General features: G+C 38.8%; 2 protein-coding genes and 4 non-coding genes across 14 annotated transcripts in view; 5 read left to right on the top strand and 1 right to left on the bottom strand.

Annotated features, from left to right (window-relative positions):
• Window positions 1-10,838, bottom strand: part of TRMT61B (tRNA methyltransferase 61B) — a 22,789-nt gene extending 11,951 nt beyond the window's left edge. For 3 of the 9 annotated variants that reach the window (XM_027113488.1, XM_027113496.1, XM_027113487.1), the window contains exons 1-3: window positions 10,099-10,835; window positions 5,433-5,535; window positions 2,231-2,421 (exon numbers count right to left, since the gene is read on the bottom strand). In XM_027113488.1, the coding sequence (XP_026969289.1) occupies window positions 2,231-2,421; window positions 5,433-5,535; window positions 10,099-10,812 (1,008 nt within the window). In that variant the 5' untranslated portion in view covers window positions 10,813-10,835. Of the gene's footprint in view, window positions 1-2,230; window positions 2,422-5,432; window positions 5,536-10,098 lie in introns of all 9 variants that reach the window. The other 6 variants (XM_027113494.1, XM_027113493.1, XM_027113489.1 and 3 more) reach the window with 5 other exon arrangements.
• Window positions 7,733-7,805, top strand: TRNAG-UCC (transfer RNA glycine (anticodon UCC)). The gene has a single exon. It is a non-coding gene; the product is annotated as a tRNA-Gly (tRNA).
• A 13,276-nt stretch (window positions 10,839-24,114) lies between the features above and the next one.
• On the top strand, window positions 24,115-71,460 carry WDR43 (WD repeat domain 43). Its single transcript, XM_027113486.1, has 18 exons — window positions 24,115-24,387; window positions 31,162-31,299; window positions 35,276-35,397; window positions 44,444-44,564; window positions 45,332-45,471; window positions 49,679-49,781; window positions 50,298-50,362; window positions 52,274-52,445; window positions 53,954-54,040; window positions 55,254-55,385; window positions 56,697-56,828; window positions 63,020-63,106; window positions 63,704-63,735; window positions 64,725-64,788; window positions 66,825-66,938; window positions 67,444-67,513; window positions 69,710-69,759; window positions 69,861-71,460. Exons 1-18 carry the CDS (start codon window positions 24,163-24,165, stop codon window positions 70,041-70,043), a joined length of 2,037 nt encoding a protein of 678 aa, XP_026969287.1. The 5' UTR covers window positions 24,115-24,162; the 3' UTR covers window positions 70,044-71,460.
• On the top strand, window positions 44,961-45,045 carry LOC113624228 (small nucleolar RNA SNORD53/SNORD92). Its single transcript, XR_003434273.1, has one exon. It is a non-coding gene; the product is annotated as a small nucleolar RNA SNORD53/SNORD92 (small nucleolar RNA).
• On the top strand, window positions 54,553-54,630 carry LOC113624226 (small nucleolar RNA SNORD53/SNORD92). The gene has a single exon (XR_003434271.1). It is a non-coding gene; the product is annotated as a small nucleolar RNA SNORD53/SNORD92 (small nucleolar RNA).
• Window positions 55,582-55,657, top strand: LOC113624227 (small nucleolar RNA SNORD53/SNORD92). Its single transcript, XR_003434272.1, has one exon. It is a non-coding gene; the product is annotated as a small nucleolar RNA SNORD53/SNORD92 (small nucleolar RNA).
• Window positions 71,461-71,664: the final 204 nt, after the last annotated feature.

The following is a 71,664-nucleotide window of genomic DNA, read 5'->3' as shown; positions in this document are numbered from 1 at the left end:
ATTATCATACTAAGTGAAGTAAGTCAGAAAGAGAAAGATAAATACCGTATGATATCACTTATATGTGGAATCTAAAATACAGCACAAATGAACTTATTTATGAAACAGAAACAGACTCATAGACATAGAAAACAAACTTCTGGTTACCAAAGGGGGTGGGGGAGGGATGAAGTAAGAATTTGGGATTAACAGATACAAACTACTATATATAAAATATCAATAGATGAATAAGGTCCTACTGTATGAACTATATTCAATATCCTGTAATAAACCACAATGGAAAGGAATATGAAAAAGAATATGTATATATATGTACAACTGAATCACTTTGCTGTACACCAGAAAATAACACAACATTGTAAATCAACTATACTTCAATAAAATAAATAAATAAACATCCTCTCCCCAAAGATATTTATGTTTACTATACGCCTCTTGAGTTTTGGTCAAGTGCTACCTTCAAGTAGGACTTTCACCAACTGACAATTTTTAGAGACTTTCTTAAAGAAAGGAAAATTCTTCATGATCTAGCTTTAACTTAATAATTCTATATTATGAGTAATTTATTTATGAACACCAACTGTAATTCTTTGCCCCAATAGTATATGACTCTTCCCCAGAAGCTGACAGTTCTCCTCCTTCTATATGCTCTGAGTATTCATCTGTCACTATTATTCAAGAGAGATTCAATTGAAAAAATCTAGTAAGGAGTATTCTTTCCTTTGGAACAGGGATGGATGTTTCAGCAGGTTTCCACAAGGCTGTAACAATACTGTTAAAATCCTTTGTTGTGTTTCATGCTCATCAAGCAGAATTCTGATGACCAATTAAACTCCCACGTATCTGTGACGTTCCTATGGATGGCCTACATAGAACAAGTCCTCTTTCTGTCCTTATTGAGCTATATAATGTGCAAGCCAAACAAGGATGAGGAAAAAAAAAACACAAACTGTGGTCCTTGTGTCCAGGAAGCTGTGCCACTGTAGCTATTGGCTTTAGTTATATCAGAGATAGGAACCAGTCCTGATAAAAATCACCTCTTTGAACTTTACTTCATTTCTCACCTAGTTTCCCTTATAAAGTTCCTAAAATAAGCTTCCAATAGCCAATTAAGAAAAGTGAAGAAGGGACTTCCCTGGTGGCACAGTGGTTAAGAATCCACCTGCCAATGTAGGGGACATGGGTTCGAGCGCTAGTCCAGAAGATCCCACATGCTGCGGAGCAACTAAGCCCATACGCCACAACTACTGAGCCTGCGCTCTAGAGCCCATGAGCCACAACTAATGAGCTCGTGTGCTACAACTACTGAAGCCCACGCACCCAGAGCCCATGCTCTGCAACAAGAGAAGCCACCACAATGAGAAGCACGTGCAACGCAATGAAGAGTAGCTCCTGCTAAAAATAAATAAACACGGCCCCACACGGCCAAAAATAAATAAATAAAATAAAATAAATAAATTTATTAAAAAAAAAAAAAAAGAAAAGCAAAGAAGACTTCTTACCCAGACCTCAGTCCATAGTGTCAAGCCATGAACTGATAATGGCATCATCAAGGGTAAGGCAACTTAAACTAGAATTGTGAAACTCTGAGGTCATCTAATAGCACTATGGCCCATATCTCCTCCATCACTGTTCACAGCTTAAAATGGCATTCTCTCGTCGTCTATCCTTTTATCTTCATACTACTCTGCTTCTCCCCCCCTAACTCAACCTCCCACTCCTCCCTCTCCTCACAAATCCCTCCACTCCACTTTCTGGAGCTTTGTTCTCAATAAATATGCCTCTATCCTCAACATCTTTAATTGACACTCCTCTACATCCTGACTTTAACTGTCTAAAGATGCCTCTTGCCTCTTCCCTCAAAACTGAAGGCTATTTATTCCCCCAAATCTCACAATATGAGGTCAGGTGCGGGGCTCAGTATGCTCCCAATGCTGCTTCCAAATTATTATTCCTTTATCCTAGAAATGTTGAAGTTCATGATGCTCAACTACTCCTCCTAGTATTTCATCATTACCCCACATTTATTAACAACTTTGGCACCTAATTCAGTATATCTCTCTGCTCTGAATCCCACCATGATATTAAAGGAAAATATTCCTCCCACTCTTAGAGATAGAAATGGGGCAAATAATGAAGGAAGATCCTTTTCCATATAAAAGAAGCATGGTCCTTGTTTTCTTTGTACTCAGTATTAGGTAATATCATAGGACTACTTTAGAAAACTTACCGCATCAAATGTTAAAGATTTTATGTCTTCAGTTGCTCCTAAAATATCCTTATGAATAAAATCCACGTTGTCTGGCCACTCTTCTACATGACTCATTTTCCATGAATCACGCCAGTGTTTGTAATTCTTCTTAGCCAGTTCATGGTGGTCTTTTCTAATTTCAAAACTTATGACTCGTCCTTGTGATCCAACTTAATTTAAAAAAAAATCACGACATTACACAGTATTAATCAGTACATAAAGAATGTCAAATTTTTATTTTGCAAAGATATTACATGGATGTGAAAAAATAATTCAAATAGTTCAAGGTTACAAAAGTCTCTACCCTATCCCAAATACCCAATCAATCTCCCTCATCAGAGACAATCATTCCACCATAGTTATTTACCCTTCCCGAGAAAGTCGCTGCCTATAGTACAAGTGTACAAGTATCTTTCTCTGTTTTTAACACACGTTGTTACCTATCATATATACTGTCCTGTACCTTCCTTCTTATTTACCAATGCCATTTCAGTGATTAATGATCTACTGCATTTTTTAAAACAGCTATTATGTTCCATTGTATGACTATGCCACAGTTTATTTAACCAGTCACCTACTGATGAACATTTAGCTTGTTTCTAGTCTTATGCTATAACAAACAATATTGCAATAAAAATTATTTTGCCTAAGTCTTTGTACACATGAGCCAGTATATCTATAGGATAAAGTCCTAAAAATGGAATTGCTGACTCAAGGGATATGTGAATATTTTTATTTTGAAAATTATTACCAAATTTCCTCCAAAAAAACAATGATACCAATTTACACTCGACCAACAATGTATTAGAGTGCCTATTTCTCCATATTCTCTCCAACAAAGAGTTATCAAACTTTTTACCTGTGTCAATCTAAAAATTGCATATAGTTTATCATTGTAGTTTTAATTTGCATGTCTTTTGGATGTCATATGGATGAAGTTAGGCCTTTCAGATACTTAAAAGATACTTGTTTGTTTTTTTTTAAAATTTATTTATTTTTGGCTGTGTTGGGTCTTGTTGCGGTGCTCGGGCTTCTCTTGTTTCAGAGCATGGGCTCTAGGTGCATGGGCTTCAGTAGTTGTGGCATGTGGGCTCAGTAGTTGTGGCTCGCAGGCTCTAGAGCACAGGCTCAGTAGTTGTGGCGCACAGACTTAGTTGCTCCGTGGCATGTGGGATCTTCCCAGACCAGGATTCGAACCCATGTCCCCTGCATTGGCAGGCGGATTCTCAGCCACTGCGCCATCAGGGAAGCCCCAATACTTGTATTTTTGTGTGTGTCTGAAAAACTTTCAAACTATTTATCATAGTAATACTGCAGTTTCACAGAAAACTACTACATTTTAACTTACGGCAATTAATTTTCTACCCACCTCTATATGAGGTGATTTGATACCATTTGGAGGCTGTCCCAGATCAATCAGTCTATAGTTAAAATGAAGAGTTTAAATTGCACCATGTCTCTTTAAAATGTAAGTCCAGCTGTAAGTCATCATGTTCTCAAGGGATAAAAATTAATGTTAATAGTAGCATAAGCTAAACACTTAGAAAATTATGGTGAAAATAAATCCATCCTGAAAGTAAACAGCAATAATTTCTTGATCACTCATAGTTTGGGATTATTTATGCCATGACACTCCTCCAACACTATAGATATTAGAAATACAAACATTCCTCTTGTTTCACAAGTTTTTTATAAATTCACTTTGTCAAATGCATTTAGGAATCTGTCACAGATTGTGAAGAAATGGCTGCTTTTAACTATGCACAGAAAAGAGTCCAACAAAAGATGTGAGGAGCCCAAAATGAATTTCCTGACCCAGTATAAGTTGGATTATGTTTGTATGTGATGACATTAGGTCAAAAAACAAAAGGTTTAAGTTTAATTCAGTATATGTCTATCTGTAATCTTTATAAAATCTACCCACATACACCTACAACTGCTCTAACAATGTTTATTAGCTAAAAAAGAATGCATTTATAAAACCAACATGAATGATTAAAAAAAAAAATCAACCAAAAGAGAATGCTGTCTATTACTAGGTGAGAAAGGGAACACTGCAGAGGCAGCCAAACAAGCCAAAGCCATCCTGACAATCAGGAATTAAGTGGTCAAAGGGAGCAATAATCAACTACAATAACAGTAACCAGAAATCAAGTGGTGGGAACATGAACAGATATTTATGTTTACTATATACCTCTTGAGTTTTGATTAGGTGCTACCTTCAAGCAGTACTTTTACCGACTGACAATATTTAGAGACTTTCTTAAAGAAAGGAAAATTCTTCGTGATCTAGCTTTAGCTTAATAGTTCTATATTACGTATTAATTTATTCATGAACAGCAAAAATAATTCTTTGCCCCTGATAGTATATGACTCTTCTCCAGCAGCTGACAGCCCTCCTCCTTCTATATTCTCTCATACTGAGTATTCATTGGCACTATTATCAACAAACACATGTACATGTGTGCACAAAAGACAAGTACAAGAATGTTCAGAGAAGCACTATTCACAACGTTCAACTCAAATGCCCATCAACAGCAGAATGGATAAACTGTGCTTTACTTACAAAAATGGCAACTAACATGAAATAACCATCGCTACATGCAGTGGCTGAATCTCACGAACAGAACGCTGAATGAAAGCAACCAGATTCAAAAGAGTACAATACTACAGGATTCCTTTTACGTAAGATTCAAAACAGGCAAAACTAATCAATGGTGATAAAAGTCAGAGTGGTGGCTACCTTTTACCTTTGGGTAGGATAAGGACTGAGAAGGGATTTGAGGAGGTTTCAGTGGTACAATAACATTCCCTGTCTTGATCTGGGTAATAACTACGTGAGTGTGGTCACGATATAAAAATTCATTGAGGCATACACTTACGATCTGTGTACTTTTCTGTAGCTATGTTATGTTCTAAAAAAAAATTTAGTTAAAAAAAAGCATGGAGGGAGCAACAGAAAGCAAACAGAGAGAGGGTTAGACAGAGAATGACTTGAATAAATGCACAAAATGGAAAGAAAAACAGTTGCTTACATTTGATTTCAAGGAGAATGCTCTCTATCACAAAGTTATGTGAATATTTTCTGAAACATCTGTATCTATTTAACTTCCCGTTATTATGGACAGACTGAATGTTTTCTTTGTCATCTAAATTCAACTCATTTATCCCAATCTCTTACCTGCTTTGGATAAAAACAAGCTCGTTCCACCAGAGCCCGAGCCAGCTTCCAAAACAGTATCACCTGGGTGGATATTCATCATCAACAGTATCATATTCATATCCTATGATTGAAACACAGCATGGGTGACTCTGTGACCAATAAATATGTACTAAGCACCTAGGCTTGCAAACACTATGTTGGACTTGGAGAAAAGAAGTGAAAAAAAAAAAAGGATTAAACTCTGGCCCTGCCTACCAAAAGTTTATATTTTACTTGATGAAATGAGAGATTCAAGAATCAGGTAGCAAATACAGAAGCACTTCAGTATAATATTGAAATTACAGAAAATAAGTAAGAATAGGAGCTCAGAGAAAGGAGAAATCAGCAGACTGCCCTACCTTAAAGACATAGAGAATTTAAGGAAACAGTCACAAAGTAGAAACAGTTTTAAACAAAAAAGAGGTAGAGTAATAAACACAGTTTGCCCATCTCAGGAGGAGCGGTAAGGAGAGACCTGAATCCATGCTAACGCATCTGAACTTAACCTGGTAAGTAACTGGGGCATGTCACTGAGGTAATATTAATGGCATTTTATAAAGATTAATCTGTGAGACGAATACAGGATGTACAAGAATAGAAAAAAATTAGAGGTATAAAGACCAGTTAGGAAGTTATTACATAATCTCTGCATGAAATGATGAATGCTCATTAGAATTAGGATACCAGGAATAGACAGGAGGACTCATTTGCCAAACTTTATAACTAAAGAATTGTTTTGTTAACAGGAGTATCATGGATGATAGTAGTAATAGCTGTTTATTGAAACTTCACCAGGTGCCAGGCTTCTGTTAACTATGCAAACTGCTTTCAAACATTATCTTGTTTAATCAGAATACTAATATGAGAAAAGTATCACCATCCCCATTATAAGGATGAGAAATCGAAAAAGTAATTTGCCCAAAGTCACACAGCCAGGAATCAAGTGGGCAAGTCAGGGGTAGACCTGATGTTGAACTCCCAAACATCTCCTAACCACGCTGTTGATCATTTCACTATATATTACAAATGCTATAGAGAGAGAAAATTTTAAATGTTAGCATTTATTTCAACAGCCCCCCAATAACAAACCTTTCGAAGTTGCTAATAAGCAGCACATCTGGTAAGGTTTCACTATCTTTTCCTTCTCTGGCAAAAGCTGCTGTGAAAATTCTAAAAGAAACAGGAGGTTTTCTAGGATCCTCTGTTGAGTCACAACAAAGTTGTGTATTAAATATAGGTTTGGATGCATAAGAAACTATTTAACAGGTACAGTTATCTAATTAAAAGCCAAAATGTATTTTCTTTTTTTTTTTCTTTTGCGGTACGCGGGCCTCTCACTGTTGTGGCCTCTCCCATTGCGGAGCACAGGCTCCGGACACGCAGGCCCAGCGTCCATGGCTCACGGTCCCAGCCGCTCCGCAGCATGTGGGATCCTCCTGGACCGGGGCACGAACCCGTGTCCCCTGCATCGGCAGGCGGACTCCCAACCACCACGCCACCAGGGAAGGGAAGCCCTCAAAATGTATTTTCTGAAATGATGGACTAAGGCTTGAACCAAATGATACTTAGACACATAATCCTTAAGGGGTATTAGTCAAAAAGTTTCATTAACAAATTCAAAGTCTTTCAGACATACATATCCTCTCCCATCTGCCAGGCACGTGGGAGTAGAGGTGGGAGGGGGCACAGATAACTTCACACAGGAGTGGGAGGCAGCTCCAGTAGCCATTTCAGTGAAATGCCCTGGAGAAGGCAGTTCTATTTCCTTGGCTCTTTCATATAAGACTAGAATTATAAAATTAAAAAAAAAACGTTAGCACACTTTAACTTTTGCTTCCTGCCATTCAGGTTACCTGGTCTCCATGGAATGAGGTTGGAGCCCATTTTACACATCCTAGCGATTTCAGTCCAAAACTGGGGTGGGAATAGCATTTATTCATTTCCTTGCCTCTTTCCAAAAGGGATTTGAAGCTACTGGGAGACTCCTCTGAAGTTATGAAATATCACTCTACTGTTGAGTTTTCTATACATTTTAAAACTTTAGGCTTTCAAACAATCTTTTCAGACTTTTTCCTTTTTTTCCTTGGCAGGAATTTTAATCTCTTTCCTAACTAATTCAACAATTTAAACCTAATCCTCAGCAGAAGGTTTTAATGACTGGGCTGCACTTTAGCCTTAAGTGGCAACAATTCCTACTCTCCAATGGTTCTTATGTAAGTATTCCAAACATGCAAATCAGCAGAAAAGATTAATTTAAAAATTTAGGGAGTGTTGGGAATTCCCTGGCGGTCCAGTGGTTAGGACTTGGCACTTCCATTGCTATGGTCCCAGGTTCAAACCCTGGTTGGGGAACTAAAATCCCGCAAGCCACAGGGTGTGGCCTAAATAAATAAATAAATAAAAATAAAATAAAAATTTAGGGAGTGTTGCCATTTATACTTCTACTCCAAACCTAAAAGTGCTTGATATTGACCCCTGTGAAATGTTCACACTTTACACGTAACTATTAGGAAGTTTATTCAAAATTGCTCCCTCAGACCAACTTTTAATATTAAGATAAAACTACATAATTCTACGGAGGAGACCAGCTTTCAAAAGTCAGTGGAGGGACTTCCCTGGTGGCACAGTGGTTAAGAATCCTCCTGCCAATGCAGGGGACGTGGGTTTGAGCCCTAGTCCCGGAAGATCCCACATGCTGCAGAGCAACTAAGCCCGTGCGCCACAACTACTGAGCCTGCGCTCTGGAGTCCGCGAGCCACAACTACGGAAGCCCGCGCACCTAGAGCCTGTGCTCCACAACAAGAGAAGCCGCCGCAATGAGAAGCCCTTGCAGTGCAAAGAAGAGTAGCCCCCACTCGTTGTAACCAGAGAAAGCCCGTGTGCAGGAGTGAAGATGCAAAGCAGCCAAAAATAAATAAAATAAATAAATTTATTAAAAAATATACATATATATAGACTGGATTCCTACTTAGAACCTTCCAACAGTCACCCAATGCACATGGAATAAAATACTCATATCTCCAACCACAGCACATTTCATACCATTCTCTCCCTCACCTAACCCACTCAGCCCGCAGCAGGAACTCTGCAATACTCTTCCCTTTGCAAGCACTCTGCTCCTAGATCTTTGCAAAGGCTGGCTCTTCCTTAATTAGTTTATCAAATGTACCTCCTCAGAGACCTTCTCTAACCACCTGACATAAAGTATTCTCCTCCCCCAGGTTACCCAACACAATGTTATTGTTAATCTACTTGTCTTCATGGCACTTAGCACTACCTGAAATTATCGAATTCTTTCATTTACTTGTTTGTTCCTTGTCACCTCCTCTAGGACATAAGGTCTATGTTGAGAGCAAGGGCTGTGGTTCACCGCTTCACCTCCCTAAAATAGTGCCCTGAATATATAAGGTAGGCGAGTATTTACTAAAGAAATAATGAATGATTCCTCATCTAGGACTAGGAGGAGGAGTTGTTACAAAGGAACATTCTGCTCAAGGACAGTGACTGTGACTAATGATTAAAATAAACCACTAGCAAGGATGATTAGCATAAGATTGTAACAAGAAACTAGGTAGATAATTTACTTATAAATAATATTCCTTTTATGTTTAGTGTCTAATTTTAGCTGTTTTCATATAAATTTTTTTTTCTAATGGGAAAAGCATAGTGAGGGCTTCCCTAGCGGCGCAGTGGTTAAGAATCCGCCTGCCAATGCAAGGGACACGGGTTCGAGCCTTGGTCCGGGAAGATCCCACATGCCACGGAGCAACTAAGCCCATGCGCCACAACTACTAAGCCCGCGTGACACAACTACTAGACCCCGTGTTCCGCAACAAGAGAAGCCACCGCAAGGAGAAGCCCGTGCACCACGACGAAGAGTAGCCCCCACTCTCCGCAACTAGAGAAAGCCCGTGCGCAGCAAAGACCAAATGCAGCCAAAAATAAAATAAAATTTAAAATATATTTAGGGCTTCCCTGGTGGCGCAGTGGTTGAGAGTCCGCCTCCCGATGCAGGGGACACGGGTTCGTGCCCCAGTCCGGGAAGATCCCACATGCCGCGGAGCGGCTAGGCCCGTGAGCCATGGCCGCTGAGCCTGCGTGTCCGGAGCCTGTGCTCCGCAACGGGAGAGGCCAAAACAGTGAGAGGGTCCGCGTACCGAAAAACAACAACAAAATATATATATATATTTTAAAAAAGTATAGTTTGATATCTATTGTTGACAAAATATACCTCTAACAACATGCCTGATTAAATATGATGCTTAAAATATCGCCACAGTGGTACTAAAAAATTGTCCCCAAGAGTTCAACGTTCTCTTGAATGCTGAACTCGCAACCTTAAGAATTATGGGGAATAAATACACATTCTTATTGCCTAGTGAGTCCACATCACTCTATATAGTAAATCACTTTACAGATCTGAGAATCGAGGCTCCCAAGTTAAAATTAAAATCTGGCTATTTCTTCCTAAAATTAGTAATCATAAAATATGTAAAAGTCATAGCCATTGGTTAAAAAAAAAAAGTGAGAACAATAAAAACTTGAAACGTGCTGAGATGTGCTTTAAGTACATTAATCAGGTCTGTAGTACTGCATCCGTTTTGCTCTTGGTGGAACCAAATGAACCTAACTCCCATCGCATTACCTTAGGATATGTTATGGCAGGCCCTCTTTGCATCAGTAATACATAGTCTTCCAATGCTGGCCTCCTCAGCATGAAGTGCTTACCAGAGGAACTCCTCAGTATCTGGCCGGGGAACTTCCCCACGATCTCGCTGAACGGGACTGCCCCCCAGGTACTATTTAAGTGTCCGGCATTGCTCAACCTAAATAATTTTTTAAATTGTGTTTCTCTCTTCCCAGTCTCAGCTAAAATCAGCTCCCCAGCCCGAAAAGGCACCTCTTGGGTAGTTGACCAGGAAGAGGAGACGTGAAGTTCGTCATCCTTGGTGGCAGACTGGGCCACGCAGGGCAGCGAGGGACCGCCGGATCCCTGGTGTGCGGGACCCGACTGGCCCTGGTCTTCACTCGAGCCCTCGCGCTTTCGAGGGGGTGACTCCTTTCGCGGCGTCGGTAGTCTGAGGCTTTCCAGTGACGAAAGACATCTGGTCCCAAGTCCCCGGACGAGCGGAGGGAGAGATGGAGACGACTCTACGTCTGGGGCTTTCCTCTGTGCCGCCTCGCGCTCTCCTTCTTCATCTCGCGCGTCTCTAGACGAGAATTTGCAACACAATAACCGGGCTCTCTCGAAGGGCTCTTGCCCAAGGCAGAGCAGGAATGGACAGGTCCCGAACCCTGGCCACCTCCGGAGACGCCTCAGCGGTAGCAAGACCAGACCCAGGCGCCTGGTTGACAGCATGACGACCCGCGCAGGCGGCTGTCGCAGGCGACTGTCGCAGGGCCGAGGCTCCGCCTCTCGCTGCGCGTAGCATTGACGCAGCTGCCTGGGGGATGGACAGCTATTTCGCCGGAAGAACTCCGCTACAGCGCCTGCGTCCCGAGGAGGGGCGCAGCGGCCGAGTTGGCAGCCCGGGGTTCCGTGAGGTAGTCGCTGAGTAACTGTCCCGGGAGCGGGCCTCTTTCCCGCGCAGGGGCCCATTTTCCTCTTTGGAATGTGTGCAGAGTAAACAGTTTACTGCTGACAAATCTCCACCAGCCTCGTCCGGGGACGAGAGGATTAAGAGAGACACAGCCTGTCAAAGCGTTGTCTAAGCTGAAGTCCTGTACCAGGGTTAGTTAGCTCGATGGTAATCAGGAGCAGGGACGTCAGTCGGTCACCATAAGTAAAACTGGCCCCGAGATGCGTTTTTATAGACTGCAGCTGGACGTGCCACCCGCTGACTGGAGCTTCTTTCCCAGCTGACCGCCTCCTTCCCCCAGTCCGAGCGAGTCCCTTTTGACTGGGCTCTGACCAACTGCATGCCCTCCCCAGGCCCAGAGAGTCGGCGACCCTAGATTAAAGTGACTGTATTCACTGTGTGCTCGTTTTACAGAATTGTTTTTAATCATTAAAATATAATAGTTATCTGTTTTACCCTCCCCAAAACTAAGTAAAATTATCTTAAAATGGGAAAAGGCCAATGTTAAAACAGGGGTGGCGGGGTAGAGGGGTGTTATAGGCTCCATTTCATCCCTCCCAAGTTCATGTATCGAAGTCCTAACCTTCAGTACCCCAGAATGGGACTGTATTTGGAGATAGGGTCTTTAAAGAGGTAATTAAATTAAAATGTCACCAGAATGGGCCCTAATCCAATATGACTGCTGTCCTTGTAAGAAGAGATTAGGACACAGAGGGAAGACCATGGCCATCTACAAGCCAAGGAGAGAAGCCTCAGAAGAAACCAAACCTGCTAACACCTTGATGTTGGACTTCTAGCTGCCAGAACTGTGAGAAAATTAATTCTGTTGTTTAAGCCAAAAAAAAGAGCATTGACTGTATTTTCTAATTCTCTCTCTTTAAAAATTTTTATTCCCAGGTTTTGGCACCCCCCCAATTTTTTAAATAAAAATGAATTTATTTAATCCTAAAAATAAAACAAAAGAAAATTAAAAACTGGGAAAAAGTTATCTATGGAGTCCAAAATCTCATTTAACATTGAATATCACTGACCTGTTTGCTTAATATTAATTCAATTGGCAGAAGTTTATTAAGGGTCTGGCAATATCTAATGTGCCTGGTCTAATGAGGCACATTAGCTATTTATTTCATTTAAGTTTACAACAATCCTGAGTCAGAAATAAGTATTCCAGTTTTACGTGTAAGAAAACTGACCCAAGGAGATTAAATGATTTGGGCAACAGCCCATAGCTGACAAGTGACATGACAGGGTTTCCTATCTAGGTCAGTTTGGTTCAGCAGTCCATGCTCTTTGTACTGTAACACCCGTTCTCAAAGGCCAGTCAACAGTACATTTGAATTCAGAGTTAACACCGGAATACATTCACAGAGCTACAAATTCAGTTTAAATTTGAGAAAAGAAGTCTTGTTATTACTTTCAAAGACATAAATTCTTTCTAATCTGTGCTTTCTAAAACATCAACCATCGTAAACTCCATCATCAGGACTTCTCTCTTTTAATCCTAAAAATGAAAAAACAAAACAAAACAGCCCGGCTCTCCCCCTATCCCAACTGCATGTCTCACTTTTGGTTTTGATTTATTTTAAGAAAAGTTCTTTTGACTAACATTTATGTTATCATTGCCAAATATGGGTCTGCGTTGGAACCTTCTGAATCCTAAGCTCTACAGTTGTTTTTAAATTTATCATTCCTAATTTATTGTCTCGTTATTAAATGATATTTGGCTGTTATTTCAGAAGGAGTAAGAATTAGAAAGATGGTATATTGACAAAATATAGGAAGTAAATGTACATACCTTTGATTTCTGAGATAAATTGTGAACAGTTAATGGCATTCCTTTCTTTCTATTATTTGAATAACAGACAGTGATATAGTTTGTCCTACACACATCTAATGAAATGCATTAACATACGCTGAAAAATATAATTATTCCTTATTTATTCATGACCTTTCAGAGCATTTAAGCTCTCAAAAAGAAGTCACTCTGTGTGCTTTTCTATTTCTGGCTATACTTTTCCTTTCCTATCTTTCCTATGAAACTGCCAACTTGGACTCTGAAACTATTCTCTGAAAATATGAGGCATCATCAACTCATCATTTTTACTTTAGGGTATAAGACCAGAAAGATACTATTGTCTAGTGGCATTTAGTCAAGCAACCACTTTAGAATCCAAATAGATGTCAAGAAATGCTATTACTGATGGCTGACATTTTAAAATCTCCAGTCAAACTATATCTGTATGTCTAGTTCCACAAACGTTCTCCTCTAGCTCTCTGCATATGCGTCTTCCCTCTGTATAACTCCAAAAGACTGGGAGAAGTGCCTCTCCTCTGTACTCTTGGTATGTCCTATCTTTAGACCTATCATGGTGTGTGTCATACTGTGTGGAAGTTGTTTACTTACCATTTCCCTGGTTAAGAGATAAAATTGTTCAGAGAGCTGTGTCTTGTTCATCATTATAATTCTGTCATAGTTATATCACTATAATCCTGTTATATCATTGTATCATATTATATGGTATATATGATATATTGTATATATAATATCATCATATTTCATAGCTGTATCATTATAATCCTGTCATAGTACCTGGCACACAATATGCCCTCAATAAATATTTGTTCAATGAATGAAGAAAGTAGGAAATGAGAAAAAATAGCAGCCCTGGTACCTAAGTCCCTATACTAAATGATTCAACATGTAAATATGATCCAATTACATTTAATAGTTACATATTTTGTTCTGTATCTACACATGTACTTAGCTTTTTTAGAACTGTTGAAGTTTTTCTTACTGACTTTTAGTGAAATAGAAAGTGTCTAAGTCTAAGAATATAACTTCCTTTCTCTTGCCTTTTCATTTTTTTCCTGAGTTGCTGCTAACTTGAATCTGGACCCTGTAGAACTCCTCTATGATTTACTGTTGTATTACTAGAAATTGCAAATTTAAATCTAGAGAATTTTAAAATTTTCTTAAATATGTGTACAGTTTTAAAGAAAAATTGCATGATATTTAGACTTGGAGAAGCTTCTTACTTATCATCACCCACCACCACTCACTAAACACCTTTTTTGGTTCCTAAAGTAAAGGACAGTATACAGCATGATTCAGAACCAGTTTGTTAGCACCTTGTGAGCCATCGTTTTAGAATGTTGAGAACTGATCAGTCCTCCTTGGGATTGAACTCCTGGAGAGGATCCTAGATCCTCCTTCCTTCTCCTCAGGGTCCTTCTTTTGGAGAATGGCCTGACTGTCACCTCCATCCCACCAGCCCTACTGCTGGTCAGGGTCCAGTGCTAGTCTGGGCCTCAGAGTACCTCTACACTGCACCCCTCCCTTCTACCCTCCATCTCTTTCTCAGTTGTCGTCAACTCACACTGCAGAACTCAATAACCAATCTTCTGATTTCTAAACTGTGAAGCATTTAAGCTTTGTGTTTATGTTCACTCTCTTTGTTTATGAATGCTCATAAACTCTTCAAAATTTAAAACCTTTTTAAAACTTAAAACCTTGGGCATATCCATCCATCTATTCATTCGCAATTCCTTCATTTATTTACTTTGCATAATTGACTTGTAATCATGCTTAGCTCACTCGAGGGGACTCCCCTGAACACCCAAGACAAATACTGTTATAATCTTTCTTCTTCTTCTTTTTTTTTTTTTTTATAAATTTATTTATTAATTTTTGGCTGCGTTGGGTCTTTGTTGCTGTGCACGGGCTTTCTCTAGTTGTGGTGAGCCGGGGCTACTCTTCATGGCAGTGTGCGAGCTTCTCATTGCGGTGGCTTCTCTTGTTGCAAAGAACAGGTTCTAGGTGTGTGGACTTCAGTTGTTGTGGCACGCAGGCTCAGTAGTTGTGGTGCACAGGCTTACCTGTTCTGTGGCATGTGGGATCTTCCCGGACTAGGGCTCGAACCTGTGTCCCCTGCACTGGCAGGTGGATTGTTAACCACTGTGCCACCAGGGAAGTCCCTAATCTTTCTTCTATGTATTGCTTTTTATTTAGATTTTGTAAAATTGTAGTCATACTTCAATCTTTTTCTCACATTAGCTCTTTGTATCAAAGATTATGAATGAGCATAAGCAATAGTAAAACCTTAGCAAGACCATGTACAAGTGTCACTGTTGTGAGCTTTCATACTATAGGAAATCCTGCCTAATTGACTCTTGTTTGTGCTCTGTAAATTCACACTATTTTGTAAGGCTGTATACTAGGATACTGTTTGGCTATAAGTGAAGGTAGGAAATTCAGAGCTAAGATGGTCCTCTGAAGTGTCAGGTACTCCTGGGTGTGGTCTCCATTCCAAAGCTTACCTTAAGGCTGCTCAAGCTCCAGCCATTACATCCCAATTTCAGTCAGTAAGAAGAGAGAAGAGAGAAGAAGGTCATGCCCTCTTTCCTTAAACACACTTCCCTAAAAACACACATATCACTTTTGCTTACATTTCATTCACCAGGACTTAATCACATGGCCAGATCTAGTAGCAAGGGAAGCTGAGAAATTTAGTCTTTATTACAGCTGAATATCAGCCTAACCAAAAGTCTGAAATTCTATTAATATTGAAGAAGGGGGAAATGGATTAGAAGGCAACTAGCATTTTCTTTCCCAGGTGCATGCTAGCTAGTTGAGGCCATCCCCATTTTAAAAAAATGTGTTGTGTTCCTAAAATTTGTCAATAGGATGTTTGCAATCTCGTATAAGTAACAGTTATGTTCCCAGCTCTGCTCAAAAGCCTATTTAGGGATAAAGTAGCTGAAGCAGTGTTCACTATTGAAAAAGACAATGGAAAACTATTAACAAGCCACTTGCATCATTTAAACAAAAAATTAAATATAAAATCTGTGTTTTCAGCTGTCTACTAGACACCATCTCTGGTTGACCTGCTGGTACCTCAACAGCATGGCCCAAACTGAACTAAGTCGTTTTCCACCTTTTGTCCCATCCCCTGGAACACTGGACCTCCTATATTCCCTATATGAGTTTAAAAATCACATGATTTTCTGTTACTTCCAGGCTAGAAAATTCCAGGTCATCTGTGATTCTTCTCTCTGCAGCACTGTCTTCCAACACTCACAGACATACATTCACAACCTCTGATCAGTGGTCAGGTCCCGTGGATTTCCTGTCCATTTCCTTTAGCCACCACCAAATCTGACTACCTGCATCTGAAGCCTCCCTACTCCTATCCTACACTGTTTCATTCAGTTATTCGATAAACATGTGTTGGGTATCCACTGTGTGCCGTGCGTTGTGCTAGGCTGAGGGTACAGAGATTGAAGAGGGGGATGGGAGTAGTTCTAGCCCTCAGAGAATTCACAGTCCATTAGGGGAAACACAGTGGCTTTCCAAGGTCAGAGTGGTGGGAGCTCTCTGCCCAGCATCCAGGCACTAAAGAGGTGTACTGTCTGTGAGGAATTCAAAAACAATACCAAAACCAACTGAAAGCAGTCGGCTTCCTCTTATCGCCAGGTGTCACCTGTTCTGAACAATGTCAGGAGTAAGATACTTCTCTCCCCCCAAATATTTGATTGTCTCAAGTTCTAAACAAGGGTTGTGGCTACCACTGAGTTTTAATTACATATGTATGTATGTGTGTATGTATGTATGTACGTATGCTTCAAATTAGCACATTTTTATTACTTGTGCTCTGATAAACATTATAGTGTACAAGAAAGATAATTCCAAGAACTCCTAATTATATAGTTGGCCCTGACACATGTGGACTCACTTATAAGAGTTCTTTTTAAGTTCCTAAAGTTTCAGAATCATTCAAGAATAATTCACATCTCCAGCCCCTGTGGTACCACATATTCCTGTGTTAAAACAGGATATTTAAAATAAACAATGACTGCACAACAGTTATAAAGATGAAGAAGCAGAACTTCAATTGGAAATTCAAGAAGCAGAACTTCAATTGGTCATTCCAAGACTACTTGGAATTTTTGTTTGTGTGTAAAATGTTTCAGCTGTAGAGACATCCGAAAACTACTTAGCTACTCAAAGAAACAAAGGCATGAACAGTATTACGATATTTGAAATCCCTTATGAAACATGATTTTTATGAAAAAACTCAACCTTACGTCAAACTCAACCTTATGTTTCAGCCTTTTCTTAACTATTTGTGTGTATGCTGTTTCATGTAAAATAAACCGTTTAAAATTTAAATTACTACAAAATGTTGTCTAGCGATTGAGAGCAAATATAGATTGACAAATCTAGCAGCACTAACTATTGAACATAAATATGCAGAGATCAATTTTGCTAAAGTTACTAACAGATCTGCAGAAGTTAAAGGCTTGAAAACAAAACTAGCATTACTTAGCATGCTTTTGAGGCTCATCCTTGTTGTAGCATATAACAAATGTACTTCATTTGTATTGCTAAATAATACTCCATTGTTTGGATATACCACATTTTGTTTCTCCATTCACTACTTGATAGACATTTGGATTGTTCACAGTTTGGGACCATATGAATAATAATACTGCTATGAAATGTATGCATGGACATATGTTTTCATTTCTATGGGTACATATCTAGGAGTGCAATTGCTAGGTTGCAAAGGAAGTTCATATTTAATTCTTTTAAGAAACTGCCAAATTCTTTTGCAAAGAAGCTGTACCTTTTACACTTTCACAAGAAATAGATAAGGGATCTGGTTTCTCCACATCCTCACCAGCACTTGTTATTGTCTGTCTTTTTTATTATAACCATCCTAGTAGACATGAAGTGGTATCTCATTGTTGTTTTGATTTGCATTTCCTTAACAGGTAATGATGTTGAGCATCTTTTCATGTGCTTTTTAGCCATTCATGTATCTTCTTTGGTGAAATGTCTATTCAAGTCTTTTGCAGATTTTTTAATTGGTAGTTTGTCATCTTATTTATTTATGTATATTTTTGCATGTGGATATCCAATTGTCCCAGTACTATTTATGAAAAAAACTATTCTTTGTTCATTAAATATCTTGGCACCTTGTATATATCAGTTGACTTCAGAAGTAAAAATTTATGTCTGTACTCTTGATTTTGTTCCATTGCTCCATGTGTCCATACTTGCGTTATCACTCTGTCTTGATTACTGTCACTATAGTTAGTTTTGAAATCATGTACTGTGGCTGCATCACTTCGTTCTTCTTTTAAAAAATTGTTTTCACTATTTTAGGTCCTTTGCATTTCCACATATATTTTAGGATCAGCTTATCAATTTCTACAAAAAACTCCTGATAATATTTTGATAGGGATTGCATGAATGTATAGGGTGAATTGAAGAGAATTGCCATCTTGACAATACTGAGTTTACCAATTCATGAACATGGAATGTCTTTCCATTTACTTAGGTTTCCCTTAATTTCTACCAACAATGTTTTTACTTTTCAGAGTACCAGTCTTGAACTTCTTTTGCTAAATTTATTCCCAAGTATTTTATTCTTTCTGGTGCTATTTCAAATGGAATCGTTTTCTTAATTTAATTTTCAGATTGTCCATTGATCGTATGTAGAAATACGATTGATTTTTTTGTATATTGATTTAGTATCTTATAACCTTGCTACATTCAGTTATTGGTTTTAGAATTTTTTGTGAATCCCTTGAGATTTTCTCTATGTCATCTGTGAATAGATATTTTTACTCCTTCCTTTCTAATTTGCATGCCATTATTATTATTATTATTAACATCTTTATTGCACTAGCTAGAACCTCCAGTAAAATATTGAGTAGAATTGATGAGAATGGACAGTATTGATTTGTTCTCAATCTCAGAAGAAAAGCATTCAGTCTTTCATTATTAAGTAGGAAGTGAGTTGTGGGGTTTTTTTGTAGTTTTCCAGTATGAAGTTGAGGATGTTCCTTTCTACGCCTAGTTTGTTAAATTTTTTTTTTAAATCATGAGTGTGTGTTGGATTTTGTTAAATTCTTTTTCTGTATCTTTTGAAATTATCGTGTGTTTTTAATGCTTCATTCTATTAATATGGCATATTAGATTTTTGAATGTTAAACCTAGTATTCCTGGGATAAATCCCGTGTGATCATGGTATATAATCTTTTTTATATATTACTGGAGTTGATTTGCTAATCTTTTGTTAAGGAAAGGTGGGATCTTTAATAATTCCTATTATCTTTAGGACTAATAGGAATTAGTTAAGTTAAATTGTTAGTTAGTAGGTTGGATGAAGGGTTGGCACTGGGGCCTGAGAGAGGATTGGAAGAGCGTAAATTATGGGCATGAGTAAGAGAGCAGAAGCCAGAACAAAGGTGGTAGGGCAGGAAACCAGGATCAGATCAGAGCCTGGGGTGTGATGTTTGAGGCAGTCTACAGTGAGTGAGTGATGATGCTGGGGAGATTGATAGAGACCAGGTTATAGATTGTTCTGTAGTCCATATATATTGAGCAGCATAGAATTTCTTCCATAACTGTCAGCAAGCTTGTGAAGATTTTTGTTTTTGTTTTGTAAAGTAATCAAGTTTTTTTTAATATTTATTTTTATTTATTTGGTTGCACCAGGTCTTAGTTGTGGCAGGCGGGCTCCTTAGTTGCAGCTTGCCAGCTCCTTAGTTGTGGCATGCATGTGGGATCTAGTTCCCTGACCAGGGATCGAACCTGGGCCCCCTGCAGTGGGAGCGCAGAGTCTTAACCACTGTGCCACCAGGGAAGTCCCTGAAGGGTTTTAAGTAGAGAGGTAGAATGGTCACATTTATGATTTGCAAAGATCATAAAAATGTAGCAGCCTGGAGAAAGGGAGTCCAAATAAAGCAGTGGTGGCAGTTCGGGTGAGAGATATAAGGCTCAAACAAGAACAGAGGTGGTAGAATTTTATGGAAATGAGGAAATTGAATGTGGAATTACTTCAGAGATAAAAAAGACTGCTGATTGATCACATGTGGGTATGGTTTGGGTGGAAGTAAGATGTGGGGCTGGGTAATAATCAGGGTTGATTCCTTGCTTTTTACAGTGGCTAACTGGGTGGCTGGTGGTATCAGCAACTGAGGCAAAGGAAAGAAAAGAATCAGCACAATTAGATTCAGCTGCATGTGCCATAACCCAAAATGTAGTAGTTTAAACAAGAGGGAAGTTTGTTTTCTGTTGTATAAAAGAAGTCCTGAGGATTTGGTCCAGGACATATATAATGCTTCAGGGTCCCTAGGTTCTGCTATCTTTCTGCTCTACCATTCTTAGCATGTTATTTTCTCCTCAAAGTCCAACACGGATGCTTCAGCTTTGGCCATTACATTTCAGTTCCAGGGTTTAAGAAGAAAAAAGCCATGGAGAATAGCATACCCTCTCACTTTAAGGATATTTTGTTCTGGCCCATAGTCATATGGCCTACCATTGTTGCAAAGAAGGCTGGAGAATGCAGTCTTTATTCTGGAAAGACATATGCACAGATAAAGAAGTAGTGCTGTAAGGAACCCTGATGTTAGAGAGTGGGACGTGAGGAAGATCCATGAGAAATGAATAAGAAGAGCAGCCAGAGAAGTAAGAGAAAGCCAGGAGGGTGTGACGTCATGGAAAACAAGCATGCAAGTAAGATGTAGACTTAGAATGGACACATATGGTAGCAATGTGGTGCTTGCTGGTGGCCTTGAGAAGAGTTTCGGTGTAGTGGTGGGTGGGGCTGAAAGTCCCATTGCAGGAGAGAAATTGAGAAAATTAGACTATTCTTTTTTCTTTTAGTTCTGTTTTAAAGGAAAGAAAAGATTGGGACAGTAATGGAGGGGGAAGAGGGGTCAAGGGAATTCTGTTTTTAAAGAAGAGAAAAATAACAGTATGTTTATATGTTGATGAGAAGGATTAAGTTGAGAAGTAAAAATTGACAGACTTTCTGGAATAATATCCTTGAGAAGGATTAAGTTGAGAAGTAAAAATTGACACTGATAGAGGAAAGACTTTTTGGAATAATATCCTTGAATGGGCAAGAGAAGCTGGGATCTAGAACTTCTGTGGAAGGGTGGCCTTTGCTAAGATCACGGAAAGTTCATCCATAGGACCAGGAGAGATGGAGCACAAGTGGGTAGATTCCGTGGTATTGGGAGCTTGTGAAAGTGCTCTTGTGATTGCTTCTGTTTTCTCATGAAATCGTAAGCAAAATCATCCACTGAGAGTGAGGATGGAGGAGGAGGAGGTTTGCGGTAATAGGACAGTCTGTCCTAATGTCTAGGACAGTGGAAGAGTGAATGGATTAGGGAACAACTGTTCGATAATCTGTTAGCATCGACTTGCCATGTGAAGTTTGTGATCACGAATTCGAAGTAGATGAGAGTCCTAATAAAGTGGCTGTGGCTTTCTCTAATCATGTTCAGCTGCTTGTAGGTGGAGAGTTAGATTTTACCAGGCTTGTATTTCGTTTTTTTTTTTTTGGCAGCGCCGCGTGGCTTGCAGGATCTTAGTTCCCTGACCAGGGATCAAACCTGGGCCCCTAGCAGTGGAAGCTCAGAGCCCTAACCACTGGACCACCAGGGAATTCCCCAAGCTTGTGGTTTTACCAAGACTATTTTGTGGGAAAGAGGCAAGGGAGTTGAGGGTTGTAATGACAGAGATTAGGATAAATTAAGGGGGAAGTGCAGCCATCGGGGAGTAGGGATAAGGGCTGGTGAAAAGACTGTAGGATCAAATGAATTGATGGTCCGGTAGGGTAGAAGGACTGGCTGGATGCTGAGAGCTAGAGGGAGTGAGCTGGAAAGATAGGAGTTGGTGGTTACAGAGTAGTGTGTAGAAATTGAGATTATGGAAGAGGTGCAGTTATTTGGATGGCAAGGTCTGCTACATGACCATGGGAGTGAGTGGCTGGTGTAGCATAGAGATTACTGAAAGGGATGAGGTCAAGGAATTGATATGCTTGGGTATCGGAGGGTCATCTATATAAACACTACATACTCTCATTGGATCAGGTTGCCGTGCTCAGAGATGACTTGGGTTAGAAATCAAGCTCTTCCTCCATTGCCCGGCTCTATGTCAATTTTCTTATCGGAAAGATGTTGATGTTGATAGTTTCTACATCCTAGGGCTGTTGTGAGGACTAAATGAATTAATACACATAAAGCACCTAGAACAGTGCCTGACATATAGTAAGTGCAAAATAAGCTTTTATTTTTATTTGTATATTTATGACTAACAAATGCATAACTCTAGGTCAGACCTATCTTCACACAGACTCATGCGTGTTTTTTTTTTTAATATTTATTTGTTTATTTACTTTTGGCTGTGTTGGATCTTTGTTGAGACTCTGTGTTTGCGGCACGCAGGCTTAGTTACCCTGCGGCACACTGGGTCTTAGTTCCCTGACCAGGGATCGAACCCACGTCCCCTGCATTGAAAGGTGGATTCTTAACTGCTGGACCGTCAGGGAAGTCCCTCATGCATGTTCTTTTATAACAAAAATCCTAGAAATAGTTGTCTATACTTTTCTGCCCTTTCTCACCTCCCATTTCCCCCTCTACTCTCTAAAATGAGTTTTTCCCCCCTACCTCTCTGCTAAAAATGCTTTTGAAAAGTCGCCAATGGTCTTGATCTTGCCAAGTTCACTGATTAATTCTCAGTCTTCATCTTACAGCATTTGACATGGCTTTGATTATGTCTTGCTTCTGAAATCCTTATAAAAATTTTGACTTTCCAGGGCATCTCATTCTCCTGGGCTTTCATCACTGTTATCCCTTCTTAATCTCCTTTGCCGGGTCCTCTTCCTATTCCTGATAAATTGGCACATTTTTGGGGCTAAGTTTTTTTCTCTATTTATACTTACACCCAAGATGATCTAACCATACAGTTTCAAATAGCATCTGTATGCTAATGTGATCTACTCATATATCTGACTTCCTACTGAACCACTCTATTTGGATGTCTACTGAACATCTCAAACTTAACTGTCCAAAACAGAAACAGTTGATTTCTACTCCACCCAGACCCGTTTCCTCAATTCAGCTAATGGTATCACCATTCACTTATTCTCTCAGGCCTTAGAGTCATCCTTCACTCATGTCTTTTCCTCATCCTTCACAATCAATCCATTTAGCAAGTCCTGTTGGCTCCAACTTCAGATTAAATCTGGATTTGGACCACTTCTCACCACCTCTGCCACGTCATCCGAGTCCAACCCACCATCCTCCTTCTCTCTTGTCTCTTTGCTTTCATTCTTGCCCCCCTACAGTCTCCATCCAGAATCCAGGAGGCCTTTTAAAATGTAGATCAGGGCTTCCCTAGTGGCGCAGTGGTTGAAAGTCCGTCTGCTGATGCAGGGGAAACGGGTTCGTGCCCCGGTCCGGGAAGATCCCATATGCCGTGGAGCAGCTGGGCCCGTGAGCCATGGCCGCTGAGCCTGCGTGTCCAGAGCCTGTGCTCCGCAATGGGAGAGGCCACAACAGTGAGAGGCCCGCGTACGGCAAATAAATAAATAAATAAAATAAAATAAAATAAAATAAAATGTAGATCAGTTTATGTCTTTCCAAATAACATAAACTGCAAATTTTACCATGGCTTTCCCTACTTGTGAAAGACTCAAGAGTCTTCCATGGCCCTGAGGGTAGTGTTTTATGGCTTTCCTGCTGGTCAGTAAGCTGTGTGTGGGCTGAACAGTACCTGCCATTTCTTGAATCAGAATGCATAGATTTGGTGAAATGTTACGGAGACCTTAAAAAAACTGTCTATTTGGTGCAGTAACATGGGGTAAATCTTGACGAAAGAAGAGGGAATAGCCTCTCCCACCGTTACTTTCACACTGGTATGACTGAGTAAATTGTTGTTATGTGAACACATGATTACAGCCCGTAAGTGGATAAGGAAAAATGGAAACAGTTGTCACAATCACGGAATTATAAGTAAACATTTCTTTCAAACATTTCGTTCAATCATGTTATTTAAATTAAAAAAAAAAACCCAAAACTTTTTCTTTCTTTCTTTCTTTTTTAAAGGAAGGAGTCTTGTCAAGCCCCTTCACACGTCCCCAGAACAAGTTAGTACTGAGCCCACTGGGCCACCGTCCACAGGTAGGCCGTCCAACGCTCGCTTGCGTCGCGAAGAGCCACTCCCTCTGCTCCTTGCACTCCCTCCTCCCCACTTCCCCCTCCAGGCCCCGCCCCGTACCGGTGCGCCTGCGCACGGGCGAACACGTGGCTGCCGCGGAGCCAGAGCAGCAATGGCGGCGGGTGGCGGAGGTGTTGCGGACCCCTTCTCCCCCGCGGGCGTCCCCTGCGCCTTCTCCCCGCAAAGCCAGGCCTATTTCGCTTTAGCGTCTACTGACGGTCACCTGAGAGTGTGGGAGACAGCCAGCAACCGGCTGCACCAGGAGTACGTGCCTTCCGCGCACCTCAGCGGTACCTGCACCTGCCTGGCCTGGGCGCCAGCGCGGCTGCAGGCCAAGGTAAAGCGAGCTGGATGGCGCGGGGCGGGTGGCCGCTCAGCCTCAGCCTCAGCGTTTCGCGGCCTGGCGGCGCGCGATCCGTCATCGCGCGTGGCCCTCCGAGGCCCGGGGCGAGGAGGCACAGAGCGCGGTGGAGGCGCGCGCTGGGCCCACACCGTCAGCCCCGTGCGTGGCCTGTCCTGAGGGCAACGAGAGAGGGCGCGGCCGGATCCGACGGGCAGCGGACCGAAGCCCTCCTGGCGGGCTCCATGTGGTCTGGGCCCAGCCGTCGCGGGGGCCGCCATGTTCGCCGAGGCCCCGGGTCCCCCAGGAGCGGCTTCCTGCTACCAGGCCTGGCTCTTCTGCTTGCGCTTTTCAGAGCTCTGGCTTTTGACAGAGCCCCACCTTGGGGCTGTATTGTTCTTCTCCGACCCCTACCCAGCTCATCGGCCTTGCGCTGGGCAGTTAGAATGAACAAGTCTATTTCCTTGCTTCCGGACACCCCCCTCCACCCCCCACTCTTGGGGTCCGGCTCACCACGTGTTCTCTTCCACGTCCAGGATGTGACTATTTGAAAGTGTTGACTTTTCGCAGACTCGTTTCCATTGTAAGCCATCTGAACCTTCTTGCTTTTAAAGTTTTAACATCTGCTCGGCTTCCCCTTTATACATCCCCTTTTCCCCAAGTCTGAAGTCTGCATTAGGATATGGAGGTAAAGTGAGGTTGTAGTTTAACTTAACGAACGTGAGTCCAGGTGGAGTTTCTCTTACACGGGGCACTGCTGAGTTAGGGAAGGCTTCTCACTCTTAGGGAGTCAATGCAAGATGTCATTCACTGTGGAGTCACTTGGCTACATCAGCACTATTTCACACGCACGTGGGAACTGCGTGCATAAGGTAGCCAACCCGAATCAGTGCAGTGTGATTTGGAAGCATCAGGTATTGAGTTGTGTGGTATTTAGCTGACACTGTGTGTAAACCTTAAAAAGTTAGTATTTAAACACATACACACAAAAAAAGAAAAAAAAAGTGTTTAGTATAGATCTTAACTCCACCTGACTATCCTAGGAAACTTTCTACTAACTTTTTAGGTTGAAAGTAGGGACACATCTAACTTGTTATACTTTGGATGAGTATGTTTAGGTGTTTTTCAGATCTTAAGCTTGATTTTCAAAGTTTCTGGATGAAGTGACTCCTGTTGATCATTAAAGAGACCTTATCAGGGCCCTTAAGTCAAGCACAAAACTAGGACTTTAAAAAAAATCAGTTGTCATTAAGGTGACAGCACTCTGCATATTTCTCCTTTTCAAATTTCTGTGTTTGTATTTTAACGGTCTTGTAAAGTGTTAATAATTCTAATGGTGAGAGGAAATGTGGAGCAGTGGTTAGATGCATGGACCCAAACTATACTTCCTCACTTTGAACCCAGGCTTGGCTTCATCGTAGGAATTGTGCCTCTAAATGGGAATAACAGTACTCACCTCATAGAGTGGTTGTGAAGGTTAACATACTTAATGATGCATAAAGCATTTAGAGTAGTTCTTGGTATGTAAGTGCTGCAAGTGTTAATTGTTGTTATTACCTCTTATTTGCATGGTTAGTCCTGCAAGGTAGATAAAGACTAACTTTTTGCTTTGTTCGTGAAGAAGAAACTGAGGCTTTGGAAAATTAAGCAACTTGCGAAAAACCAAAAATGGAACCAGGACTAGAATGCAGGTATTTAGAGCCCAACTCTATTATCTGGAACAAATCATTCATATTAGGCTGGCAGATATTTGTCACCCACTTGGTATTCTCTTGACTTACAATCATATTGTATGTGTCAGGAGTAAAACTTTTGCCTGGTCTTAAATTTCCTGTTAAAAGTCAGTTTTGGATTATTTATAGCAGTCTGATACAATAGAAAAATACCTAGATTTGGTTTCGTACCCAGGACTCAAACTTGTTTTGTCACCTTGAGCAAGTCACTTTACTTTTGGAGGCCTCCTTGAAAAAGAGTTGGACTACATTAAAAAAAAGCTCTAACAGGTTTCAGTGTCCTTTTACTTGTATGCTCTCACTTTAGTCACCTGACTCTGTGAAATGCCCTGTAATTGTTACATTTTTAAAAACTGAGAATCAGAACTAAGTTTAAATGACTTCTCCAAAGCCTTATTAACCAATGAAGTAGCTGTAGCCACTAGAGTCAAAGTACTTTGACTCCTGGGCCAGTGCTCTTACTGTAACCGTAGATCTTCAGTCACAGAATTGAGAGTTGGGAGGATGTGATTTTTAAAGATAGCGGTTGCTACAAATCACTCTTCATTTTCTGCCTTTGCTCCCAGGTCCCTGGGTTATGATCCTTGCCACTTAAGTTTTAAGATGCTCTCTTAAGCCCTTATTTTACATGTAAATCAGTTTGTAGGAGTATTCTGCATCTGGTTCAGTAACTGGCAGTTTGCCACCCAAGGACAAAGTTTGGTGACATTACTCTTATCAGTGGAGAAAAATGAGTTGGTGCTGGGTTTCTTGGGTAACAGGAGCTAAAGCAGTGGTTTATAAATTTTTATAAAAATTAGATTGCTTCTTGGTCACAAAATGATTATAATTCTTTGCATTTGTGTCACAGTAGGTTTTAGAAGATTTTTGTATATATCATATAGCTGAGCATTTTATTTGGGTGATGGAGCCTGGGGGGAAGAGGACCTCAGATGATGATGAGAAAAGTGCAAGGAGATGGATTGATGGACTATGCATGGGTGCTGTTTTTAGAGTTCCTCAGGTTTATGTGTGTAAACTGAGGCTGAGATGGTAAATGATATGCCAGAGGCACACAGTAAGTGGCTGAGCTACCCAGGAACTGACCCTGCTATTTCATTGCTCCTTTAATTCCAAACTTTTCAATTTTTTCTTCTCTAACTGCTGTAGAGCCCTGAAGAAACATACTGGCTACCACAATAAATGCATTTATGTTACTTTGCTGTCACTGTAGTTAAAATGACCCCATATGGCTTAGTGCTTATTAAAGGAGGCACATGGCATTTCAGGCATTGGACAGGGCAAGCACAGCAGCATTAAGGATGTTTCTAGGAAAAATCTGAGCATCCCCAGTCCTAACCCTTAGGGACGCAGCACAGTCCAGTTGTGTTCCTGTATAATGCTCTGTCGTACGGTCTCTCCAGTGTTTAAACTTCAAAAGGCTATGGTTTGCCTAATAAATCTTATTGGCAGAAATAGAAGTTCCTGTGTATTAGAATTTGTTTTTGATGTACATACTGTAGGTAATTACATGTAAAATGCACACATTTCGTTCATTGTTACCTATGAAACTTAGACATTTGCCAGAGTAAGTGACAGTTAAGATAGGCCAAGAAATGGCATAGGAGACTAATTGCAGAGTGAAACTTGAAACTTTGCCGTAATTTTCAGTGACTAGAGGTCATTATTTTTCACAAATAGGTTTTGAACCATTAGTGGATTGTGAAATAGATTTGGTGGGTTGTGACAGCATTACAATGATGAAGTAGACAATATTAGAATGTATTTTGCATGGTAAAGGATAAGTTTTTTGGTGAAACTTGTTTCAGCTATATACACATTTTTATGAGTGTGTGTACTGGTTTTCCATGTAAACTATTTTCTTACTCTGGGATCTTAGTCTAAAGAGTCAGGGCTTAATTGGATGTGCTTTTTCCCTCTGTCTTCACTTCATTTGTACTATGCCTTGCGTTTATAAATCATGCACATTTAGATTCACTCAGCCTTCTGATTGCCTTCTGGATCAAATACTGCTTTCTTGAGACTGCTGTTGGCATTTATTGCTTAGCTCAGTCAGCCCCTCACATTGGAAAAGACTATTTAGTCTAAGTAATAGACCAAATCCTTTTGGTCTTCGTTCCTGGTACTTTCTGGAACTCAGATTTTCTTTTTTTGTTTGTTTTTGTTCTTTTTTTCGGTCACGCCACGAGGCTTGTGGGGTCTTTGTTCCCTGACCAGGGATCGAACCTGGGCCCCTGCAGTGAAAGCGCCAGAGTCCTAACCACTTGACCTCCAGGGAGTTCCCTGGAACTCAGATTTTCTGATTACAGATATATGAACTAAATTTTTAGCCTACCCTATCCATTCACTTTATATATTCACACATGTAATTAATGTGCACATGACATGAAACAAAGCAGCATGACTAAGACATTAAAGGAGAAATACAGACAATTCAGATATACTGTGTCCGAAAGAAGAGGTTTTTGTGGAGAGATCATATTTGAGGTGGACCTTGAAGCAAGGATCGATTTTTAACCAAATTGATAATTGAGACGGATAGAAAAAGGCCCCTCCCAAAAGAGGAAAAAGCAAATGGGAAAGTGTATTCGTGATTAGGGAGTGCAATGTAAGGATGGAATTGGAAATAAGACTGGAAAAGGTGGTTTGGAGGCAAATTGTGGATGCTTTTGAATGCCAAACAGTTTTGTTTTTGTTTTTTTGGGGGTACGCGGGCCTCCCACTGCTGTGGCCTCTCCCGTGGTGGAGCACAGGCTCCAGACACGCAGGCTCAGTGGCCATGGCTCATGGGCCCAGCCGCTCCGCAGAATGTGGGATCCTCCCGGACCGGGGCACGAACCCGCATCCCCTGCATCGGCAGGTGGACTCTCAACCACTGCACTACCAGGGAAGCCCTACCAAACAGTTTTTTTGATTTACTCTTCTCTGGGGAGTCATTGAAATTTTTGATCACAGAAATAACAGGTTATGATAGAAAATGCCAACAAAAGTCTGTCATAATCTATAATCATCAGTACCACTAAACTCTTGGTTTCAGAAATATTTAGTAATGGGGTAATAGTTAAAATATTAGATTTCACTAAAATGCACATTGGTTATATAAACTTCTTATCTGGTTGATGTCTTACTTTTTTGGACATGCACATCCTGCTGAATGGGAAGTTATTTTTAAAAAGATCATCCAACTCGGAGAAAACATACATGAGTCATTAGTTCTTTGAGGTTAATTAATTGGATTATTATTTAGGTTTAGACCAGTGATCCTCAAAATTGGGCATAGATTCTGTGATACTCCTACCACTAGCCTCTGCTTGCTTCTCCTAAAAATAGAGATTTTGCTGATAGGGAAATCAGGGCTTTGAATATGTTAACGTTTAATTTCTAAAATTTCTTTGTGCTTTTTAATGCAAATTCACATCTGCAGAAAAACATATACATATTTGGACCAGCCTATGTTTCATACGTTAGAAACCTCATTGTAGATAATTTTAATTTGATTTGGGGAAAACCAAGAATAGAAGAAATACTTTCTAGAATCTTTCAGAGGAGAGTTTTCTGATGAGGTAGTAGTAGGTTGGTATAATTTCCTCTATTGTCCTTGCCTGAGATAGGTGTTTATGTCCATAACCTTATGCAGAAACCACATTTGCCCTCTGGAATCATTCAGAGGCGGCTTTAGAAATTCATGTAACTGAAGGTGGGGCCTAGGACATTTCCTGACTAAGAATGTTACTGAGGGGACGGGACCATCAGACGTTTTTATACTTTGGCTATTAATTGTGACTTCTCTTTTGGGTTTATTAATGTGGATACATTTCTTAGGACTTGCAAAATGTTCATTATTTTTTCTGTATTTAAAGTTATCTTATTTTTTGTTAAATCTTTTAACTTTTTGTTGACTTAGAGCGTCCAATGAATCAAATTCTTCAAATGTAACATCTCTAGAGGATAACTAAGAGAAAAAAAATGGAAAATGCCTTATAAATTTGCTCCTTGATTTTCTTTATGCACTGGTAACATCGTAGTTTTCATTGGTGGTTTTCTGGGTTGGGCAGATTTTATGTATCCTGGGCTGCTTTTTTGTGCTGTGGAGCAAAGATCTTCCACTGTGGAGAAAATGTTCTCTTTTCTGTAATATTGGTCTCTTTTACACTAAAAGAATGGATTTCTCAGAACTTTATGCTAAAACATAGGCTAGCAAGCTTTAATTTTAAAAAATTATAAACATATGGAAGAAAAGTTTCAAAATTATAAATTATTATTCAGCATTATAAACTCTAAAGTAGTACTCTAAAGTTGTGACCAATTGGCTGTCTTTCTGATGGATAGATGAGCTGTTCGTTTCATTTTTTGAATTAAATCAAAGAAGTCTTGGGCTGTTTGACACTAGATTGAAACTTGTGCCTCTTAAGTCATTAGAATCACGAAGACAACATGGAACTTTCATACTGACCCTTAAGAGTCACTGGAACAACTTCTTTAGTGTGTGCTTTGCACTGCTGTACGAGTTACAACCATTTTTTGACTCTTAAGTGAGGTAATTGTATGTTTATAAATATAAAAACATTTGAGTCCCTTTTCCTGAAAATGAAGCCAGAATGCAAGGAAAGCTTTTGGGGGAGGGGGGAGGGGGAAAGCGTTGGCTGCTTGTGTATGGATCTGTAATCTCTTTGCTTCGGAGTGGAGGCTTCACTTGGACCTGTTGGGAATGGTTGGTTTCCGAGAAGTGGAAGCAGCATTGAGGCTGTTCGGACTTGTTAAGAGTAGAATACTTGTTAAGAGTAGAATATTACTACTCCTTTCAGAGAGGTAGGAGATGGGGACAGAGTATTACGAGTTCTTTCCATTGGAGTAATTATTTTCTAAGTAGTGAGAAAGAAATCATCTGAGAGCAAATCACATCTCCACTTTAAAAAAAAAATTTTCTTAGAAGCAGTCACATTCATTTGTGGGCTAGTGGGCATTTGCATTTATGCATTAATGATGTTTCAGTGTTTGAAATAATAAAGTAAAAAATTGTTTTTTCTTTTTTTTCCAGGAAGGTCCACAGAGGAAAAAAAGGAAATCAGAAGCTATAGGGACAAGTAACCAGGTTGACTTGTTGGCTCTTGGTACAGCAGTTGGTAGTATTTTATTATACAGTACAGTAAAAGGAGAATTACACAGTAAATTGATAGTAAGTATATGTGTGTGTGTGTGTGTGTGTGTGTATGTGTGTGTGTGTGTATTATATAAAAGAGCGATGACAGGAAACTGATTATTAGAGACTTATTAAAAACAAAGCAGCTCAGGATATGCTATAGGATCTGCAGTATGGGGGCATTTTTCTGCCCTTTCCATATTTAAAATTTTGAACAGTAATATTTGTTAAAGCTGTGATAGGTAACTTAGTCATTATTATAGGTCAGGATATGAAGAGTGTGAAGAACTATTGACTAGGCTTAAAATAAGAAAGGGTAGAAAGAATTCTGAGTATCACAGACAGCAGCTGCAGAAGGAGCGCACCACCTCCAGGGCTAGGGAACGAGGGAGGTGGTGGAATTATTGCTGAAACTCAGACCTTTGAGAAGCAGGTATTGCTCTCTGTGCTGATGTCTCTTGAGGGAGAGTGGCCCCATAGACTTAAGGTCCAGACCTCTGAGGAGGGGGTTTTAGCTGACTGCTGGTGTCTCTGGTTCTCCAGGTGTTGAAAAAACTGCATATTGGGTTCAGCTGCTGCCAAAAGGATTGCCCCTGCTGGGGTGAAGAAATGTTGGGGTGATGCAAACTGGGAGACAGGAAGGAACACCTCCGTTGTTCCTCCTCCAGCCTTGTCTCCCTCCTGCACCCTTATTGGGGGAGCCTACTAACGATCCAGCTGGCAAAGCAGAAATGGGGTTTGCAGAGTCCCAGCCCCAGCGTCCAGAGCAGAGAAGTGAGGGCTTGGTGCTGCAAGACAGTAACTTAACCGGCATAATGTATTTCAGACAGTGTCTACTACAGTATGTTTTTGGTGTTCACTTAACTCCTGTCTGTATATAGGAATGCTTTCTGTATATATGAATAAAAGAATGTTTTCTCTTTTAAGTAACATCTATCCATAGACAATTTGGAACTACCTGAAGTTGAAAAGGGAAAACAATTATACCTAAGTTTATCACCGAGAGAACCTCTTTTGATAGATTGCATATTTCTTTGCTTTATGCATATGTTTAAAAAATACAGTTGGGTTCTGTCTATTTTGTATTCTGATATTTTCCTTTAAATTACAACATGAGTAATTTTCATATTTGTCAAGAACTAGTTATAAACGTTTTCAGTGACTGCATAAAATCCTGTAAATGGGGTAGTCCGTTGGTGGTTTAACTCTTACTGACTATTTAGGTAGTTTCCGATTTTTTTGTTATAAAACTCTTTTCTTCTTACACGGGTTCCCAGAATTACTAACCTGTAATTAATGAGTCAAAGGTGTGAGTGTTAAGCCTTTTTATACATAGTATAACAATTTTCTGAAAGCTTTTCTAATTTGTACTTGTATCAGCAGTGGAAGGACGGTACGTGTATTTCAGTGGTGTTTTTGCCATCGTTGATTATTCCATTAAAGCAGCAGTAAGGCTAACAAAAAAAACCCAGCTAATTTGATAGGTGAAAATTTTTATCTGATTTTATATCTGCATTTAAAAATATATCACTTGTTGGGACTTACCTGGTGGTGCAGTGGTTAAGAATCCGCCTGCCAATGCAGGGGACACGGCTTCGAGCCCTGGTCCGGGAAGATCCCACATGCCGCGGAGCAACTAAGCCTGTGCACCACAACTACTGAGCCTGCCCTCTGGAGCCCGTGAGCCACAACTACTGAGCCCGCATGCCACAACTACTGAAGCCCACGTGCCTAGAGCCCATGCTCTGCAATAAGAGAAGCCACCGCAATGAGAAGCCCGCACACAGCAACGAAGAGTAGCCCCCGCTTGCCGGAACTAGAGAAAGCCCGCGCGCAGCAATGAAGACCTAATGCAGCCAAAAATTAATAAATAAATTTATTTAAAAAATAAAAATAAAAATATAACACTTGTTTTTATATTAAAGATTATAAAAATAATATACAACTGAAAAAAATTTAAAGCATTCAGAGGTATATGTAAAGGAAATCTCCCTTTGTTCCTCCTTCCTCCAAGTTGAGTGTGGTCCTCATGGGCTTTTACCCCACTATAGTTTGGGTCCCATCCTTTGATTTGGTCAGTTTTCTGTGGTCAGTACGTACCTAGTATCTGGTGCACTGTGATAGCTGCTTTACTCAGTTACTGTGGCTGCAGACATGATGCTGATGGAGCCTAGAACTCCTTTTTAGATCAATTTGATACCTCCCAGGATTATATATAAATCTTTAGCAGGGAATGAGTTTATTAGAAAGGAACCAAGAGGGTCAGGGCAAGGAGTGTTGGGATGACGTGGTGAGGTAGAAAGGGCCCAGGCTTTGGAACTAGTCTATCCTGAGGTTGAATCCTGCTAGTTATATGATCAAGGATAAGTAATATAACTTCTCATCTCTTCAGTATTATATAACCTACGTTGCATGACTTTGAGATTTAGACATAACTATATATTGAAAGTGCCTAGTGTAGTGCCTGGCATGTAATTGGTATTGAGTAAATGTTTGTTGAATGAGTAACTAATGAATGAGTGGACACTTGCTAGATTGCTTTCCAAAAAGGTACGCTAGCCCCTAGCAACGTATGATAGTGCCCTGTAATCTTACCAGGGTGGATATTATAATGCTAAACAAATTGGTAGATGAACAGACTAAAAATGTCACTTTGTTTTGCTTTGTATCTCTTGAATTACTATTAAAAATTTTCTTACTGAATTCTTTCTATGGAATTTATCTGTTCATATCCTTTGTTCAGTTCTTTGTGTGTGTGGCTATAATGTAGGACTTAGTTCTTTGAGTAGATAGCTCGTAGGAAGGAAGGGAAGTAACTGAACTTAGCATTTAAAAATATTTTTCTTTTGGATTTCCCTGGTGGCGCAGTGGTTAAGAATCCGCCTGCCAATGCAGGGGGCACGGGTTCAAGCGCTAGTCCGGGAAGATCCCACATGCCACGGAGCAGCTAAGCCCGTGTGCCACAACTACAGAACCTGTGTTCTAGAGCCTGAGAGCCACAACTACTGAGCCGTGCACCACAACTACTGAAAGCCTACGCTCCTAGATCCCATGCTCCGCAACAAGAGAAGCTGCTGCAATGAGAAGCCCGCGCGCCGCAACGGAGAGTAGACCCTGCTCACCACAACTAGAGAAAGCCCACGCACAGCAACAAAGACCCAACGCAGCCAAAAAATAAATATTTTTGAAAAATATTTTTCTTTTGAGATGGGAGCAATCTGTATGATGGAAGTAGTGATTTTGAGTTTTAACTTTTATGCTTAGATGTGTACACAGTGGTGACTCATTGTATGTATATTTAATGTGAATTCAGATGGAAAGAATGAAAATAATTGCTCACAGCGTAGGTGACTTAGCACCTTAATTCTGCTGAATGAGCTTGTCCTGGAATGTGTGTGAGACAGGAGACTTGAATTTGCTCTTTCCCAGTTGATTTCGCCATTCCTGTGTGCCTCTGAGTGAGCCAGCATCTTGCTGTGCTGAGTGTGTTTAAAGTTTCATATGGTATGAGCTGCAACACAAGGAAACATTTAGTGTTTCCCTGAAGGAACATTGATTTTTAAAGTTGAGAGATAGTTTTGGTATAAAGGGATTTTCAAGGATAGTTTTAACTAGACATGCTTTTAAACCCTTTAAGATTTGACTTTATTAGTTCACTCAAGTGTCCCAAACTTTTTGCCACTGTACATGAAGCATTTTATCATGCTTAGTGCTGGCATTCCTGTCAAAAGCAGGTGGCATTTAGGACTAGTGTCGTTTGACTTATGATGTAGAAGTACGTTTTTCTAGCAGAGGAGAAGGGAAAGTTAACATTTGATAAAGTTATAGAAGATTTATCTCATTTTTGATATTGGAAATGGATAGATGCATTTTAGTTAGGTTAATGGGTAGGCTTTTTTAGTTAGGTTAAGGCCTAACATTTTAGTTAAGTGTTTAGTAATGATTCTAGGGTGCATATTGTCATAACAGATGAGCTTTATTTTTTTCTTTTAATTTTTTAAAAAATCTGCAGAGTGGTGGACATGACAACAAAGTCAATTGCATACAGTGGCATCAAGACAATGGCTGTTTGTATAGTTGTTCAGATGACAAACATATTGTGGAATGGAACACACAGACGTGCAAAGTAAAGTGGTGAGTAACATTGATGGTTCTGGGGTAACTTGGTTACTGTTTGGGAATGCTTTAGAGTTTGACGAATCAAGACTATATTCTTGATGTAAGTAAAGTTTGATATTGGACACAGTGGGGAATGTAGACACTAGTAAGGTTACAGACTGTTCTCAAGGAACATTTAATCAAATTGGACATGGAAGATTTTAACAGAAAAGTTAAATAATGGTACAAGAGTAAAATAACTGCACAAGAGATGCCATAAGGTAGCAAGTAATTACTGATCAAATGATTAGGATAGTGTTGGGAAGGCCTGGTGGAAGAGAAGGGTTTTCAACTGGGTCTTCTAGGAGAGGTAAGATTTGGAAAGAAGAGGGTGGGAGGATCCTTTTGAGGGTGGAGATGTGGCAGGAACAAAGGCTAGGCGAAAGGGAAGTTAAAGATTTACTTGGAACCCAGTAGAGGCATTTAGAGGAGGCCCATATTAGGGAATAATGGTTGGTGGAGGATATGAGCCAAAGTAGCTTATAAGAGAGCCTGGCCTTAAGTGTCATAGATAAAAATCTCAGACAGCTCTTCTAGTTCAAGCACCTAATACTGTGATTGACTGCATAGTAGATGCTCAATGAATGTAGACAGTTGAATGCGGTTGAACTTATGTGGATGAGGACCCTAAGGAGGATAATGTTGCCCATGGTCTTACAGCTAATAAGTGGCAGGGGAGTTCTAATCTTGCTGTCTTGAATTCTGGCACAGTGTTTTTCTACTGTAGTCAAACTTCTTTGGTGGAGTTTTAGATTCTGTTTGGTAAGCATGAGACACTGAAGGTCAATGTCTTGGGAACAGAGTAACCAAAATAATGCTCTAGGAAGAAAATTTGCTAGCACTGTGTAAAATATATGGGAAGGAGCTAGTGCACAGGCAGAGAAGCTAGATCCCGGGTGGTGGTTGTAATAGTCCGGGTGTAGGATGGTAAGAGTGGGAAGAAAGAATGGAAAAGGTACCAACCAAGAAGAATCTTGGGTAGGATTGGGGGAGGGGGTGCTATTGAGTGAAGAAAGGAGTTAAATAAAATGTAACTAAGTTTACAGCTTTCTGAACTTACTAGGTGTCTAGTGGTGCAGTTAATAGAAACTCAGAAGAGGGAAGTGGTTTTAGAGTTTCTAAGCAAATTGAAGTAACACATGAAAGGCAAGACCCAGCAGAAGGGGTGGTGATAGAGGCTTAGAATTTTAAGGAGGGTTTGGGGCTGGAGGGCCAGAGAATAATCATTTGCCTAGAGGTTCAGTAAGTTCATTCCATTTACCTGCGGTGGTAGTTTCCATACTCATAGTTGTAAAGAGACGCCTGTGGAGATTCTCATCCACTAGGTCAGGGGTGGGGCCCATGCAGCTGTATTTTTTTTTTTTTTTTTTTTGCAGTATGTGGGCCTCTCACTGTTGTGGCCTCTCCTGTTGCGGAGCACAGGCTCTGGACGCGCAGGCTCAGCGGTCATGGCTCACGGGCCCAGCCGCTCCGCGGCATGTGGGATCCTCCCGGACTGGGGCACAAACCCCTGTCCCCTGCATCGGCAGGCGGACTGTCAACCACTGTGCCACCAGGGAAGCCTGCAGCTGTACTTTTTAAATGCTGTCTGGATGAGAGTTCACCAAGTCACATTCTTCACATAGGGACTAATAATGTTCAAGGCACCGTTCAACATATTATACACAGTATTGTATTTGTAACACTGCGAGGTGGTCTCCATCCCTGTTTTACAGTTAAGAAATAGGTTGAATCACAGCCTGAGCTTTCATCCAAACTGTCCTGTCTCATACAATATTTTGTTTCCAGTTTCATTCTTGGCATTCTTATGCTATAGGTAACTGAGTTTATTTTCCATTTTAGGTATTATCTGTTGATTTCCTACTATAGAGGATGAGGATTTAGTTCTTAGCCTCTACCTTTTTCTGTCCCCATTTTCCCGATATTGTAATGTCACACTTTGATTAAGCAGTATTCATTGTTCACATTATGCCTAATTAACTATTGTTACAGATGAGACTTGGACTGTACTGTTTATATTCTGGCACAGAATTTTGCTTTTCTTGGGGTTTATAATTGCTTTATTGTTCATTTGCTTAGTTTTGTATATACCTGTCATTAGTTCAGTCTCATTCCTGCAATAGTGTAAATCTCAATTTATTTTCAGACACATCAGTTAATCAATCAGTTATTTAATCTTTGGAGGCTTCCCTCCAGTTTCATTTATTTCTTGGCGGACTTCTCTGCCTTCTTCCAGTGATTATCCTGAGATTTCCTTTCATCATCTTGAAAATTCTCTTGCCAGATGGAGCCTCTGTTTCCTGGATCCCATTTTTCTCTTTGTTGGTTTATTCCTTCTTTTTGGTGACACACACAAATTGATAGCTTCCTGGAAGACAAGCAAAATCTCAATTGATAATTTGAAGATACAGACTTTTGGGTTGGAAATAATTCCCCTCAGCATTTTTTTAAAAATTATTTATTTATTTATTTTTGGCTGCGTTGGGTCTTCATTGCTGCGCGCGGGCTTTCTCTCGTTGGCGGCGAGCAGGTGGTTACTCTTCGTTGCGGTGCGCAGGCTTCTCATTGCAGTGCCTTCTCTTGTTGCGGAGCACGGGCTCTAGGCGCTTGGGCTTCAGTAGTTGTGGCTCGCGGGCTCTAGAGCGCAGGCTCAGTAGTTGTGGTGCATGGGCTTAGTTGTCCTCTGCATGTGTGATCTTCCCAGACCAGAGCTTGAACCCGTGTCCCCTGCATCGGCAGGTGGATTCTTAACCACTGCGCCACCAGGGAAGCCCTCCCCTCAGGATTTTGAAGCATTGGTTCGTTGGTTTTTTGGCTTTCATTGTTCATTATTTTTATATTTTAAAATATCCTGTGCTTTTTTTCTTCAGTCAGTGAATTATGTTGGCACTTGAGGGACCTTTTAGCCTGGGAATTCATGCTCTGCGTTCTTCTCATACTGTGTATTTGATAATTTCATTCCTTCTCTTTTCTTTGATCTTTCTCTTATACTACATACTGTTATTTAGGTGTTATATCTCCTGGACTAATCCTTTTGGTCTCTTAACCTTATTTTCATTTTCTCTTTTGTCTTTTTCTTCTGTTACCTGGGAAATTGCTTCAATTTCACCTTCTAAATCTTGTATCGAAATTTTAAGTTTCTCTAAATTTTTAACCTCTGGGAGCTGTTTTTCGTTCTTTGAGTATTTCTTTTTTGTTGTGTCATGTTTCTGTCATGTGTATAATATTTTCTAACTCTCTGAAGATATTATAGGATTTAAACTTTACTTTTCGTCATCTCCCTCTTGAGAATGTGTTTTAATTTTTGTTTGATTTTGGTTTCTTTCATGTTAAAGGCATTCTTCAAGTGACTGGAGATCCTCAGCTGCCTGTTGGTTTTCGAAAATGAAACATTGAAAAGCTGATTGGAAAGCCATTGTGGGTGTGTGGCTCAGTTGCTGGGCTTCATTTGTAGAGTGATTGGGAGGCCTTCAGTATCAGGATGTGTAGGTCATTCCTCTGGAACCTGTCGCATTTCCCAGAGAGGAATCTTCTGATCTAGTGCTTTTCAAGCTTTAATGTGCACATATGTTATGTATGTTTACAGATCTGATTTAGTAGGTCTAGGTTGGGGCTTGGGAATTCTAACAAGTTCCCAGTTTCTGCTGATGGAGGAGGGTTGCACAAGTAACAGGGGACAGGGGTGTGGTGGTGTTGGCTCTGTGCTGGCCTTTTCAGTGCTCAGTGGCGAAATAGATTCAGGAAGCTTGTCAGGATGGTGATCATGTCTTTTTTTTTAAAGTGTGTCAATTCAGTGAGTAGATGTTGAATAAGGAATACAGGTGAGTGTTGAAGCTCTGGGAATTGGTGAGAAATTGTCAAGAATGTTAGGAACCAATGAGGGTAAAGGAAAAGTTTTCATACATTATTGTTGCATTTCCTTGATTTGATTATTGGTGAGGTTGGGTGTTTTCATGTTTATTGACAGTTGTGTTTCTTCTATGAATTGCTTGTTTATATATCCTTTGTCTATTTTTATTTTGAGTTTTTTTTAAACTCAAGGAGTTCTTTCTTGAATACAAAGAGCTATTTATGTATTCTGAGTATTCTTTGCCTATATATTTTTTTCTCTTTTTTAATAGGTCTTTATTGGAGTATAATTACTTCACAATACTGTGTTAGTTTCTGTTGCACAACAAAGCGAATCAGCCATATACATACACATGTCGCCATATCCCCTCCCTCTTGAGCCTCCCTCCCATCCTCCCTATCCCACCCCTCTAGGTCATCACAAAGCACCAAGCCGATCTCCCTGTGCTATGCTGCTGCTTCCCACCAGCCAACTATTTTACATTCGGTAGTGTATGTATGTTGATGCTACTCTCACTTCGCCCCAGCTTCACCCTCCTACCCCATGTCCTGAAGTCCATTTTCTATGTCTTATCTCTTTATTCCTTCCCTGCAACTAGGTTCATCAGTACAACTTTTTTTTAGATTCCATATATATGTGTTAGCATACGGTATTTGTTTTTCTCTTTCTGACTTACTTCACTCTGTATGAGAGACTCTAGGTCCATCCACCTCACTACAAATAACTCAATTTCGTTTCTTTTTATGGCTGAGTCTTTACCCATTCATCTGTCGATGGACATTTAGGTTGGTTCTATGTCCTAGCTATGGTAAATAGTGCTGCAGTGAACATTGTGGTACATGTCTCTTTTTGAATTATGGTTTTCTCAGGGTATATGCCCAGTAGTGGGATTGCTGGATCATATGGTAGTTGTATTTTTAGTTTTTTAAGAAACCTCCATAGTGTTTTCCATAGTGGTTGTATCAGTTTACATCCCCACCAACAGTGCAGGAGGGTTCCCTTTTCACCACACCCTTTCCAGCATTTATTGTTTCTAGATTTTTTGATAATGGCCATTCTGGCCAGCATGAGGTGTTACCTCATTGTAGTTTTGATTTGCATTTCTCTGATAATTAGTGATGTTGAGAATCTTTTCATGTGCCTCTTGGTCATCTGTATGTCTTCCTTGGTGAAATGTCTATTTAGGTCTTCTGCCCATTTTTTAACTGGATTGTTTGTGTTTTCGATATTGAGCTCCATGAGCTGTTTGTATATTTTGGATATTAATCCCTTGTCCATTGTTTCATTTGCAAATATTTTCTCCATTCTGAGGGTTGTCTTTTTGTCTTGTTCATGGTTTCTGTTGCTGTGCAAAAGCTTTTAGGTTTAATTAAGTCCCATTTGTTTATTTTTGTTTTTATTTCCATTACTCTAGGAGGTTGGTCAAAAAGGAACTTGCTGTGGTTCACGTCAGAGTGTTTTTCCTATGTTTTCCTCTAAGAATTTTATAGTGTCTGGTCTTACATTTAAGTCTTTAATCCATTTGGAGTTTATTTTTGTGTATTGTGTTAGGTAGTGTTCTGATTTCATTCTTTTACATGTAGCTGTCTAGTTTTCCCAGCACCACTTATTGAAGAGGCTGTCTTTTCTCCATTGTGTGTTCTTACCTCCTTCGTTGTAAATTAGGTGCCCATATGTGCATGGTTTTATCTCTAGGTATTCTGTCTTGTACCATTGATCTATATTTCTGTTTTTGTGCCAGTACCATACTGTTTTGATTACTGTAGCTTTGTGGTGTAGTTTGAAGTTGGGGCGGCTCATTCCTCCAACTCCATTTTTCTTTCTTAAGATTGCTTTGGCTATTCAGGGTCTTTTGTGTTTCCATACAAATTGTAAAATTTTTTGTTCTAATTCTGTGAAGAATGCCATTGGTAGTTTGATAGGGATTGCACTGAATATGTAGATTGCTTTGGGTAGTATAGTCATTTTCACAATATTGATTCTTCCAGTCCAAGGACACAGTATATTTCTCCATCTGTTTATGTCATCTTTGATTTCTTTTGTCAGTGTTTTATAGTTTTCGGAGTACAAGTTTTTCGCCTCCTCAGGCAGGTTTATTCCTAGGTATTTTATTCTTTTCGTTGCAGTGGTAAATGGGAGTGTTTCCTTACTTTCTCTTTCTGCTATTTTGTTGTTGGTTTATAGGAATGCAAGAGATCTCTGCATTTATTTTGTATCCTGCAACCTTACCAAATTCATTGATTAGTTCTAGTAGTTTTCTGGTGCCATCTTTAAGATTTTCTATGTATAGTATCATGTCATCGGCAAACAGTGACAGTTTTACTTCTTGTCCAATTTATATTCCTTTTATTTCTTTTTCTTCTCTGATTTATGTGGCTAGGACTTCCAAAACTATGTTGAATAATAGTGGTGAGAGTGGACATCCTTGTCTTGTTCCTGATCTTAGTGGTCACTTTCAGTTTTTCACCATTGACTGATGCTTTCTGTGAGTTTGTCTTATGTGGCCTTTATTATATTGAGATAGGTTCCTCTATGCCCATTTTCTGGAGAGTTTATCATAAATCAGTGTTGAATTTTGTCAAAAGCTTTCTCTGCATCTATTGAGATGATCATATGGTTTTTATTCCTTAATTTGTTAATGTGGTGTATCACATTGATTGATTTGCGTGTATTGACGAATCCTGTCATCCCTGGGATAAATCCCACTTGATCATGGTGTATGATCCTTTTTTAATGTGCTGTTGGATTCTCTTTGCTAGTATTTTGTTCAGGATTTTTGCATCTATGTTCATCAGTGATATTGGTCTATAGTTTTCTTTTTTTGTAGTATCTTTGTCTGGTTTTGGTATCAGGGTGATGGTGGCCTCATAGAATGAGTTTGGGAGTGTTCCTTCCTTTGCAATTTTTTGGAAGAGTTTGAGAAGGATGTGTGTTAGCTCTTCTGTAAATGTTTGATAGAATTCACCTGTGAAGCCATCTGGTCCTGGACTTTTGTTTGTTGGAAGATTTTTAATTACGCTTTCAATTTCATTACTTGTGATAAGTCTGTGTAGATTTTCTAATTCTTCCTGGTTCAGTCTTGGAAAATTGTACGCTTCCAAGAATTTGTCCATTTCTTCGTGGTTGTCCGTTTTATTGGCATATAGTTGTAGTAGTCTCTTATAATCCTTTGTATTTCTGCAGTATCAGTTGTGATTTCTCCTTTTTCATTTCTAATTTTATTGATTTGCGTCCTCTCCCTTTTTTTCTTGATGAGTCTGGCTAAGGGTTTATCAATTTTGTTTATCTTCTCAAAGAACCAGGTTTTAGTTTTATTGATCTTTGCTATTGTTTTCTTTGATTCTATCTGCTCGATCTTTATGATTTCTTTCCTTCTACTGACTTTGGGTTTTCTTTGTTCTTCTTTCTCTAGTTGTTTTAAGTGTGGGGTTAGATTGTTTATTTGAGATTTTTCTTGTTTCTTGAGGTGAGATTGTATTGCTATAACCTTCCCTCTTAGAACTGCTTTTGCTGCGCCCCATAGGTTTTGGGTCATCGTGTTTTCATTGTCATTTGTTTCCATGTTTTTTTTTTTGTTTTTTTTTTTTGCGGTACGCGGGCCTCTCACTGTTGTGGCCTCTCCCATTGCGGAGCACAGGCTTCAGACGTGCAGGCTCAGCGACCATGGCTCACTGGCCCAGCCGCTTCGCGGCATGTGGGATCGTCCCAGACTGGGGCACGAACCCGTGTCCCCTGCATCGGCAGGCAGGCTCTCAACCACTGTGCCACCAGGGAAGCCCCAGTATTTTTTTAATACTTTTAATCAGTTAGTTTTGGTTTAATTTATTAAGTTTAGTGTGTATGTAATATAAGACAGGAATCTAATTTTGTTTTTCCAAATGAGTAATTTGACATATTCCAGTGTGACTGGCAGAGCAATATGTTTTCTTCCACTTTAGAACTAACCTTTTTTCGTAAGGAGATTGCTCCTGTTACTTCTGTTTTTAAATTAATTTATTTTTGGCTGCACTGGCTCTTTGTTGCTGCACATGGGCTTTCTCTAGTTGCAGCGAGCGGGGGCTAGTCTTCGTTGCGGTGTGTGGCTTCTCACTGCGGTGGCTTCTCGTTGTGTAGCATGGGCTCTAGGCACATGCGCTTCAGTAGTTGTGGCTCACAGGCTCTAGAGTGCAGTCTCAGTAGTTGTGGTGCACAGGCTTAGTTGCTCCATGCCATGTGGGATCTTCCTGGACCAGGGCTTGAACCCGTGTCCCCTGCATTGGTAGGCGGATTCTTAACCACTGTGCCACCAGGGAAGCCGTGCTACTGTTACTTCTTGATTTTATAAGTGAATAGCCAAGCCAGGCTCCTTGTTGCTTATAAATAGCATTAACACATGCAACCGCCTACAAAGACTCTTGCTGTTAATCATATTTGTGGTATTAGAAAGGAATCATTTTACCTAATTTATTTTATTTTATCAGCTAGGGGCGTATATTTGTGGATTTGGGGTAGAAATAATCTTTTTGTACTGTAGGTTGAGAGATCATTTGTGTTACTAAGTAAATTAAGTTCTCAACCTTCCAGAGAATGCAGGAACTATGGAGGGGATAGGATGGGTTCTACGTAGAGGTCCAGCCAGCATGGTAGTTTCCTGGGCATTAACAGGATCACCATGGATCACAGGAGACACAGCTATCCACTTTACATTCTTATAACTCTTATTAACCCATTTCCTGGTACCTCTTAAGATTCTCTGTCCTATTGGGGAAGCATTACCTTGATGATATGTCCAAGGTTGGTTACCTGAGTCAGGATTTTAGGGAATGCAGTTTGGCATAGAACCTTGAGTGGTATTTTTTTTTTTTCTCTCTAGTTGCGGAAAGCTGGGGCTACTCTTTGTTGTGGTGCACGGGCTTCTCATTGCGGTGGCTTCTCTTGTTGCGGAGCATGGGCTCTAGGCGCGCGGGCTTCAGTAGTTGTGGGCTTAGTTGCCCCATGGCATGTGGGATCTTCCTGGACCAGGGCTCGAACCCGTGTCCCCCGCATTGGCAGGCGGATTCTTAACCACTGCGCCACCAGGGAAGCCCCTTGAGTGGTATTTTTAATTCCTAGTTTGCCTTTTGTTTTCTTTTTGCTTTGAGTAAAGTTTCCTCCCCATTCATTGAGATGTTTTTATTTCTCTTCACAATACAGCAAATGGAAAGGTGATAATAGCAGCGTCAGTTCCCTGTGTATCAGCCCAGATGGAAAGATGTTGCTTTCAGCTGGTCGAACAATCAAACTATGGATTTTGGAGACCAAAGAAGTCTACAGAGTGAGTGAATCAAATTAGTTGTAAGCATAACAGTTGTCTAGAGTAAGTATGGAGAAAGGCAGAAGTCTGAGCCAAAGAATATTGTTTTAAGAATACAGATGTGTTATTTTCAAGCGTATGAAATAGTACAATTAATAGACAAAAGTAGTCCTCCAAATCTGTTAAATAGATGAGACATGTCCTTTTTGCATGCATTGGAAGAATGAATGTAAATGGAAAATGAAATGAGTGGAATTTGAATTAAGTATCTTACTCTCTTCAATAATAATATAATTATATAATAATGATAGTAATTTTTTATTTCTAGCTTGCATCCAGCATTTGGTATATTACTGTATTTAGCTGTGGAGATTTAGAATTACATTTTGAGTGTGCTCAGGGGTTACTGAACTTTTGGTGCTGTGATGATGCCTCAAAATTGTGGTTTCAACTCACTGAGAGTAACATGAAGACCTACAATTCCTTGGCTGTGTCTGAGCACCCAGGCACCCCTTTTAAAATGGATAAAATGAAGTGAATCTTTAACACAAATATGGAAGAAGTAAAGATTGTGGGGTAGGCTCACGGGAGTTGGAAGGGACGGCTTTAATGTTGAGATTTTTTTGGATGGAGTCTTTTAAAGTGAGAGGAATATAGCACAAATAACCTTAGTAGTCTGGAGTTCTGATTTCAGATGTGTATCATGTATATTGTTTATGATACATATGAACTCTTAATTTTTGTTACTGCTTTACACCCTCTCCTAAATGAGATTTAACTTTCTCTAGCATTTCACGGGACATGCAACGCCGGTTTCATCACTTATGTTCACAACTATCAGACCTCCTAATGAGAGCCAACCCTTTGATGGAATTACAGGTCTTTATTTCTTATCTGGAGCAGTACATGACCGGTTACTTAATGTCTGGTATGTAGTCTTTTGGATTTTGGGAGGTAACATTGCCTTGAAAGAATCGGTCATAGCTTATATGGTTAATGTAAAAGATGAATATGAAATTTGCTTTACTGTATTTAATGTTAGATTTATTTTATATTGACTTGTAATGAGGAATTGAGCCTGCCTAAAAATCAGATGTTTATGAGAAAAATTTAAGAGCATTACATAATAGAACTTCCTCCATGCTTGTTTAGAGATAGAGTGGGCTGAATATTTTTGTGACTGGGCAATTTAAAAACCTTTTTAAAAAATTTTTTTAGGAAAATCTCTGATTTTGTTGAAAGAGATGACTGTCAGGGTTAGTGCAGTAATGCCTATTTGATGGTTTACTGAGGACCTTAAATTCCTTGGTTGTGTCTGAGAATCCCAGTAGCCTTTCCTTGCAGTGGTTGCTGTCACTAATTCCCTTTGAAGCTACTTTTTTTTTTTTTTTTTTTTTTTTGCGGTACGTGGGCCTCTCACTGTTGTGGCCTCTCCCGCCGCAGAGCACAGGCTCCGGACGCGCAGGCTCAGCGGCCATGGCTCATGGGCCCAGCCGCTCTGCGGCATGTGGGATCTTCCCGGACCGGGGCACGAACCTGCGTCCCCTGCATCAGCAGGCGGACTCTCAACCACTGCGCCACCAGGGAAGCCCTGAAGCTACTTTTGAAAGTAAAAATCTATTTGGTATTGAAGAGCCATCAAAAAGTTTTTAAATTTAAGAAATAATAAGAAATTTCTTGGATTTTATAACATCATCTAATGGTGAAATTAACTTTTTTCTTTTACCTGATGTTCATGGACAGAATACGTAGAGATTTTAAAAATAGAAGTAGTTTATTATCCTAATGATCAGTTAGTTGAGCATGCTCTTGACCGTATAAAGTTACTGTAAATTTATACCAAATAATACTCAGAAATGATACTCATCAAATATGTATTTCTTAAAGTAGTAGTGTGGGGAAAGGTTCATGTCAGTCTGGAGGTGGACCTCTGTTCACCTCCAGACCATCAGCTTAGTTCCTAATTTTGCCTCTTATAATCAAATTGTGTTGGTTTTCTGTCCTGTGTTTCATTTTTGAGGAGCGCCTATTGGAATATCTTATTTTGGTTCTAGAGGGTTTATCCCTAACATAAGAAATTAGTAATGCCAAAAAAGTTAAAATCGGCCACCCCAATCTCCTGACATTATTGAGGTGCTTCAGTCTTTAATGCCTCACCTCTTTGGCTCCTGAGACTAGGGGTCTCCAGCTCCAAAATTTTTTGTATAGCAGAAAAGTTGATTTCTGCTGTCTTAAGATCCTGAAGATAGTTTGTGTATACCTGAGGCTTCCTAGTAACAGAGGAGTAAACCATAAAAAACAAACAGATTAAAATGCATATTGAAAGGCTGCCCCCAAAGGCCATTCATGAAAACTTTGTTTTATTAGGTAGAGCAAGCCGAGGGTTCCCTTATAATTACCTTTGAAAGACACATTTCTGAAAGAAAATAACATTTGAAGGCTTCTTGCCACTGAATGAAGATTAAAATTAAAAAACAACTGAAAAACCCTTTCATATTACTGCAAGGAGGAAGTACTGTCTCCTGTTGATGTGCTAAAATGGCAGCTTCTGCTGTGTATAGTCGTGTGATAGCAGTGATTTTGAGCATGTATATAGTATGAGTAACTTAATTTTAGAATGAATCTTGTTTTACTACGAAGTTATTATGCATGAAATATTTAGAATTTATCAAATCAACTCTTTATTTTCTTCTAGACACAAAAATACTGAAAGACTGTTTACTGGTAAATGTATAAAGTCTCAGTAGTTAATAAAAAGAAACTGATCTTGAATCATGTTTGTAAGCCACGCTTGTTACTCTGTTACTCAGTCTTTATTTTAATTTTTAAAATTTGTGCCCAGATTTTTTAAACAGCTTCACTGAGGTATAATTGACATAATAAATTATATGTACTTAAAGCAAAAGCATAATTAAGTTTTTACATATGTATACAAATGTGAGATTATTACCACAATCAAGACAGTGGCCACCTGCATTGCTCCCAAGAGTTTCCTCGTATCCCTTTGTAATCCCCCTCCCCACCTCAGTCTACAGGCTTGTTGACATGTTTGGCATATTACAGATAAAGTTGTTAAGGACACTTGTGTACAAGTCTTTTTACAGACATATGATTCATTTTTCTTGGGTAACTACCTAGGAGTATAATGGCTGCATCTTACGATAGGTGTATATTTAACTTTTTAAAAAACTGCCAGGGGCTTCCCTGATGGTGCAGTGGTTAAGACTCCGCCTGCCAACGCAGGGGACATGGGTTTGAACCCTGGTCCAGGAAGATCCCACATGCTGTGGAGCGACTAAGCCCACATGCCACAACTACTGAGCCAAAAATAAATAAATAAGAATAAAAAAAAAAAACTGCCAAATTTTTTCCAGAGTGGTTGTACCATTTTACGTTCCCACCAGCTGTGCGTTAAGAGTGCTTATTCCTTCACATCTTCACCAACACTTTATATGGTCATTTAATTTCAACCATTCTGATAAGTGTGTAGTGGTATCTCAGTGCGGTTTTAAGTTGCATTTTCCTAATTACTATTGATGTTGAGAATCTTTTAAGTACTTATTTGCTATCTGGATATGTTCCTTGACAAAGTGTGTGTTCAAATATTTTGGCCTATTTTCTGCTGGGTTGTTTGTATTCTCACTGAGTTTTGAGAGTTCTGTGTATGTTCTGAATATAAATAAATTATTAGGTATATGCTTTACAAATATTTTCTCCTAGTCTGTGGCTTGTGTTTTTTTTTTTTTGAAACGAAGCAGTTTTTAATTTTGATGAAGTACAGATCATGTTTTGAAGTCTTTGTTTAACCCAAGGTCACAAAAGTGTTCTCCTGGAAGTTTTTTAGTTTTAGGTCCTGTGTTTATTTGGTTCTGTGATCTGTTTTGAGTTAATTCGTGTATATGGTTCAAGGAACGGATTGGGGTTCATGGGTTTGTTTTTGTTTTTTGGATATCCAGTGGTCCCAGTACTCTCAGTACTATCTCCAGTGAATTGGTGCTGCATATATACACGTTGAGTCAATTGCCTGCTATTTGCAGTAGTTATGTTGTATGAAGTCCTCAGGAGCACTGATTCAGTGATACTGAACTCTTACTCCTTGGGGAAACACCAGGGTTTGGTTTCTGCAAGCCTCTGGTTATAACATTTTTGTCATCTAATTAATACATAGCCTTGTTTTATGTGTATTTCTGTTTAAAGATACCTTAGTTTATTTATATACATACACACAAACACATAGCTGATTAACTTACGTCAGAACAGAGTTTATCGAACTTAAACATTTTCTCCATAAGCATATCACAGCCTTTTTACTCTTAGGGACACCAGACCGCACTTCAGCGTTATACTTGGGGGCCATTTTAAATAGTGAAATCACCAACCAAAAGCATAAAAGCAAGAAGTGTGGCGCTAAATAGGCTGGAAAAAGAATACTTAGTATGAAAGCTGAAGTAAAAAGGCAGAGCATAGCCTTGTTAAACCTCATGAGCATTGGGCTGCTCATATGCCTCACTGCTCTATGTATACCTGTTAAAGACCATGAAATCACCACAAATAGTGATTTCGGGGTCTACAAATCAATTTTAGCAAGTAGGCAGATTCTCAAAGAATCAGCCAATAGTGAGGATCATTTATCTATCTATCTATTTATCTATTTCTGGACTCTGTTTTCTCAGTATTGCTGTGATAATCCTCCTCAAATTAATCTATAGATTCAAAGTGAATCCAGTCAAAATCCCAGCAATCTGATTTTAAAATTCAATTGGAAATGCAAAGCACATAGAATAGCCAAATGACTTTGAAAAAGAAGTTGGAAAACTCACTTCAAAACTTGCAAAGCTGCAGTGATCCAGACAGTTGGCATTGCCATCAAGATAGACAAATAGGTTAATGGAAAAGAACGTTGCTCATTGTTTAAGTCTGCCACAAATGCATTAGTGCTTTCTCTTTTCCCATATAACCATGTCACATGGTAGTGACACAAATGCTTCCCTTATTTTGATCTTTAATTACCTTATTTAGCTTTCAAAAGATGAAAATGCTGTTGGGAGCTGATTGCTGTAACTCCCTTCAGGTGTTTGCCTTTTTTTTTTTTTTTTTAAATGTCTCATTATCTAATCATCGGTTTTGTTATCTAGGCAGGTCCGTTCAGAAAACAAAGAGAAGAATGCAGTGATGTCTTTTACAGTTACAGACGAACCTGTCTATATTGACTTGACTTTGTCAGAAAATAAAGAAGAGGTAAATAGCTTGTTTCTTAGAGAATTTGTTTTTGGACTTCACAAATACTATTTTTTAAAATCAGGGTTTTGATGATTCGATGATTCAGGAAAGAGAGAACAAAATAAAAATCTTAGACTATTCGAAGTAATCATTGGATTCTGTATTGAGTGCTCATGAGGGGAGAGGACAGGGCGCAGTGGCGCTTTCAGTAATCCTGACATGTGGGCCTGCCGGTTGGTTCCCTGTTGTCAGCCAGTGCACTTGGTTGTCGACTTAGCTCCTCTAACTTCCGTGCTGCGTTCTCATGGACTGTGCTGTCTTCTTAGCCTAAACTTTTATTTATAGGCTTGACAACAACTACTTGAATTGTTATTTTGGTGGCAGTGATTATTTTTAAATTCAAGAGTTGAACATCCTTACTGTTTTGATTTATCTCTTGTTATTTGAAGGGTGGAGAGGGTAGTTGGATTTTCATAAGTAATTATTAGAGTAGACCGAAGTATATTACCTATTAATGTTACATTTTTCTTTTAGCCTGTCAAGTTAGCTGTTGTTTGCAGAGATGGTCAAGTTCATCTTTTTGAACACATATTAAATGGGTAAGTAAGAAGTTTCTCAAGTCAGAAATTTATTTTCCTTCCCTGACTTGCTACTTATTTATACTCCCACCTCAATATTCTTTGCTTTATGTTACTTTTCATTTAGATTGTTCTGAAAGCCTTCTTAATTCTTTGTCCATATGACTACATACATTCCCAGTGAGAACTCAAGTTTTATTTTAAAAGAAATTGGTTCAGTAGGAAAGCTTTGCTTGTGAACTTTGGTGAAGCCTTAATTTCTAACTTTGATAGTGTCACACATTTGTCACACATTTGTGTATCAGTGAATGCTTGTGTTTTGTTGGACAGAGGGGAGTTGCTGATATGATGTGTAGTAGTCATAGACCAGGGGTCAGTAAATTATGGCCTGCAGGCCACATCCAGTAAAGACCACATGTACCCCACCCTGCCCCCCAAACAAAAATATTTACTATCTGGCCCTTTATAGAAAAGTTTGCCAACTCTTGCATGTGCTATAAACATGGTCTGAGACTCAGTCATGTGCAGAATTATGTTAAACTTTAAAATGGTTTCAACTTTTTATTGTCAGTTGGTGCTCTTCCTTTTACAGTTCTATATAGGGATTATGAAAGTAATATACACTTATTTTAAAACATTCAGGATGCATAGACAATTGATTATAAAACTCAAGTCTCCCTCCATTGAGTTCCACTCCCTAGAGGTAACTTAACATTTTGATGTGTAGCACTTGAGGCCTTTATTTATATAGTCATATGTATGCATGGAATGTATAGTTGAGGGCCCAGAAGTGGTGGGCCATGGTAAGGGCTTGGGCATTTCTCTTTGGGCAGTAGTACGCTGTTGAAGGATTTTAAACTGAGGATTGATGAGGTTTGACCTAAGTTTTAAGACATTAAGTTTTAAGTCGTTCTATCTGATGTGAAGAGAATAGACCACAGAAGGGTAAAGCCCAAAGCAGAGGCCAAAAATCCTGGATAGAGATGGATGTGGAGTTGGGAAACTAGGAAGAGTGAGTTGGAAAGATAGTGGGGTGCTTACAGTTGGGATTATGGAGGGTGTGTACTTAGTGGTGATAAGATGTCTGTGGTGTGAGGAGCGTGTGGCTAAGGTACAGGGAAGGACAAGGTTGATAGAGGTAGAAGGCTGAAGGAACTGAGAGGGCAGGGTGTCAGAAGGATCGTCAGACTGCATGCTGTATATGGAAATCACTAAGAAAGGGATTCCTCAGTGGAATTGTTGGACAGAGTGACAGCCACTCACATCTTTAAGAGATGCTGAGTGACCCAGAGGCCATTGGATGACGGCAGGAGGGGAATGTAGCTGGTAGCTGGTGACGGCAATTTCAAAGGTTTTGGAGGTGGTGGAGGGAGAGACTACTTGTCTTGAAGTGTTAGTGAAGAACAAGAAGCGTACTTGAATCATTGCCAAGGATCGTGGCACTAAGGGTGTGGGGAAGGCTGCCGAGGCAAGCAAGGTGAGGAGAGCTCTTAGAGAAGTTGAGGATCTAATTTTGTTTATATTTTGCTGATCATTTTGCTCCTGGAACTCTGATGCAGAGGTCATGGTGAGGATTCAGGGGTTGGAAGCAATTAGAGATGGGGCTGATTATATTAGGGCAAGAACAGAGCCATTTGGGGCTGAAGCTCAGGGTGGTGAGAGAGCACTTGGGAGCTTGGGGCCATTTGTAAGGGTTGACAGAGTGGGATAGAAGAGCAGCTGTGCCTCAAGGCAGGGTTTGGTGGTGAGGTCTTGAATGTTGGCAGGGTGGGGATAGATGAAGTCTTGACAGGAACACTAGTGCTCTGGGACACTGGTCACTCATGATGATGTGGAGGCCGGGGGAGGGTCACATTTCGTGACACCAACTTCAAAGAATTAGTGTGAGATGCTATTTTCACATTTTCTAATCTCATTTTTTTCCATTCCCAGATACTGCAAAAAGCCTTTGACTTCAAACTGCACAATTCAGATAGCAACGCCTGGGAAAGGCAAGAAATCAACACCAAAACCCGTCCCTATTCTAGCAGCTGGTTTCTGCTCCGACAAAATGTCATTGTTGCTTGTATATGGCAGTTGGTTTCAGCCCACCATTGAGCGAGTGGTACGTAGCTGCTCCTCTGGAGTAAAGCAGTGCAACATCAACATGTCTGTGGAAGAGAATGATTTAAAAATGATATATTGGTCTGCTTATTGGAATACTTAAGAAGAAGTCATATGTTTCCACTTAACTGAAGGACTTTTCAGTGGATGGTTTATTTTAACTTGTGAGAACTCTGTTTATAGTTGGTCCTTGAACAACACAGTTTTGAACTGTGTGGGTCCACTTATGCATGGATTTTTTCCAATAGTAAATACTACAGTACCTCACCATCCAAGGTTGTTGAAACCACAGATGCGGAACTATGGATACGTTATAACTATGAACGAGTTATAAGTGGATTTTTGACTGCACAGAGGGTCGGCGCCCCTAACCCCTGCATCGTTCAAGGGTCAACTATGTAATTTTACTTAACCCAGTATATCCAAAATATCGTTTTAATGTTTAGTATAAAACGTTATTTGAGATATTCTGCCCCCCTTCTTCCTTTATTTGGTATTATGTCTTTAAAATCTGGTGTATATTTTTCACTTACAAGCCCATCTCAGTTTGGACTAGCCACATTTCAGGTGCTCAGTAGCCACAGGTAAATCTTAATAAGAGATCCTGTAGTAGTAGCATGCATTGAGTATTCTAAGTGGAAATGTAATGGGTGGGGCAGTGGTTTAGGTTTTTTGATTACAGAAGTTTCTTTGGAGACTTTTGGTGAGTTACTATGAGCATGTCCAATAGGTGAGAGACTATGAGAGGAATATCTCTTGCTTAAGCAATCTCTTGTTGAGTCTATTTAAAAATACTTCTTACTTTAAAAAAATGTAATACATGGTTATGGTGTGACAAAAAAGGGAGAGAAGTGTTAAACTGTAAACATACGTCTCCTTGCCATACGTGGATCTCATAACCTCACTCTCCAGATGCAGCCTGTTTCCTGTGTGCTTTGTGTCTTTCCAGATATTGATTAGGTGGGTATAGAGAATTACCTATAACTTTAAAGCCTTGTAGGTACATATGTACTTTGCTGCATCTCACTTCCCCTCCTGTTTAATACCATATCAGGACATAGAGATTCACCTTAGAGCATTTTATTAATCAGCATTGCTTGTCTTTGACTAGCTTGTGGAAGGATAGCAGTAGGAAATTTAGGGTAGGATCAGTCTTTTTTAGGATAGATTATAAGATGATGAGCTAATAATGTTTTCTTTAAAATCTGTTACGTTTTAAATGTCAGTCTTTTAAAACTGCGTATGTGAAAGATTTGAGCAGTACGTAACTGAAGAAAGTAAACATTATGCCTGGTATCTTCAGAGTTTACCCATTTTCCTCATATGGCATCAATCTGAATGGTGATCAGTCTGAGTGACCAGGAGTTTTCTGTGGAAGCCTTCTATACTTTTTTGTATTTTTATAAAAATGCATTTCTTTTTCACTTTATTCTTACTCTCAGTTACTTTGTTTGACACTTTTTTTTTTTACCTTCCACCCCCTTTCCCTCTTTAAAATTCTATTCCCAGGCTTTAAATTCCAAAGAACCTCATATGTGTTTAGTAAGAGATATTTCAATCTGCTGGGCCCCAAAAGTAGAAACAGCTATAACAAAGGTGAGTGCATTTCATATTAGAAGTTAAGAAAAAAGATATTTGAGTGAATTGAATTGTTATGTAATACTATGTTTAAACTCTTAAAATCCTCCTTATGATCTTGTCTTAACAAATTTTGTGGGATTAGGTTTTAGATATTAAGACTGTAAGACTTTTTTCATTTCTGTGCTCTTGATTTGTTGAACGAATGAGTGAATAGGTGACTAGACGTTGAAGACCTTGGATTTATTTAATTCTTCCTCCTCTACCCCACCCCCAGTGCAGGATCACTGAGTAAATATCAGTATCAAATTTATCAAATTATTTCATCAATTTATATACTTAAAGGGGCAAAACTTTGTTGAGAGGAATGCTGTATTTCAGGGTGGAATAAAACCTAAATCCATGATGGGGCTGGAATTAAATACCAGATATAAGAACATTATTGTCATGCTTTATTTTGAATATAATGTGGCATCTACATGGAGACATCATGTGTTTGGCAGTCTAATGAAAAAAAGGAAAGCCAAGACATGCTATGATGACATTCAAATGGTTTCGCTTCTGGCTGAGTTTCAGAGATGACACCTTTCTCTTGGCTGTCTGAGCATTTCTGGCAAAGATCAATTATTGGAGGTAGTCATAAAATGTACAGCTTCACTCTTTAACGTTTTTTTAAAATTATTTATTTTTGGTTGCTTTGGGTTTTTGTTGCTGCGCGTGGGCTTTCTCTAGTTGCGTCGAGCGGGGGCTACTCTTCGTTGCAGTGCGCGGGCTTCTCATTGTGGTGGCTTCCCTTGTTGCGGAGCACGGGCTTCAGTAGTTGTGGCACGTGGGCTCAGTAGTTGTGGCTTGTGGGCTCTAGAGCTCAGGCTCAGCAGTTGTGGCACATGGGCTTAGTTTCTCTGCAGCATGTGGGATCTTCCCGGACCAGGGATCGAACCCCTGTCCCCTGAATTTTTAAGTCAGTGTGTCATTGCGTGATCTGTAGATTTTGTTTTTCTTGGTTCTTACTCTTACATGTTGTAGGCTTTAAAACAATGAATGTTCAGATTATGCTTAAATGCCAGTATTTAATTAAAATATATCTTTAATTCATATCCTATTGAGTTAGTTACATTAAGTTTTTCAGTAGGAAAACCTTTTAAAAGCTGTTAGTTTTCTCATTGGGGATAAATCTTGCAAAGAGTAAGACAGTTTCCTTTGTCACACCCCTACTATTCCTGTTTAACAGGTGAGAACACCAGTGATGAATTCTGAAGCAAAAGTTCTGGTGCCTGGGATACCTGGTCATCATGCAGCTATCAAGCCTGCTCCTCCACAGACTGAGGAAATAGAGAGCAAGAGGAAATTAGGGGAAAAGGAGGTAATCCACTCATTCTGACCATTTTTGAGTTTGAAATTTAAGATTACTTGGGAGATTCTAAGAATTATATTGGATGGAGCCAAAGCTGAAACTTCAGAAAATGGAGAGGACAAAACTCTTATTAACTGAAGAGGGTGCTCTTCTGGCCATTTGGTCATTGTTAGCTGGATAAGGTAATTGTAGATTAAGCCAGAACTTGCTGTGATGATTTTCATTGGGTTTCGCATGTTGCTGAGTTCCAGTGATGCCTTGTCTCTTGGCTGTCTGAGCATTCCTGGCTGGTTTAATGCTAGTTAGCCTTTAAAAGTGATCGTCATTATAACCTCTTAAAGTGCTTATAAATTTCATTTTTTCTCAACTCTTAAAACCCTCTTGTGATTACTGTACTTGTCTGTGAAAAATCCTCTTTTTTGTCTTCCATTCACTTGTCACTCTTGTCTAAGTAATCTAGAATTTTAACTGTTTTATCATTAGAGAAAGAGTGTTTCTTTACCTGATTTTAAATGTCTCGCTTTATTGGGGGTGGGGGGTTGGGGAATAACATTGCTGTTCTTAAAAATTGTTTCTCAATAACATGATATCTGATTTAAAAATAAGGTGTCAGCTTCCTCTGGTTTGGCCTAGATCCTACCCTTTAATTTTTTCCTACCTTTTTAGTGTTTTTCATAAAACATAACCCAAACAGGAGGCTTTACCAAAGCCTCTCTGTTTGCTTTGGTAGTAATAGAACGTTCGTATTTTGATTGAGCTTCCAAGGGGCTGGCAGAACGTAGTTGTTAGATTTGCTTTCATAAGGGATTAGTTATGTACAAGTGAGTTTTTGTATAGCAAACAAACAGAAAAATAGGAAGACATCTTATAAATTTTGGGGGGAACGTAACTGTCTTTATGCTCTTTTGATAATATTTGTTAGCAAAAGATCCGAGGTTGATGGCAAGGGATAATTACAGAAGGGGAAGCTTTTGTGATTATAGGTCTTTTCTTGTGCTTTAGTAATCAGTTGCCTGATCCTTGTCTTTTTTGAATCTTCATATAGAGGGGATTTTATGAATTACATTTTCAAATCATGGTTTTCATTTTTTTTCACTGGAGTCTGGAAACTTGGATTGCAGGTATTACACTTGTCTACGACATTGGCCTTATGGTGATGAGATTCTATTGGAATGAGGAAGAGCGTATTTGTGTTTTTCAGTGTTGAGGTGTGAATCAGTCAGTGGCTTTTGTCTTCTGAGACATAAGCACAAAGTAATTTGACCAAACTGCTTTAGGTGTTGTCTCATATAACATTAACTGGTCATTTCTGTTCTGTAGGTTAGCATTGAAGAACGCCTGGGAGCACTGGATATAGATGCGAAAAAAGAAAAGGACACCCTTCCACAGACAAACAGTTTTCCAGTTCTCCTCACACAGGGTTTAGAAAGTAATGATTTTGAAATGCTAAATGTAAGTATTATAGCAGTTTTTAAATGAATTAAGATGGTTAATTTTTCTTAGAAAGTGATTGACAGCACATTTACAGAATGAATAGTCATGTTACGTAGCTGTCTTGAATTTAATGTTTTGTGAGTTTAGTCAAATATATATCACTTGGTGGCACTATACAGACAGTCACCAACCTACAAAGGGATTGTATTAAATTATTTTGAACCTGGAATGCATTTTCTCATAGAAATATTGTTGTGAATTGTTACTAGGCTCTTAGGCTTTAGTTCACAAAAGCCTTTATAAACATTGTGTAGCTGAATTATAATACTCAGCATTCTAGATCACAATTTATATTTTTTTCTGTAGGAAAATGCGTTCCTGAGTTTTTACTCTGGATTCCAGAAACTTAATTCCCCCTGGCCGTGAGAGGGGGCGGTGAGGTGGAACCTTGGCAATGGATAGGAGGTTTGGGGGAAAAATTCAAGAGGGTTGGGGGTATATAAAAGGGAGGCACTTACGATTTCTGTGTTTGTAAGTTGGTGACTGCTTGTACGATGTTGCTTAATTTAGTCCTCTTAAATTCCAGAATTTGAAAGTGGTCTGTAGAGAAAATTTAAGTGTAAAAAATTGGACTTAAGCACTGCGTGATCAGATTAAAGCAGTTTATATTTGCTAAGTGCATTTATTCCTAGTGACTCGTAGTGATATTATGGTGCCACTTAGTGTAGATGTGACTTTAATATGCAGCCTATGAATAAGGTCTCTCTGACTTGTATTTTGATCTAAATGGGAATATCTTATATTTGTGTTTAAGGGGATTTTGCAAAACAGCAGGGGGGAAACCAGGCATATCTAAAAACCTGAACTTACCTTTAAAATAGTTTGTGAGTGTATGTATTTTGGGAGGTCAATTTTAGTTTAACATGGCATACAAACCTAGGTGAGGATTTGGTGAGAAATAAGCTATAGAAAACAATTGACAGTGTTTTTAAAATATAACTTATCTGCCATCATTGCTTACTTAACTGTGCTTTGAAAACTTCTTCAGTAGTACAAGTGAACCAGTTATTGTTTTGTTTTGTTTCTAAGAAACATTTCAAAACATTTAACAGTACAGTGGGCCACCATGAACCCATCACCCAGTTTCAAAAATTATTAGCACTAGCCAGTCTATCTATTATTGTTTTATCTGTTTGCTCACCCCCTACCCAGGTTACAGTGAAGCAAATTTCAGAACTATTATTTATTTCATCCACAAATATATCCCTGTTCAACTGTAACAATAGAAATTCCTTTAAAAAACATAACCACAATTCATTATCACACCTAAAAAGGTGAACAGTGATTCCTTAAAATCATCAAATATCCAGTTAGTATTTATCTTTCGCTGATTGTCTTGTAAAGTTTTTTTTTCTTTGCTTTCTTCAAAACTGGATCCCAACGAAGTCCACACTATTTGGTGGATTTGCCTTTTCTGTCTTTTGCAATTTGGGGAAGCCAGGTTATTTGCTCTAAAGAGATTTCACATTCTGGATTTTGCCTCCTGCAAATCCATTTTACTGGGTCATTTAACCCAACAAGTATCATTTAATATACTTCTTGTCCATCATTTTCCTGTACAATGGTAGTTGGATCTAGAAGCTTGAAGAGATTCAGATTAGAATCATCTGGCACTTCAGATGTGACAGTGTGTACTTTTGTCAGGTGTCGTAGAGTTGTTGGGAGAGTAAAGGAAATGATGTTTGTGAAAGCACTTCTTAAATTGTAAAGAATTGTATGTGTAAGATCTTTTCATTATTCAGGATTTTGAGGTGATACGTCATATTGTTTAAGTAGAAGTCAATAACCTTTAAAAAAAAAAGAAAGAAAGAAAAACTAGAATATAGGAGTATTCCCATACTGTATTACCTGGGATATCATGCATTCTAAAGAGAAAGAGGCAAGTAAGAAAATAAACCAAATACTTTTTCCCCTGGAAAGTGTGTTCCTCATTTCCAAAGATAACCTTCTGAGGATATGTGAAATACAATAGGAGGTCATTAAAAATAGGAATGAAAGGGGACTTCCCTGGTGGTCCAGTGGGTAAGACTCCGCACTCCCAATACAGGGGACCTGGATTCGATCCTTGGTCAGGCAACTAGATCCCACGTGCATGCTACAACTAAGGAGTCCACATGCCGCAACTAAAAGATCCCGCAACTAAGACCCAGTGCAGCCAAAATAAATATTAAAAAAAAAAAGAAAGAAAGAAGAAAGTGAGCAGTGTCAGGTATGCAACATAGGACCAAAGGTGTGGTTAAAAATCCCTGCTGTAGAACACTTGACATTAAAGTTTGTGGCTTTTTAGGAAAGTGGCAATTTGACCTAAAGAAATAGTCTATAGCTTATGCAAAAAAGATAGGCTTAGTCATTTATATAATTCATGGCACCCATAGGAGTTATAGATTTTTAAATATTTTAAAAATTTTATTTAAATTAAGTATTTCTTAGAAGTTCCCATTTACAGTAGTACCAAAAAATGCCTAGGATAAATCTACAAAAGATGTTTCTACCTCTACACTGAAAATTACAAAAATTGGGAGAAATTAACCAAGGCCTGTGTTCATGCTTGGAAGATTCAATATTGTTAAGATGAGCAATTCCCCCCAAATTATTCTATGTATCCAATACATTCCCAATTAAATTCCAGCACAGCTACCTTTTAGAAATTCAAAGGACATGAAATAACCAAAGTAATTATAAAATGAAGAGCAAAACTAGGGAGCTTACCCTACCTGATTTCAAGAAAAAGCTGTAGTAATCAAGATAGTTTGGTATTAGTGAAAACATAAATATAGATTAAGGAACAAAAATAGTCCAGAAATAGACCACATGCAATTGGTTTTCAGTAAAGGTGCTTCTAAGTTGAGTCAATTGGGACAGCAAAGTCTTTTCAACAGTTGCAGTTGAATCAATTGAATATCTATATGGAAAAAAATGCATCTCAACTCTTTCCTCACATCTTACACAAAAGTCTACACAAAAATAGGTCACAGACATAAATGTATAAACCAACCCTCAAAACTTCTAGAAGAAAATAGGAGAAAATGTTATGCAGATTTGCATGGAAAAAGCCTTCTTAGGTTCATCACAAAAAGCATGAAACACTTAAGGAAAAATTGGTCATTTGGATTTAATAAAAATTAAAAACTTTTCTCTTGAAATGACACTGTTAGGAGAATGAAAAGGCAGGCCGCAGCCTGGGGAAAAAAACCCAACTTATACATCAAAGGATTTATATCCAGAATTGATAAAGAACTCTTAACTCAGTAGTGAGACTCAACTCAAATAAAAAACAATTAGTAAATGCGTGAACACATATTTCATAAAAGAATTCCAGTGGCCAGTGAGTGCATGTAAAGGTATTATACATCATTAATCATCACAAATGCAAATTAAAACCACAGTGAGATAACACTACATACCCATTATAGACTGATTAAAATTTAAAAGACCAGTACCATCTACTGGGGAGGATGTGGAGTAACTGGAACTCTCATATCTTGCTGGGGGAATGTAAAATGGTACGCCTACTTTGGAGAACAGTTGGGCCATTTCTTAAAAGTGAAGGACACATCTACCATAAGATCCTGCCGTTCTACTCTTAGGTGTTTACCAAGAGAATTGAAAACAAATGTTCATACAAAGACTTGTACATGAATGGTCATGGCAGCCTTATTTTTAATAGCCCCAAACTGGAAAGAACCCTGAACACATGAAGGGATAAATTGTTATCTAACAATGTAAAGAATGTATATTGCTTCATCAGCAACATGAATGAATCTCAAACTTAGGCTGTGAGAAAGAAGCCAGACAAAAAAGTACATACAGTTTGATTTCATTTATAGAACAATTCTAGAAAATGCAAACCAGCATGTAGTTCAGTGGTTGCCTGAGGGCGGTGGGGTGGAGGGGAAGGATAGAATGTAAAGGGTCCAAGGAGACTTGAGGGTGATAGAATGTTTATTACAGTGTTTGTTTCATGGGTAAATGTATGTCAAACTGATCAAATAGTACACTTTAAATTGTGCACTGTTATGTTTCAGTTATAATACAGTAAAATTTAAAAAAAAATCCCATCTTCAGTATCATCTTCTTGCTACTTGTAGCTGTGGTTTATAGTCTTGGCAGAAGTTAATAATGCTAACTCCTCTATTCATTATCATTTTGCTTGGTTTGGGATAACTTATTTTTTTTGTGTATTTTTAATTTGAAAATTGTTATCATAGAACCTCTGTCTTTAGTGAGCACAAGGATTATCTGAGAGCTTGTTACATTTTTCTGTCCTGCAGTTTGGAATAACTTCTAAACAGCTAGGCCATACATACCATTATTTGCCTGTGACAGTTTTGGTTTACACCTCTTAACTTGGTGTAATTACTAATAGTGACTCCTTTCATTCACAGAAGTGTCCCAGTTTGGACAACAAATTATCTGATCACTTAACATTTAGAGCACTAGAGGATTTCACAAACCATGTATTTTTCAAACCTTCAGCCCTACATTATGTTTCTTAACCAAGCTTTTGGTATAAATAATGTGCAGCAGCAAGTTCAAGATTGTATTCCTTGACCTAAAGTGTTACTATTCTACTTGGCCATTTAAGACAGTGAAGCCTGGTAGTTTGGTGAACATGCTGTGAAAATTGAGTACCTTAACAAAAAGAGATGCAGACATAGAAAACGGACATGTGGGCACAGGGGGAAGGGGGAGTGGGATGAATTGGGAGATTAGGATTGACATATACCCACTACCATGTATAAAATTGATAGTGGGAACCTGCTGTATAGCACAGGGAGCTCAGCTCAGTGCTCTGTGATGACCTAGATGGGTGGGAGGGAGGTCAAAGACGGAGGGGATATATGTATACATATAGCTGATTCACTTCCTTGTACAGCAGAAACTAACACAACACTGTAAAGCAACTGTACTTCATTTAAAAAAAAAAGTATTTGTAGACTAGTTCAGACAATGTTCCCTGTAACTTGTACATCATTGGAACTTTGTGATAGCTGATCTATAACAAAGACTTGATTTGAGGGATGTTTAGTATCATCAGACACCTTGTGAATTATTGTTTAACTTCTCAGCATACTTTGCTTTGAACCTTGTGTTCTGATTATTTGAAAATGACAATATTAGGACAGTCCATCCGTCAGTTCCCCAGTGATTATGTATAAAAATACATAATCTTTCTTTTGCATAATAAACTTTGCAATTATGTCAGTGATAGTTTTTAAATAGTACTTGATAGATTTAAGAAGGGTTTGGTATAAAGATATTTTTACAAGCAAATAAAATCCATAGGGAATTTTGAAAGGGTATGTTAAGACCATTAAAGTAGGTTGAAAATGAACTTTCCGCGTTTTTGCCCTGTAATACCTCTACTGTTCATATCCTGAACATGATCTTTATAGCAACAACAGCCAAAACATAGCATGCACCAACCATTAGGGAAGTTCCTCTAGTTGTAAACTCTTTTGAAAGATAAATATTTAAAAGTATTAAAGAGGAAGGGGGTGGTATCTGGATTTTGAAACCTGAAAGGACTCATTTCCCACCCTCTCCTATAGATGAAGCATCTGGGTGGGGTTTGGAGAAACAGAAAGGCCTGCCAGAATTTGGACTAATCTGCTCTATCTCCTTTTCTATCCATACAACGTGGGGTGGAGACTGCGTTTCACCCTTAAAGTTTTTGACTCAAGCACTCATTATATGATCTTTTGATTGGCTTAAAATTTTATCAAAAACATTTAAAAGGTATGTTTCCTTGTAATGTGATTTTAGTGTGTTTTGCTCACTCTTGGTTGATATGACAAGATATGTTTCATAAAACAAAGGTTTGAGAACTTCTCTAAAGTGGTGTATATACCTGTATTTAAATGTCGAGAGGTGTTCTTTTCTGTTTTATATCAAAAATTAGCTTATAAGAATTTAGAATTTGTGGAGCAGAAACTTGTTTAATGGAGTAAATGTCCTGATACTTGAAGCCTGTACTTGTCTGATAGCCATAAGACATAATATAACATTCTCCATTTATTCCTAATCTTTATTTGCTACAGTTGAGTATTGCTTGGTTTTTAAGATAATTTTTAGTGACAGTATTCCCTGTAGTGTCCTTAGTTTCTGAGTATGCTTATTTACATTTTTTTTTTTTTTTTTCCTCACAGAAAGTACTTCAAACTAGAAACTTAAACCTAATAAAGAGAACTGTACTAAGGATGCCCCTGCATGCTGTCATTCCGTTGTTGCAAGAGGTAACTGAGTACGCTTCTCATTTTAAGGTCCTAATGCTATGACTCAAAGACAAAATCCAGTATTCAGAGAAATGGATTTGCTGTATGTAAGCAAGCAGGGTATTTAGAGTCGATGATAGATGATCACTAGATCTACTCAGACAAAATTTGCCTAATCTAGATTTTTTTCTATGTATTTTAAAAATTGAGATATAATTTACATACCTTTAAGGTGTGCAGTTCAGTGTTTTATAATATATTACAGATTGTGCAATTGCCACATCAAAAAGAAATCCAGTACCCACTAATCACTCCCCATTTGTCCTTACCCCCAGTTTCTGGCAACCACTAATCTATTTTCTGTCTTTGTGTGTGTTCTGGACATTCATTCATATAAATCCTAGCCTAGATTTTTATCAGATAATTATTTTTATTTTGGGAATGTATTCCTAGATTATGTTAAATTGGTTGAACATTTAGGAGTTAGGAAATTTAAGAATAATGATTTCCTAATACAGTCTTTCTTTCCCTTGTTCTTATGGATGTGTTATCATGGGAATTCATGGAGATTGGCTGCCTCTGAAGTACTGTTGCTAATACTGTTTTTCTCCTCCTCAGCTTACAAAGAGATTACAAGGACATCCTAATAGGTAAGATGTTTAGGCGACTTAAATTGCTTTGATTTTATAAATATTTTAAATGTGATTGTTTAAAAACAGCAGTGTCTGGCAGCATGAGATTACATAGTAGGTAGCCTCAGATTCTAACTAATAAAACTCAAAGTGTCAGATATTGCTCTCTGCACTTATTTTAAATTGAATGATTCTTATTTCTCAGACTGTATTATAGTTTTTCCTTCCTTCAGAAAATTGGAGGTTTTTCAGCTTTATATATCAGGTCATTTAATGGGTTAGTCTGATTTAATAATTCAGGCCTAATCACGATGTGTAAAACTGGACATCTGTAGAACTTGCTCAGCCTCTGGTAGTTGCTTAAGACGCTACAAGGAAAGATTTTATATAACTAAATTTTGTGGGTCTTTTTTGCTAATTTGATGATTAAATATTTATATAAGGTGTTGATATCTCAAAGATCTCAGCTTGCACTATAGTATTACCAGAGTCTATAATATAGTTTTTCTTTTCTAAATTTTTTTTCGTGATAGGCTCCATTAGCCTTTGGAACTCACAGAGGAAATCTAAAGATTTCATTAATTAGGCCCGGCTTACATTTTTGGTCTATATTTGTCTTTTAATGTTGGTGTGGAAATCTTTTGCTGTTTGTACCTGATGATGAGTAGATGATGGGCTCAGATATGAGCATAAAATGCAAAGTCAGCTGAGCCCAGTTTACTGCCTTGGTATCAGCTAATTACGAAGTAAAGCATAGGTTTTATATCTGGAATTGAATTATTTTAGAGGAAGGGATTTTTGTCCTGTTATCTAGTCCATCCTACTACCCCCTCCCTTCCTCAAAAGATGAGTATATTACACAGACCTCAAATAGACCCAGTGAAAGAATGAACGACTGTCATATTCACAGTGGTTTATTTATTAGAGTCATTTTCTAGATCTTTATAACTCCGTTGTATTTAATTTTGAATTTGTGAATATCAGTTGATTTGCTCTTTTTATTTCAGTGCTGTTATAATGGTTCAGTGGCTAAAATGCGTGCTAACGATCCATGCATCCTACTTATCCACAGTAAGTCTTTTCACCTGTAGTTGCTGAACAGTTTGGCTTTGATAAGGATTATCAACTGATGGCTTAACAAAACCATTTTCTCTCCATCTACCCTTTAACCGTCAGCTGCTGCTTTTAAAGAATTTGTTTTTTCCCCAGGTGCAATGTCATGTTGTCATCATTGTTACCTTTTATAAACTGGCCCTTTTTTGGCCCAGATTTTAAAAGTAATATATATTCTGTAGAGAAGCTTGAAAAATACAGAAAGGAGAAAAGTTACATACTAGTCTTCAGGTGTTTTTCTATATACATACCTGTTTAGCAAAATTATCTTTACATTGTATGTATCTCTCCCATCCTCTTCTAAAAGCTTAGTAGCTTTTTAAAGTTTATATCTATGCTAACGTATCTATATTACCTTGTGATAAAAATGAAATAAATATCTTAATACCTGACATTTTGCTGGGGCTACTGTCAGCTCTTGATTACCTATACAGATGGAAGGGAGGGAGCATAAAATCATAAAGCAACACCAAAAAAACCCCAGTTTTATATGTCACAATATGAGCTGGGTTATTGCCACATCATCAATTTAATTATAGTTTAAGCTAGAAATAAAATTATGCAGTTGACTCATTCTTCTTTTATTTGGTTATCTAGAACCTTACAATAGGTTTTCTTGAAAGATTTTAGTGGATAGTTGAAAATTTTTAATTACTCCTTAAACTATGGCTCTTCCCTTCTTAACAGTTTCACCCAATTCTTGCCTGATCACTGTCCCTTGTTCTCTGTCTCAGGATCCTTTTCCTTCAGTAGTCTGAGATAGGAAAAACTATTGGTTAACCTGTTTTGAGTTCGGCAGTTCGTTCTTTGTATGTCTGTGGAGATCTCTGTCAGGATGTTAAAATGTGGGGAAGAGATAGGAAACAGTAAGAATGCATATTGGGTTTCCCTGCTTACAGAAATCTTGGGAGTTGGATTGGGGGCAGTGTCTGAGTGGCGTGGTGATGGGCATGGAAAGATTACCACAAGCATAGGACGACACTCATTTTGTGACTTCATTGAATTGCTTAGAAGCAAAAAGAGCCCTAGGTGGACTTGTAGTGAAATCCCTTCTGGAATCAACCCCTAAGTTATAACTACTGGAGTAGTAGTCGTATAACATTCTAGGTCAGGGCAAAATAGACCATGGAAGTATGGTACAGGGTGGACTCCAGCCCAAAACAGTTTTCTTTCCTCAGAAAACAGTGCTCTTCCCCCACCTTTCCTTCATTTCTTCCTTCCTTATCAGATATCTTTAAGTACCTTCTCTAAGTCAAGGACTGTGCTAGGCATGGGGGCTTTAGTAATGTACAGACACTCTCATTTTTACTGTTTAAAGTTTAACATTTGAATGAAACACTCTTATTTACTCTCGTGTCAGAGATAGGAGGGCAAGTAAAGGCTAATTAAAGGGCAAAGAGTGGGGTCCCTTTTTCTGAAGCTCTGGAGGGACAAAGAAAATTTCCTGCTTTAATTTCTGAAGTATAACTCAGAGGGTTAATTAACAGGAAGTATGTTTGAAATACCATAAGGTCAGCTTTGTATTCTGTCACTTTGTCCTGCTGGTCTCTGGAAGCTGTGAAAGCTTCCTGTAGCTGCTGGGACCTAATGGAGGTAGATAGTGTGATATCATCAGAGAGGAAGTTTCAGAGTGAAGCCCTTTTTAGCCCAGAGGTATGTGCTTGGGGTTACTCTTTAGTTAGTGTCTCCTTTATATTGATCTTCTCTGAAATAATAAGATGAACACAAAGAAGTCCCACCCTGCAGTTTGTCTCTTCTTGCAGTTTCTCCTTCGGACCTTTGCATCATTATTTTTTTGCTGTTAGGACAGTAAAGACCTCTGAAAATTTGAGACGTTGCTAGGCTGTGTGACAAGCAGCCACTGCCACTGGAAGTGCAAGCATTTGCTGGGGGCTGAATACTCAGGCATATCTGAGCATGATTTATATATTTGTTATCCATGTTTTATTATAATAGTATCAAAGTATCATTTTTTTGTTGCTGTTGTTCCTTAGTTGCCTGACCTGGTACCCCAGCTGGGGACACTGTACCAGTTAATGGAAAGCAGAGTAAAAACTTTTCAGAAACTCTCCCACCTTCACGGAAAGCTCATCCTTCTAATCACGCAAGTGAGTAAATCAGATTGTTTTGTGCTAAACTTTTGAATGTGATGGGAATGGAGAGAGGAATAAGGATTGTTTACCTGAATGTTGAAAGCACCCTGTTTCAGCAAAAAATTGGTAAATCAGGACCTCGTTTTTGACTAGGAAATGTTATATATTTGACAGTAAGTTAACTTAGTTCTGCCTGTGTCAGCTTTAACTCGGAGGTTCTCACCGTCATATTTCAGTTGTTAATAGTTAGAGTGGTTGTGGTGTTATGAACAGCGAGTCACAGGGTATTTCTACAGCTTTTTGTCGCAGAAAGAAATTGGATTACCTTAAAAGTATTTTCAGCCTTTACGGAGTAACTCTTTCTTGTATTTGACGAATATGCCTTTTGCCCTGTATTTGATCTACATCGTATTAAGGTCATCTGTTACAGTGGTTGAGGATGAGTTTACTGTTGGGGAACGTTGTGATACTTGAGATAAACTTACACGCTACTTCACAATAGCACTTGATTATCTTTCAGGTTACAGCATCAGAAAAAATGAAGGGACCGACTTGTCCTGCACAGAAGGCAAAGTTGGTGTATGAAGAAGGTAAAGCTTGGGGCATAGGCTGAACATTTAGTTTTTCACATTGACTCAGTTCTGTGACTTTGTAAAAACATCAGTGTGAGATCATGCTTTGACACACACCTTCCCTAATAAAACGGGCAAGCTTGTGGCAAAACTGGCAAAAATGTGATCAAATTAAAAAAAGCGAAGGCACAAATATAATACAGAAAAGGGCATTAGGTATGGGAGAGATTTGAAGAACACTATGAACAAACTATGTCAATACAAAAAACCTAGATGGTGTAGGTAATTTCTTGGGAAACTTTAATGACCAAAATTGACTTAAAAAGAAATAGAAACCTAGAACAATCTAATAGCTTTAAATTGATTTAGTCAAAACCTTTCCCTGTAGGGTACCAGACACAGGTTTTATAAGTGACTTTTACCAGTCTTTAAGGAACAAGTCATTTTTGTCACGTACAAACAGTTTAGACATTTTATGAGTCAAAATCGGACAAGTATAGTCAAGAAAATAACATCTCAGGCCATCCTCAAATATCCTAAGTAGCAGATTGATTACAGAAGTGCTTAAGTAAAATAATATGTCATTACCAAGTAGAATTTATTTAAAGATTGTAAGATGATTTAGCATCAAGAAATCTGTTAATGTAGTTATTACCTTGTTAACAGGTTATCATGAGCACTGTCTATTATTTTAATAGATATAGAAAAATAATTCAATGAAATTCTATCTTTGTACATCTCATTATTTGATAATCTAGTCACACCATTGAAATATTCAGATAAACAAGTTTACTGGATACCAAGATCTAGCAAAAAGGAATCAGTAGCATTATTATGTCCCAATAATGTATTGTATGTCCATAATGTCCCGGTTAGAAATGTCTTAGGAAAAAAGATCTTATTCACAGCAGCAACCAAAACTATGAAGTACCTAGAAATACCTCTAAAAAATGAAACAAAACCTTTATAGAGAAAACTATAAAATATAACTGAAGGACATAAAAGCATACCTGAATTAATTAATTATACTTTTTGTGATTTTTTTTCCTCCCTGGTTTTATTGAGATATAATTGACATATAACACTGTGCTCGTTTTAGGGGGGTACAACATAATGATCCTATATGTATATACTGTGAAATGATCATCACAATGTTCAGTTAACATCCATCACCACACGGTTATAAATCTTTTGTTCCTGTGGTGAGAGCTTTTAAGGTTGACTCTCTTAGCAGCTCTCAAATAAACGTTACAGTATTGCTAGCTGTGGTCACCGTGGTGTACCTTATCTACCCAGGACTGACTTATCTTATAATTGGAAGTTTGTGTCTTTTGACCTTCACCCATTTCCTCCACCCCTATCTGACGCCTCTGGCAACCACCAATCTGTTCCCTGTATCATTGAATCTCGTTTTTGTAGATTCTATATGTGAGTGAGATCATACAGTATTTACCTTTTTCTGTCTGACCTATTTCACTTAGCACAAAGCCCTCAAGGTCCATCCATGTTGTTGCAAAGGGCAGGAGTTCCTATTATTGCATGGCTGAATAATAATCTATTTTGTGTGTGTGTGTGTGTGTGTGTGTGTGTGTGTGTGTGTGTGTGTGTGTGTGTGTGTGTGTGTGTGTGTGTGTGTGTCACATTTTCTTTATCCATTCTTCCATCAATGGACATTTGGGTTGTTTCCCTGTCTTGACTATTGTAAATAATGCTGCAGCGAACATGGGAGTGCAGTTATATCTGAGATCCTGATTTCGTTTCCTTTGGTATATATTTAGAAGTGGACTTGGTGGATCATATGGTAATTCTATTTTTAATTTCTTGGGGAGTCTTCATACTGTTTTCCATGGTGGCTGAACCAGTTTACATTCCCATCAGCGGTGCACAGGGATTCCTTTTCTCCACATCCTCGGCTTAGTGTTTTTTTTTTTTTTTAATTATTTTTTTAATTGAAGTATAGTTAATGTACAGTGACTTAGTGTTTTAGATGGGATTTTGTTAGGGTTTTGATATTTTGTCCTGATCAATGAGATCTTGATGGAATAGTATAATACATGTACTTTTATGCAGATAAGAATATAAACAATGTTCCTTCTTGGATGATAGCTGAATATATTTCTAAAAATAAATTCAGGAATCTGATTCTTCTTAGCTTTCTGGGCTCTGTCCTCTGCTTTGATCACAAAGTTAAAGCTTGTTTCCCCCTTCTTGCAGAATCTTCTGAAGAGGAGTCTGATGATGAAATAGCAGATAAGGATTCTGATGTGAGTAATTTGTTTCCTGGTACATGAATCTGCCTCATATCTTTGTACCCTGTAAGAACGAGGCCTTCAATCATGCTTTCCTTGCTTAATATCTCTACCAGGATAATTGGGATGAAGATGAGGAAGAGAAAGGAGGTGAAAAAGATGAGGATGTTGACGAAGAGGAAGAAGAGGATGCTGAAGAAAAAGATGAAGAAAATGGTGAGGACAGAGACGTGGCAAGTGAAAAGGAATTAAATGGAGATTCTGATTTAGATCCTGAAAATGAAAGTGAAGAAGAATGAACAGAGGAACAAGTCAAATGAACTATGGAAACTGGCTCACCTTACCCACTGCTGCCGAGTTCTCCTATGGAGGGTTGTCTCCGTGACAGATGCCAAGGACCGCTGCACATTTCCAAATTCCTAATGGTGGCTCCCATGCCACTTTGCCACCCCAGACTTAACTGTGTAAATAAGAGTTTCATTCAAATGTTAATAAACTTTACACAGCAAATAGATACATTTTCTGCAGTGTACTGACATGAGTGTCCAATATATGGTATATTTTTATAATGTAATATCCCGGTATGATTGGTTATGCCAAGAATTGATGTAAGTGAAGATAAAGACATTTCCCATGTAAGGGTCAAGAACTGGACTTTTGTGAAGGAGTCAGCTCTTATCTCAGGTTGGTATCTTTCATCACATCCTGGTATGAAGCAGCACTAGTGAAAAAATTTTAATTTGGTACATTTTCATAAAATATGAAGGGATAAACTAAAGACTGGAGTAAAAATGATTGTGACTAAAAAAAATAAAATCACCAGTATCCCTAGCTTCTCTATTGACTGGTAATCTGATTTGAGTCAGATTGAATATTTGGAGTGCTTCCCCAAAACAACCACTTATTTTTTAAGCTGTCATGTGAAGTATTTTTTTAAAACACAGAAAAATTATGATAATTTAAAAACTAAAGAATTAGCCATATTGAGGATTTTTCTTGACTGCAAGTTGCCTGTAAAGAATCATCAGTGTATAGATGTAGAAGTACTCGTTACCTGCAACTTTTTAAAAGATTCAGTTACAGCTGCTTTTGAAGAGGTTTTCATTTTTATTTAAATTACTAATGGGTCAAAGAACAGTTGTTTATTTTTTCTCTTTGGTTTTAGATATTAATGATAACCTTGTTGGAATTTTTTTCCAAAGAAAATATTTTTATAATTCCATAATTTAATGTGTTCCTTTTCATTACCCACTCTTGGCAGTGTTAGGGTATGTTTACCTTAAAATAAATCCGACTCAAGATTTTTTATGTATGTATAAAGAAATATTTTGGTGTGCTACAAAAGCCTTCTCAAATTATCAGTAATTTTTTTTTGTTTGTTTGTTTTTTTAAAAGAATGAGCCAGTATTTGCTTAGTGCTCTCTAGGGAACATGCAGATGGAAGCTCAACTCTAAGAAAGGGCTGGGGAGATGGGTTTATTTTTCCCACGTGTGAATATGTAAAACATAAAACCATTATCTCTGAGGGACGTCTGATATCGGTGGCAGACAGATTTCTGTGCTCAACTAATAGAGCTGGAGCCATATAGAGCATCTTGGGAAAGTTAGAGTCAGCTACTGGTGTAATGTATAGTTATATTTGTCTATAAATGGAGCTGTTTATGGCAATTTAATACCATTCTCTTTGTAAAGTGAATAAATATTCATCTTTACCCAGTGCTTGTCTTGTGGTATATGTAGGGGAACACAGCCACAGGTTTGTGCTTGTGGTGTGAAGGTTTTAAAAAAATCATCTTACTCCACTAGCATTAATAGATAAATGCTTTCAAGGCTTTTTGGATAATCTAGCATTTGTAACAAAGTGAAGGAACCAAGAACTTTGTTAGGAGCTAGTGGTTGTTTCTTGCCCCGCCTGGCAGG

Source organism: Aethalodelphis obliquidens, unplaced genomic scaffold, assembly GCF_003676395.1.
Source record: "Aethalodelphis obliquidens isolate GAN/ISIS:26980383/991018 unplaced genomic scaffold, ASM367639v1 scaffold12, whole genome shotgun sequence".
NCBI lineage: Eukaryota > Metazoa > Chordata > Mammalia > Artiodactyla > Delphinidae > Aethalodelphis > Aethalodelphis obliquidens.
This window is presented reverse-complemented; position numbering and strand designations above follow the sequence as displayed.

What these genes read in the sequence shown, in the direction of transcription:
- WDR43 (XM_027113486.1), top strand. Translation starts at nt 24,163, where the DNA reads ATGGCGGCGGGTGGCGGAGGTGTTGCGGACCCCTTCTCCCCCGCGGGC. An exon ending in AATTACACAGTAAATTGATA is followed by an intron (nt 31,300 to 35,275) that starts GTAAGTATATGT and finishes AAAAATCTGCAG; the next exon opens with AGTGGTGGACATGACAACAA. An exon ending in CAGACGTGCAAAGTAAAGTG is followed by an intron (nt 35,398 to 44,443) that starts GTGAGTAACATT and finishes TTCACAATACAG; the next exon opens with CAAATGGAAAGGTGATAATA.